At 45.7% G+C, this 72,089-nt stretch overlaps 1 protein-coding gene across 1 annotated transcript; it reads right to left on the bottom strand.

Annotated features, from left to right (window-relative positions):
- Nucleotides 1-17,573: 17,573 nt before the first annotated feature.
- TMEM260 (transmembrane protein 260) lies at nt 17,574-51,416 on the bottom strand. The gene is made up of 16 exons (XM_086748711.1): nt 51,287-51,416; nt 46,100-46,131; nt 45,213-45,364; nt 32,316-32,493; nt 29,923-30,036; nt 27,376-27,555; nt 24,906-24,946; nt 24,456-24,539; nt 23,963-24,080; nt 23,613-23,785; nt 22,533-22,704; nt 21,387-21,535; nt 20,328-20,504; nt 19,743-19,796; nt 19,226-19,316; nt 17,574-18,149 (listed from the first exon to the last, which is right to left on the bottom strand). The coding sequence occupies exons 1-16, from the start codon at nt 51,402-51,404 to the stop codon at nt 17,877-17,879; spliced, it is 2,106 nt and encodes a 701-aa protein (XP_086604837.1). The 5' UTR covers nt 51,405-51,416; the 3' UTR covers nt 17,574-17,876.
- Nucleotides 51,417-72,089: the final 20,673 nt, after the last annotated feature.

Raw genomic sequence — 72,089 nt, 5'->3', positions numbered from 1 at the left:
TCCCTTCATCCGTGTTTGCTAGACTACACCAAAAGCCTGAAAAGCGGGGTAAATTGTCATGGTCATCAAAACATGACAGCAGCTCCAGGACTTTCTGGGAAGCACCTCCAGCACCAAACAGGAAACTGAAACATCCTAAAACCCGTTGAGGACAAGAAGGGTCCTCTTTAATCACCAAGACCTTCCCGTCACATTTCCCGGCAACCAAGTCGTACAATCCCATTTCACAGGCTGAACAAGCATCAGCTTCAAATGAGCTGGAGCGTTTGCCCCAAGGCCATTCCCAAATCTCTGTTGTCTGAGAGTCTCAAACTCTCTTCTGATATCCAGCCTGAATATATTCTTCATCAGTTCTTGTCTCTCTGTATTTGCAGCAGCACGGTCCATTAAGGCTAGGCAGCCTCACCCCTCTCACAACCAGTCCACGCACAACCAGCTGACACATCCCCTCTAGCACACATGAAGCCAGGACAAATCATCCTAGCTATGCCCATCTCATCTCTTCATTCTTGCCCTAAGTTCAACAGTCCCCTGCTTTTTTTCCCATCTGATGTCCCCAGTCTCAAACCCAGACAGGGCACCAAAGGAGCTCACGCAAAGGTCTATTTCAGAAAGCAGAGAGCGATGCAAAAGAAGATTGTGTCTTTCATTGCAGAGATGAAGTTGGGGTGGACGGATGTCCGCAAAGCCTCCAGATGCTGGGACAGTGATACCAGCTGAATGCAACCTCGAAGATGTTCATTCTTTGCAAAACGTTTCTGCTTCACATGGTGTTGGTAATTTTTGGAAACTCTTTTAAGCTGGGCCAGGTGATTGCTGCTCTCATTGCAAATGTTTTGGAAATGAGTTTCACAAGCAGTCTGGATCTGGGTCGCTCACCTGATAATTGGGGCACACATGGTTTTTTTCTGCTTGGTACAAAGCCCAAGTAAGCCAGCTGTGCAGGTCAGCAGGAATTCTTGTTTCTTCTTTTTTTTTTTTTCCCCCTTCTCCTCTTTTGTTGTAGTATTGGAGGCACTGGTTAAAAATAACTACATAAACCCACTGCGGGAAGTGAATGTCCCTCCTCAGCACTTCCAGGCAAGCCTCTAACATGCTTTACCCAAAAATGTTCACCAAGGCTGCGTGCACTTTGGGGTCAGTCTGCTGGCCTGGGCCACCCCATGGCACCGCTCAGGTCGGGTTGTAGGGAGGGCAGCACACAGGCAGGCAGAGCCGTGCTCTGTACCCCTCGGTAGCTTAGGAGCGAGGTACCCCTGGGACTAGGGGACTCGAGGTGGGAACTTGCCATCAGGACTCATGTCTCTCCCACCCAACGATCCCATTCCTCGCTGACCTTTGACTAACAGTGGTCATAGGATAATTAGTGTCCTCACATGGATGCTAACTCTGATGAACACCTTGAGCCCCCCCCAGATGACTTCCCAAGATCAGAGAGGAATTTGGGATAGAGTATAGAAATCAAGATGGGCTTTCCAAGACCTTGATGCCCATCCTAAGCACCTTCCTTCTCCATGACTGATGTGCCCATGGTCAATTAACCAAACTACTCAACAGGAGGGAGCTGATCCTCAAAGCTTCCCCTGGGACAACGCACACAGCAGAAAACCAGGACTCGTATAAATGCAGGGCTTCAAATTAAGAAGGTGACCAAGAATCACCAAATTCCTCCCTAGCTTTATTTCCCTGCTGTTTAAGTATGTTTTAGTGGAATTTCAAACCCATTTCAGCATTCGTGTTGGTTTGATCTGGTTGTAATCAGTATTTATTTGAATTTGAACAAGCACTGTTATGAGTGGTGGTAAGGAAAGATTACATCTACAGGTTGTCATCTTGCTCACAGAAAAACAGATTTAAAAAAAAACTCCAATCAGCATCAAGTGGATTGCTTGGGAAATCATTTTTGTTCCAACATGTAATCATCTATATTGGATATGACGTTTATTTGTTAAAAAGAAAATAAAAAATGGAGTTTGGGAGCTCTCGTGTCTATAAAAAGACTACTTTTCCTGGCATTTATAAATATTAATATGGAACGCCAGTGAAGAACAATACATAACAATAATGAGAATCACCAAATCCCATCATTTTTGACATTGTCATATCAACAGCTTAAGGATTAGCAGGTGAACTTTAAACATATTGCTTCCAAATAATAATAATAACAGTAATGATAATAACATCAGAATGAAAAAAACCCCTTACTGCATTATATATTCTTGATGGCTTTCTTCTTCTGATAGCGTTTACAGGATCATTGCTTTGAAAATTTGGATGACGTGCTTAAAAAATTAACCTAAGGAAGGGGGAGGTCTTCTTATCTTTTTCCGTTCTTGCAAAGCTTTGCTTAGCCTTGTCTTTGTTTCCCACTAACCCCTGACATTGACAGAGTCAAAGGCCTATCAACTAATACCCTAATTTCAGGAGGATTTTATATATGCGTATATCTATGCGCGTCTGCAGATGTTTTGCGCCTAAGTGTACGTATATGCATAAAACGAAGCAGTGTTTTAAAAGATAAAGTTGCACCAGGTGTCAATTTTCACACCTCTTACTAAATATGCGTGGTAAAAAAAAAAACAACGCCACAAATTCATTGAAAATCCAAGCTATTGAGATCTAATCGCTGCTTAAGCTGTGGCTTTATTCAAATCTGGATCACCAATAGGGCTCGGGATGTAAATGAAGTGCAAGGAGAAATAAAGCAAAGGGAAAAAAAAATATCTATGATAGCCCTTTCCTTCAGCCATTTGATTCCCAAGTCCTTATCAGGCAATTAATGCATACTAAAACTTTAGTGGCAGCCTCCGTTTAACCGACCTAATAGCTGCAGCAAGTCCCAAGCATTAGCCAAACAAAACACACTTTCAGCAGCCTTAATATGAGACTGAAAAAAGGTCAAAATAGACAGGCTTTACAGAATAAATCCTAAAGATCCATTCTAATTTCCACTCAAGGATCTTTTAAGCAGTTCTTGGATGCTCTTTATGGTACTTTGATCCAGGCATAGTTTCATTAAAACTTTGTGGCTCGGTATTTTTAAACCTGATAGCTTCACTAAACTAGTTCTCAAAATGTTAGCTAAGCCGCTATGCATAAAACTACTTTACTGTCATGGTGTCTTCTAATATCACCTAAGTACAGGCTGTTGCAATTTTGAAAACGAACCTTTTCTACATTCACCAGATCTCAGCTTGGGAATTTTTGCTTCCGCGCTTGAAGGCTGTGTCACAGTATAAAGGGAAGGTGCTGCCTTACCCCCTTCCTTTCCCCCTCCTTGAAACCTAAAACTAAAATTAGCTGCTGTACCTTATTTGTTCTGGAAGCCAGTTACACAGGACTTTTATCCACTGTGGTTTCCAATTGCAGGATTAACACTGGATGCTAAAAAAAAACACCCTAGAAAAATAACAAAACATTAAATGGTGGTTTAAAATCCAGTTTAATGATGGCAGGATAAATTCCCTAAAGACTCAGGAAAACAAATGTTACTTCCCACCTTCATAACGTGGCATGTTAATAAATCTGATTTAACTGCCACAGATATAAAAAAAAAAACCCCTCTGTCTCCAGAGATTGTCCTTTGCTCCCCTGAAAATGAGGATGGCTGAAAGGTTAGGCGACAATTTTCTTCCTTTCGCCTGGCGTTCACAAAAGCCTCGATTTCTTGAGGAGATTTTGTGGTGAGTTTGCATTACAGTAGTTAAGAGAATTACGGAAAGATGGCTTCAGAAAAGGCTGGGCTGAGTTTTTGAAAGAAAAATGTAAACAAAGGATTATTTTTAAAAATAACAAAGCCGAGGAGGTGGGATTCGCACAGGCACCCTGTCCAGCTCTGTTCCAATCTGAGCCAAGGGGCAGAGTCCCACTGACTTTCACGGGAGCCATTTGGCCAGTGCTGGGGGAAAAAAACAGCAAAACTTGCAAGGGAGCCCAAAAAACTCCCCTGGGCTGTTGGGTGGGAGACTGCTTCCGCACGTGGTGGACTTTTAAAGCCAAGGTGGATGGTTAAGTAGTTCGTTTGTATAATCGTACCTGGAAGTGCAACTTTGGTTAACTGCATTGTCCTCTCCCACCTGGGTACAAAACATCACGCTGAAATGAGCCTGGTGCTGGTTTTAACCACAACCCGGTGGCTCTCTAGAGCTGCCCCATCTAGGGTCTGAGCCCCGGATCCCACCCTCCAACCTCACCTCTGGCCCCAACACCACCAACAAAGGAGGCAGAAGTGAGCATGAAACCCTTTGGCATCCAAAAACTCATGAGATATTTATGGGTTTGGGAAAAAAAACTGTCCCATTGACCACTTCTTGGGCAAGGGTTGCTTTTTATGGAAAAGGCCACCAAATCTTTGCTCTTTAATTCTCTCAGACGCTCTCTCAAAAAAAAAAAACCTTGTGAACTACCAATTTTGTGAGTGGCCACTGCCCGGTGAGTTGGGATGAGACTGTCCCGCTTCTCCCTGGGTCCCCATCACCTGGCAGAAACGGTTTGGTTGTTTTCACGGCTTCACACACCTCCGACAGGTCAGCAGAAAATCCTGTCAGCCGCACGTCTGACAAAAGCGTCCTGATGTCAGGTATAAAGAATGCCACCTACAGCTTAACGTCTGCAAAAAACCCCTCCGACTTCGGGCAAACAATGAACGTTTTTGTCTTCTTAATGCCCAGTATGCAATCGAGTGGAAATGCTACTTCCATCCTTAATCTACAAATGAAATTAAAGTTGTTGAAAGACACATGATAAACCAGGATCCTTTGTTTCTTACAGAAGAGGGGAAAAAATTGAAACCACTAAATATTTTAGCAGATTTACTAAATTTCCAATTAAATCTGGAATTATGGCAGAGCCTGTATCTCCCTCTCACTCCGCCACACACATTTTCTATTTGAATAAAGTAGGTTAGACGCAGCACTCCCTCCACCCACCCACCCGAGCAGGAATATTAATGAAGCAGATCCGTCGCTGGCGCACAGGGCCAGCGGGGATGCTCGGGGATCCCTGGGCCCCGAGCTTATGGGAAGGGCTGATTTATAGGGGAACAGCCTCTGCTATCCGGAGGGAGCGGGATATGCTAGGCAAGAGCACCCTCTGCCCGCTGGCAAGAGGGTCTGGCTCTATTAACATGCCCCCCTCCCATCCCTCCCCCTTCTTCCCTTTGCCGAGGAAAGGTCACGGGAAGCAGCTTACACAAGCCAGATGAGGTGGAGACCAAATCAGGACCAAGATTATATGTCAGGGACTTAAAGCAGGAGGGGAAGAACAGCGTGCAGTGCTGGTGCATGCTGTCTGCCTGTTTCCAGCTCTTCCCCTCATCCCGCAGAGCTGTGGTTATGTCAAAGTAAGGATAACGAGCGTCCCTGCACTCCAGGGTTTCCAGTACATGTGGCCAAGTTGGCTTGGACTTGGCGAAAAAGCTTTGAGAGACATGGATGTGCTTATGGCTTTTCCAATCTGGTCCAGTCCCCTTTGAAGTTGAAGGGAAAAGGGATGTGGTGGTTGGCTCTCGTGGGAGATGCAACCTCCCTGTCCCCTCGTCTGCTCGGCGGAAAGCTGAGGATTTCTCCACTGCCACAGGTCAAAAAAGAAGGGACAGGCAGACCCACAGGGAATTGCTGACCCTGAAGCCTAGACCAAAAAAAAGGTAACACTGGCTGTAAGAACAGAGTCAGGTCCGTACTCCGTGAGTTCTTGGGTCCAGCTAGTGTGTTGTCCCACCTCCAACACCAGCCACACTTTGGAAATGAGGTGAGGGAAGAAGTACGGAGCAATCTTCCCCAGCCACATCCCTCAGCTCCCAGCAATTAGTGCTTTAGAGACATCCTGAGCCAGGCTCTTGCATTTAAGACTGTCCCCTCTATGTTTTGGCTCCACATCACCTCTGACATCTGCGGGGATGTCAACTTAAAGACGTACAAACACTGAAGAGGCTATGGAGACTCTCACCGTGAGCACTGCCTGCAGCAAGTGAGACCAGCCGTGGGACCATGCGGGCTGACGAATTTCCTCCAGTTTAATGCTATATCAACTCGCCTCAACAGAAAGAAACATGGGATTTGGGAAAATGTTTCCTGTCTAGGAGCATTTACACACCCACTCCTGAGTTTCTCTTCTGTTTCTCGGCCACCAGGATGAATCAGGACACATCACTCCCTTCTCCCAGGTGTTCTGAGCTGGATCGTGCGGCTGCCTGCTCAGCGCACGCCTTCACCATAATCCCGAGCAGCTCTCTGCACACCGAGCCTTCCTCAGAGGGACCTGGAGGCAGTCTTATGGGACAGGAGGGACTCACAGAACTTGCCTTTGCCTCATTGCTGACCACAGATTTCTTACGTTGACCACAGATTTCCCTCCCTGGACTCTGTGCATCGCTCCCTCCCGCTCGGTCTCTGCTCTGGTCTCTTGTCGCGGTGCTCAGGGTCCGCACCCTCCTCTTTCCTCTACTCTTGGCCATCACCTTGCACAGGAGAAGGTAGTTTCTTGGTGCCACTAAAACAAAATAACAGAGAGGAGGATTTTTATTTTGCCTTGCATAGCAGCTAAGATCACTCAAAGTTAGTACAAGTCTTTGCCACGGCACAGAGCATTTGAGAATAAGGCCAAAGAAATCAACAATTGCACTTATTTTCTCCTCTTAGGAACAGCTCAATTGGTCCGTTGCAACTTATTCCTGCTGTCTCTATTCATATCTTTTCTTCTAGGCAGCTGCCAATTGATGCTGCACGTTTGCTTTGAGTGGAATGTACCAGCAGGCCTGAGCTCTAAAACGTTGTTTCAGTCAGATTTCAATATTTAGCTTATGCACGTGTCTGTGTAAGGCCTGGTTTGTCACAACCTTGTAGGCCAAGAGACCTAAACAGTGTTATTTGCTTGTGGTCAGAACATGCAAATCGCAGCTGCAGAAGGGTTTGCCACCTTGTGTGGGATTTCCTACACTGCAGATGCCCACACCTGAGCTGGCAAGCTGGGCTCCTTCCAGCTGTGACTGAGAGATGGGGACCCCCGGCAGCGCGATCCCCCCGATCTCCCTGGGATCACTGCCTTGGGATGGGATGAATTGCCCTGCCCTGTGCCGGCTTGGATGCAGCCTGGTCTCCTTCCAAGAGAGGCTTCCCTGGGCTGCTGGGGAGAAAGAAGGCTGAGCTGCAAAGGGGATCCTGTGAGGGGGGGATTTGGAGAGGTGCCGTCGTGCCCTGCTGCTCCCATCTTGGAGACCCAGTCAGGAGGCAGGTCAGGATATGTCCCATTTTCCATGAGACATCAGGAAAGCTGAGGAAACAGAGGCGACCGTAGGAAATTCAAGGGAAACCTGCAGAGATGTGAAGTTACTATTGTAGGGATGTGCTGACCTTCCAGAGTCACCTTCCAACCCAAGCTGGACGTGACTGGAAACCATGGAAGAGTTTCCATCCTGTACCTCAAGGTTAGGACAGGAGTGGGGAAGTGGCGACACGGTGGGTTTCCCAGCAGACAGGAGTGGTGAGGCAGTTTCGGGGGGTGCGAGCCAGCAATGAGAGCTCGGAGACAAGCCGTGGTAGCAAAATCCTCATCCTCTCCACCATCTCCCAGCAGGATGCTCGTGTCCCTGGAGAAGACCATGAGGCAAGTAAACTCATTTTTATTCATCCTATATTTTTGTACTTCTCTGCTCTAGTAATAAAGGACTGGGAAATATATCTGCCTGCCCACACAAAGACCTCAAATCTTGTTTGCGGTGGTTGGTAAAGGTACGTAAGACATTTTGCATAGCCACTAGCTAAATCAAGAATAGTCCTGAGACACCAAAACCATTGCTGTATTCCAGTTGATTACAGGACATTTCATTTTATATTTTCAGGATTTAGGTCTGAAAATTCAGGGGTGGGTTTTTTTTTTTTTAAACAAAATGTATGACTCTTCATTTTGAACACGGACGGTTCCCTTTTCAGACGGACCTATAAGGAAGAAGACTGTGAAACCGAAAGGCTCAAATCATCCTCCAAACGAGGCAAACCATCTCACTGCTGGCTGAATGGAGCATCACAAGGAAATGTTGCAACAACAGAAAAAAATGACTTCATGTAATCTAAACTGACTGCCCTCCCAACCCCATAATTTCCAGAATTCCCAGTGGGAATTCCTCCTTGCCATTGCCATGCGAGTGGTAGAAATATTGACTACCATCAACCTAAGCTGGACACCTCGGTAGGAGATGGACAGCCCCAGACACCGGGACATTCGCCTTGGCTAATGCTGGAGGAAGAGCTGCAGAGGGAAGGCCTCTGATGGAGGATGCGGACAGGATAATGAGAGCGCTTTGTCAGAGCGAGGGCATCAGTGCCATGAGCTTGTGGAGGGCAAATAGACTTTTCTCACCAAGAGAAGTGGACACAAAACCTCGTTGTAATAGGTTCGGTCTGTCTCCATGGCTTTTACTCCGAGGGGAAAAGGAACTACCTGCCAGCAGGCGTACAGGGAAGGCAGTGCTGCAAATTTCCAACATACTGGATGAAACCTCACCAAAGCGAAAGGCAAGAGCAACCTTCTCTCCTCCTTGGACCCCGCACCTCCGATTTTGGAGGTCTTGGGTCAGTCACAACAGAATAGCAGCACCCATCACTTTCCTGCCTGGTTAGAGCTGAGGGTTTCCACTTCTCGCCACTCTCAAGCCTGGTAGAAGATGTGGAAGGCACTTGGGGCCTAAGGGACAACCTCACCAACCCAATAATGATTGCACAATGGCTTGGGATTGCAAGAGCTCTTGGCTGCTTTCTCCTTGTAGAGATCTACAAGTAGGTCTCGGACACTACCAGACTGGATCAGGGGACTCAGTGATCTCTGTCCCTAAAAACAGAGTAAAGAGAGGTCGGGACAACTTGCTCTGAAGGTCTTGAAGGCACTACTACGGGTGATGTGATTAAACAGCAGCACGCAGTTTGCAAAGCTGTCAATCCCATACCTTTCATCAGCACTTAGTTCACAAAAAAAAAAAAAAAAAAAAAGAAAAAAAAAGCCACACCAGCCCTTAAAAGCTTTGGAGCTGAATTTCTCCTGGCTGCAATAATACTTACTTACAATATGGACTCTAGCTGCTTTTTATGTAACTGCTGCTCTTAATCAGCTCAGTATTAGAAGCTGTAACCTGCTCTTGCTTGATTTATTTTATTTTATTTCTAAAACAAAGATAGATTTCCAATCTCGCCGATTTCCCAGCTTTTCTGCCACTCCGCTGAGGCGCTTTAAACATCTCATTTATCTCCCATACGTTGGGAAATTACAACCCCCTCCTCTCCAAAACAAACAAGCAAGCAAGCAAAAAAACCCACCTCCAGCTAAAATCTACACAGTTGGAAAGTGTTGATTTAAACCACAACCCTGAAACAAGACAGGGAGAGGTGAGAACATGAAAATACAACATGAAAATAGAGGGTTTTTTCTTTCCTTTTTCCTTGCACAGATTGAGTTCTGAGGTTGTTTGCATCAAATGTTGACTCGTTCGAAGGCAGCATCTCTTTCGATGCTGTGAAACTGGAAGGAAGCAGCGTGAAATGTATTTTGCAGTCATTTGAGAAAGACCGCGCCGTTGCGTTTGTGCTAGCACACGTTCCCCTCTCCTTCCCTTCCTGCCCGTTCACCTCCACTTGTGCAAAGAAGGCGGAAGCAGCAGGAATAATTTGAAGTATCGAGCTTTCCGAACGAGGTTTGGATAGGAAGCACATGTTAACGTTTGTTTTTTTTTTTTTTTTCTGATCTGATTTATGAAAATAATTCTTCCCTAATCAGACAGCTGATTTAAGGGCTATGCTTGTTCCTGGGTGACGTGTTTGCTGAATACAAAGGATTGTACTTACGACCAGCACCTACCCATTTTGCACTAGCGAAAGCGATGCTGCGCACCAGTGTCACACTCCTTTTTTTAAGTGCTGTTAGTTTTCTTCTTGTTTTTATCACATTATGTACATTTTTTATTTCTTAACTAGCCAAGCAGTTAGAAAAAAATGTCATTCTTAGACTCTATATAACGTGCTTATAAAGATTTTCTCTTGAGTGGATCAACGCGTTACGAAGAATTTTTGTAGGCTCATTGATGGCAATGCGTGACATCAGATGAATCCATTTTGTTCTTCATTTTCCCCATGCCATCTACTCATTCTTTCTGAAAATCTTCCATAAACTGGACTGCTTTCACTTTTATATGAGCGAGATTCAATTTTTTTTTCTTTTCTTCTAACTATTTTTGTGTTGGATGAGCGTATCCTTATTTTGCTAATTGCACAATACATTGAATGCAAATAATACAAGTTTTTTTAAAAAAAATTTGTTGGCTTAGACATCTCTTACATCTTTTCCCCATCTCTCTCATTTCTAATGCAATCATAGATGCTATATGTGAAACTACTGAGAAACTATCACTTCCCAATTACTATCTTATTATCTATAAAAAAGCAACTCACATTTTTCTATAAATAGGAACAATATTCTCCTTGTTAGCGTTATCTTCAACCTTTTTTTTTTTTTCTTCCACTGTATGACAACATTTTTATTTACCCACAGAAACCCACGCAAAAGTACTGCTGGGGGAACACAATACTACGAGACGCATCACCTCCCTGTGAGCAGTCAAGGTTTGAATTTTTAATTCAAGATATCATCCGAACACCGAATCAGCTCACTGTACTTTAACGAGCAAACGCAGAAATTTAACAAAACCTAAAGCGGGCAAAACATTAAAGTCTCCTATGTATTGACGGGGAGGGGGGTGATAGCTATAAATCTAAACCCTCCATTCCGGACCACATCCCTAAATGTAAATAAGCACACAAGCATGTTGCTACATATTTTTACAGAAATAATTACAAACAGCCTTATCAGCGGCGGTGAGTTCGGCAACGCACACGCATCATTTATCCGTTGTGCCCTCTGCTGGGTAGAGCGCACAAGGCAAGCAATATTATTTCCAATTAATTTTTGGCATCATCACTTGGCATCTGCTTTCGGAATGCAAAGCGTGAAATTTGTAGTAGCAGGTTTAATATTTGATCCAGCCAAAAATATTTTTGCTACAAGGACTTACCTTTGGTAGTGTTTTCCTCCCCGCTCCCCCCTCCTTCGTTCCATGTTGTTTCGTTGCCACCGAGCCTTGTTTACGGTCCAAACGAAAAAATCTGCCACCGAACGCCATACGTGGCAGGAATAATTTCATGCTGTGCAAAATTTGTTTCATTTCACATCCTGTAAGAATAATTACTTAGCATAATGCCACTTAAGCTGTATTTCTAGCTGCAAATATTAAGGAAATGGTAAAAAGCGAGATCCTGGTTGGGAGGAAAAAAAAGGGTATTTAGGGGTCACCGGGGTTTCTTAAAACTCATTGCTTTGAACACCAGGGACAACAAGAATTAAAATGTTACATGTGATGTCACTGAATTTAAAAACACAATACCCCCAACATTTTCAATGTTATTCAAGGTCACCCATGCGCTGGGGACCTTGATAGGACACTCTTTTCAGAAATAGAGAACACCTGGCCCATATTGTCCACGTTCCTCGTGTCTTCTGTAATTATGTTTATTTGAAGGTGACAGTCACCCAAACAAAACAGCAAGTGAAGGAGCTGGATCCTCCTCATGTCATGTCATCGACTCCGATTTTTACATGATGGAAAGTAGGATGCAGTAGGTTTGGAGGAGAGTCAATGCGACGGATGAGCAGGGTGTGTTGACCAAATATCAGTATAAGTTGTGCAAAAAATACCTTAGAACGTTGGAGCAGCGTGATACGCCATGCCAAAGGAGGCTCCGACCTCCCTCCTGGGCCCCACAAGACGGAAAAATCCTCTTTCACATCTAGTCAGAATTACTCATGGTTCACTCTTACCTTCTAGAAAACCAAACTGCAGTGTTCAATAAATGCAAGATTGGTGTGATCTAATTGAGTTAGTTCAATTACGTTGAAGGATCAAAATATTGATTGTGGATTTTTTAAAAAAATCCAGTTTTCTTGATGCCAAAGCACAGCTTGTGATCAAGTAGTACATTCTTACTTTTTCTTTGCCAAATGTTGTCAGGAAATAATCACTTACAATCTTCTCAAGAGAACTTCTCTTGAGAAGTACCTTATCCCCCTCATCTTTTAACCAGCAAAGACAACGCTTGTGTACATCAAGTATCCAGGCTGACCTTCATCTTCCTCAAGACCATTGTCTCCCTTCCTCACTTAGCACTGCACTTTTGCTGCAGTTTGACCAACAAGGACTTATTGATAAAATTCACTGATACCCAGTCCATTTGGGTTGGGTTTGTTCAACTCGACAAAAGGTCAAATCTCAGATTTGTCAGAAGCAGGCTGTGAAGGATCGCTGGATGGATGGAGGCTGTCAACACCACCATCTCCAACCAGCCCTCTGCTGGCACAAATTCCCCCAGCTCCACTCATCTGAATAAAGTTATTCCAATTTATACTCATTCCTTGTTTTCACCCTGTTTTGAAAAAACCTTGATTGAAATGTCAAGTTTGAATATAACAGGAGCGACAAGAGGCAGCAAGGGAGAAATCATAAATTTCAGGGAAAAAAAATGGCAATGATTTAGGCACAGGAATCCTTCTTCTGGTCTGAAACAGCCAGCAGATCCTCCCTGGGGAGGCTTTATGAGCAGTAGAGTTTTTCAGATAGCACTTTTTAAAGTGGCTTTACTGCTAAATCAAAGGAGATGACAAAAAAGGCCCCCAAACCCATCTAAAACCATGCTCCTCTTATGTGTTTTTTCCCCAAAGTTCAGCAAGCTGCTGCTGTATGTGACCAGAAGTGATGCGTTACAACTCTAAAATACCCAAAAGCACTCAAACACTCCTGTAGAAGGGACAACACGTGGAGGACGTGGTGCCACCAGCACCCTCCATCCTCACTGCGTGGCCCTTTGTGGCCACAGAGCTTGGCAGCATCTTGCAGACACCTGGCAGGGACAACGCCGTGAGCGCTCGTTCTGGCTGCGTCAGGCAGATCCAAACCAAACAGCCTTCCAGAGGGTACTGACAATGATGTCTTCATTCCCTACAGCGAGCAGTGCAGGAGCTTTAGCTGCCTGTTTGCTCATGTAGCATCATGCCAAGCTGCCGATCCTGGAAGTCCCTGGAAAGATGGTGAAGGCTCCGGCATGAGTGAGCTTCGCTGTGGTACATACACTGGCATCCCAGCGGGAGATGGCATCCTTAATGTGGGCACCTAGTTTCACGAATCCTCCAAACGTAGAGGCTGGGGGACACATCAATAGGATTTTGTGCTCTAAAATCCCCAGCTTGTTGTTGTCCAGGCTGAGGTGGCCCATGACATTGTCACTTATCATGCATAAGATGCTTTCAGGACCTGGCAAAAGTTTTATTTTTATGTAAAATATGCAATGGGGGACAGGGGGAGAGAGGGCAATAAGTATGTTCAAATTAATGCAGTATTTACCAAAATCAACATTAAAAAACAATTTACTTGAGAACACCCAAGTGCCTCCATGCTGAAACATGTCCCATCCGTAAATCCCATCACCAAACACAGGGATGGCTTGAGGGCAGCCAGAACTGTCCCTGGGCATACAGAAACCTCAGCACCGCTCTGCTCAACACTTGCATGACTGCAAACTGTCAAGAACGATGGTGCCACCTTACAGATCATCTCCCAGGCTGCTTTTGGGAAGCCTGGTCCGCAAGCAGGTTTTGGCAACGCACGCATACCCATGTAACACACGTGGATTCTCCACTGCATTTCAGGATGAATCACTCTGCGCCACATCTGGCTCCATGACTTTCTTTTAAAGAGTAAATATAAGTTGCCAACATCCTCCTGAAGGACAAGCCCAACAGTTTAGCAGTTGGCTTTCTTTTTTTTTGTCTAATTTTTTTTTTTAAACACAGCATTGCACCCCAATGGGATTTTGAGGTTTTGTTTTAATGGCGAGGCAAGAATTTGCTGATCCTCCCCGTGGCGAAGTTACTTTCAAGTCAGTGAAAGTTCTTGGCCCGCGATGAAAAGTCTTTGCCAATTAGCGCTCAACAACTTCAATTCATCCCTCCTGGTTCAAGATGAGTAGGAACCTAATAAGGCTGCGATAAAAGGGCAAAAGGCACCGAGTACCCAAAGGGGATTAATGGGCTCTTCCATTTATTTGTCTTCCTAACAGCTGAACTGTTACAAGTATTGACGGTCTTCAAACGCCCGGTGCTGGGGTCTCCAATGGCCATCTCCAGCTCCCCGGCCCAGAGGGGCAAGGGCTTCCCCCTGGGCGATGCCAAAACCAACAAAGCCCCAGGGATCAGGTAATGAAACTTCAGCTTTTTTCCCCCCTCCCCTCTTTGAGATTTATTTACTGGCAGCTGACAAGGGGCAAATTCAGCTGGAATTGTGTAGTCAAGGCCCTGTCAAGCCTTCAGAGGCACCCTTATGTCGAATCACCTTCCTGACTGGCATGTCGCTGAAAAGCCCTCGGCGCTGGTCCTTAACAGCTCCCGACAGCACAAAGGACACTCCAGACAGATGCCTACATGGCATCCTGCAGCATTTTAAAAGAGAATTAGTGGTTTTAATTATGGTCGTCGTATGAAAGGAAACCATGCAAGCTCGGCAGGAGACCTTTGATCAAACCCTTTTGCTAGCACAATGCCGCGGAACTGTGACTATTCCTAGCAAGGGGCCTTTTCTCGCTGAATGACTCACCAGTGATCTTTGAATGCAGACAAGTTCCTCGCCCTCCCTCTTCATTAGCGAGCATTTCTATACAGGCCCTATATAGCGCGCAGAGTCTCGGAGCTATACAATGGGGGGGAAAAAAGAATCCCTACAGATTCTGGCCTCTACTTAGGAAGTGCTGAAGGACTCTGAGTGACTTTATTCATTAAAACAGGTTGCTATTAATTAACTGTCATAATAAAATAAAGAACTATTATTTGCATTTCTTAGCGCGCTCCCTTTAGTAATATGTATAAAAGATGCTTGTAACAAAAATGAATTTATAAGGGAGAAAAAACCCTCAGAAGTCTTTTTTTCATCTCCCCCCCCACACCCCCCTTTTTTTTTTTTTTTAAGGTCTAGGCAGCAGGAGCCTGACTAATTATTAGGACCAGCTTCGCAAGAGAACAAATAGAGGTAAAACACAAATATGAAAGTAATTAGGAAAATGCAAAATCCTGTTTACTTGGCAACCGATTCATGCAACTGAGACTAACGAAGAGCAAATCAGCTTTGCTTGTTTGATAAACTTAAGGGTGCCACCTAAGAGGAGCTGATAAAAATTAAACTTCTGCCAGCATCCCTCAGCACTGCCTTTTAGTGAACAGGCTCAGCAACATCCATGTAACTGCTTCGTCTGCAAGCACCAGCAAATCTCATTTGAACAGATTCCAGGGGAGGAATTTTGTAACTTCCATCACTGTTAAATATTTTCCCCTCCGCGATCTGCCATCAGTGATATCTTCGAGCTGAACACCTGTATCACACGTGCACACGATTCACACGGACGCAGCACGCGTGAACGGCATGGTTGCAACCAGTTCTGCTCTGCTCCCTAAAAAAAAGCATCACGTTCCCACCGCTCTTCACACCTGGGCAGGCTTTTGCCGGTGGGAAAGTTCTCCTTGCAGTTTGCATCGTCGCTTTTTACAATATATGACGATACGTTACTCGACGCAGACTGCAGGCTGGGATACCTTTGTCCAGCCCCACTTTTCTCCCGAGTAGATAGTGGAATCCACAAAAGCTTCCAATTATTTCAAGACTATGCAGCTAAGGAGGGGCATCTCATCAAGATAAAGAAAACCCTCAGCTCAGTATATTTGCTTGAATGGATTTTCAATAATGCAGGTAACAAAAGCATTCAAAAATTGGATTCCTAATGCTTTTCTGCAAGGCTGAAGGACTGATTTTGAGAAGGGAGAAGAAAGCCAGCCCTGAGAAAGCTGCGTGGAGGAATGTATGATATTCCCCCGCTCTGTACAAACACTTCTGCGGGGACTGAGAAAAAGGAAGAGATTTAAGTGAGGCACGGTCGACCTGAAATGTAGTCAATTACAACACAAAGAGTTAAAACGACACCCCTGAACTGCTCCTCTTCCTTCTCTCCCCTCTGCTTTGTGGCTTTGCAACCCAGAAGCGGTCGTTTTCTTTCTTTTTATTGCTCATTTCTCATCTGCTGATGATTCATCAGGAATAGTTTATAGAAGGAACAGAGGGAATTGCTATGGAAATCATACTAAGAAAATAAATCAGAATGAGAGGGAGAAAAATAAAGGATGTTAGAGATTCCTAGACAGCAGCTTGATTTTTATACAGGCAGCATTCAATCAAAGTCAATCTGGGAAAATCAGCACTTGGAGAGAACAACAAAAGTAGTCTGCTTTTAAAGGATCTGTCAGGATTAGTAGCCACACGAGCCTAAATATGCACCTCAAACTCAGAGCATCCAGATGCGAGACCCCTCGCTCCTGTACACACCCTGATCCGCTCCTCCAAATCTCTGGGAACCTTCCAGAGGTGGCACTTGACAACGTGATCTTTATGGAAGTACTCCTTCTTCTCTGAAAATTTTACCAGTCCATGTGAAATCCTGGCCTGGCAGCAATTTGTCTCCTATAAAACACTGGGCTGAGATCTCACAGAACAAAGTACAAAAATTTAGATGAACACAACTTCGCAATAACAATACCAGAATTTTTGGTGTATTTTAAGAATTTGAAGTACATATTAGTAGACAACATTTTGAAAAACATGCTGGTTTAGGTCTTTTTTTTAAAAAAAAACAAAAACAAAAACAAGTAGCTGAGCTCTTGTTAACCAAGTTGCTTGGCTTTTGGGGTAGATCAAAAAGCAGGATGGATTCACACTGTATTCTTTTGCATAGAGCCCCTGACATCTCTAAAATTGCAATTTTGGCATCCCCAGTACCTGCAGGACATGGCAGAGCAGATGAGCATTACAGGCTTGCAGGAAAAGAGGCCACAGCGCAGATGTCATGAGCTGCGGGGAGAGCGGTGTCCCAGGGGAGCTGCCATCGTGTCCCTTGTGCAGGATCTCAGCACCACGGTCCCTCTACCCCAGGAGGAGACAGTGCAGGAGATGCCACGCTGCTGCCTAGAGTCATGGTGCTCTGCAAGGGAAAAGACGCAAGTTGCATGCTTGTTATTGGAAAACTAGAGCAATAACGTCTTCCAGAACATAAAATCCCAGTGTAATGAAAATAACCACCCCTGCAAAGCAAGGGAGGCAGAAAGAGCTGGGTTGGTCTCTACTCACCATCCCACACCAGGAGGATATCGTGTCTGTAGGACACCTGGGCAGAGGCACAGCCAGAGGACAGAGCACATCCAAAACAGCAAACATACAAATCAAGTTCCCGTGAAGGGCACCGTCCCACGCGCTTGTCCTGATGGAAACCCACCTCACCACGCTGCCCCATGACCATAAAAACACACAGACACAGCATGGCTGAAAAAAAAACAGCTGTTGAAAACTATTGGCTCAGTAACAGGAGAAACCTTCAAAGGCTAAATACATTTTTTTGTATGTACAAAGGATGCTGCATTCATAAGAAAAAATAAAAGATCTTCACAGTACATCAGATTCACAGGTTTATTTTATAAGAAAACTCTCAATTTTGAAACCCAGTGTTTTATTTAGCGACGAGCTTTTTTCCCCACACGCAAAACAATACAAACAGTTCGTTTGGCAACAGCAAAGATAAAACAATAGTACGTTCCTGCAGAGGCAATCATGCTTGATTCCCTCTCTGCTGATGTTTTTGTCGCCTTTTAAAACCATTCTCATGTTGTCAAGGACTAATTCAGATTTTCAGTCCTGACTTCAAAATTTCAGCACTTCAGCAGGTGGCTGGAGGACCAGGAGGGTGGAGGACCAAGCGCTACCCAGCTCCCCGCTTCAGATCTTCTCTCGTTTTCCTCAGCCCCTGCAGCTCTTTCTTCAGGTGCTTCACAGCCTGCAGAATATCCTGCCGCTGGGGATCATCCTCCGCTTTCTCAGTGTACAGAAGGAAATGTTTTACGGTTTCGGAGAGCAAGACTTCGGGATCCACATCCACCCGATGGAGATGCAACATCCTCTCGCAGGCGATGGCGTAGTTTTTGTGCCAGTTCACTGGATGATTTGGATGCGAGTTGACAATTTCTTTGTATGACTGTTAAAGGGACAGAAAAAAAAAAAAAAGGGACACAAATTAATCAAACGAACAGAACCAACAGCTCTTAACAGTGTTTCAAAACTGCCTGTAAAGCAACAGATGCTATTTAGACATCCAAGTCCAGAGATGGTGCATTTCTGTAACTCGGTCTGTGTTTGCCATGCGATGTGCAATAGCGTGAATCAGAAATCCAAGGGGGGGCTGAAACGTTTCCCTTCCTACAGCAGCTGTTTGTGTAGAAACGTTATAGATGATCGCGATAACCCCACCGCACATTATGCGCTTCCCCGAGAGAGGTGCTACACCAGGCTGGGGAAAAACAGATATTTAACTGCCGCGCCTGGAAAGACATTTACTCAATATTTCAGGAGATCAGGAGGTCTTCCACAGGACTTAAGCAGTCTGTTGACTTGTGTGTCAATATTCATAAGCTCAACAGCAGGCACACATTCGAGAACTCTGCAGAACAGCAAAAATCACAGCAAAACAGGCAAGAGTTGAAAGGAAACTATTTGTTGAGGTTTTGCTGGGGTATGAAACACTCCTCCTCTCTGCTGACACACACTGATCAATTTGTGCATCTGCTGGCATCTCAGGCAGTCCAGTATTTCCAGAGATACCTACACCAGCTTACAGGTGTTATTCTTCGGTGTGAAATGCAGCAGAATTAATCTGCAGCAAGAAGACTGTTGGATTTTACACTTGCTGGCTCAGATGCATGACTGTGTAACGACAGAGGGGACAAGTGCGTAGAGGGGACTTCAGGACAAACAATCTCTTGGCGTGGGTTTGGAGCTCAGCACAGCCAACATAATTATAGCAAAAGCAGGGTGTCGACTAGTTAGGTTTTGGCATCCTCCATGACCGAGGGGGCAAGTAGGAATGGATGAAATTCCTGAACAAATCTATCTGGATCTGTTATGCTCCCAGTTTGGATGAATGAAGGAGAATGCAGATTACAGGGTTGCCGACCTACGCAGGAACAATGTATTTCTATGGAACCGAGAAATTAAAAGGGAAGAAAAAAGGATGGAGACCGCAGGGCTCATCCATAACTAAAATACGTGACTTACGGTGTATGCAAAGGTGTAAAGCTGTGATTTAATTTCCGCAGTCACACTGGCAGTTTCTGCAAGGTCAAATATAAAGAAAGCTGTTTTCATCCTAGGAAAACAAGAAAAACTTCCATATAATAACTGCTTAACGTACCCAGCTCACATCACATGGCTATACACATCTTTAACATGTCCATACAGCTCTTTAATTGTACACCAGCTTCTCCATTTAAGTCACCAGTGATACAAATTTCTCTCCATGATGTGTTTTCTCATCCTATGTCCAAACACACCCTCTGCTCCTTCAACATACTTTGAGCAGAACCTTTGCGTGACCAAAGCTACCAATTTCCTGAAGGATTTGCTGGAGGCCATGCATCCTTCACCTCATTCTGCCCACCGTTTCCTTCCAAAGCTTGGCACATTTAGATCCAATAAGGCCATGCACCATCAAGCTGCCCGCTTTGGTGTGTATTTCCACACCAGTGAGTTGGCATCGCCCACCGACTGTTGGACGGGAGTAAAGGAGCATCACCTGGCTTGCCACATCTCCTCATTGGCCACAGCTTCCCAGGAAGAGGGCTTGAAACTAGATGGGAATGAGAATAAAATTCAGCCATCAGATCCATGTCATTGTGTTTCACCCACCACACAATCAACCCTTCTAACCCAAGCAGATATAGACCTTCCAGGCAGAAGAAAACCCGTTATGAAGCCTAAGGTTCTGACAGCAGGGAATTCAGCTGATCCTCAGTCATTCATAAAACTTTATTCCTCTCTCTCCATAGAGGGAAACTCTGGTATATCAGAGGTTTCACAGCTTCCTAGCTATCCTCAAAGTGACAGAGGCTTTATACCATCCACCACAGTTCAGTCTATGACATTTAAAGCTTTGGATGTCCCAAGTCCTCAATGTTTTTTGGCTCCTGATCAAGATTTAAGATCAGAATTGGACCCAAGACTAATAAAAATACCACTTGTGGATTTATTGTATGTTCCAGAACACAAAACATTATGATTACGGCTCATAGTTAATTTCTCTAACACTGCAATGGATGTGGTTATGCTGCTGGCAGAAGAATGATGAGTAAGAAGGTGCAGTCGTGCCTCTGCCTCATACCTGCCATAGTCTTCAGTCCAGTTATAGAGATTTCTTGTAAGATGAATCCACTCTCCTGGGTCAAAGGTAACATCGGAAGGAACCAACTTTTCACACGTACCCCATGGCCAGAGCGAATAGCTCCTTCTCCAGGTTGAGTCCCCTTCATGAAGACCTATGCAGACAAACACTTCCTTACTGCCAAAAAAAAATTAGAGAGAGCGATCATGAAGCCATGCCAGAGACCGTGGGCCCCCCCGCGTGCTTGAGGAAGCAACACACCCCACACCAAGGGACAGGTCTTAGGCTGCACTGCTTTTTCTGTGGCACAGATACCCGTCCACACCATTTCATGTCGGAAAGGACATGTCTCTGGGTCAGCCTGCAAAAGAGCTCTCCGGGTCAAAAAAAATACCCCATCTGGCATTACACACCTTGTGCAGCCAGCACAGGAGACACATCTTGTCCTCTACGTTGGACTTCACAAATGTGCCAGAAGCTGTTGGAGAAGCTTGTTTCTTCCCAACGGCACCTGGCAATGCTCTTCTGCCTGCCCACATTCACAAGGCTCACCCTGGCTAGTCTAAATGCAGATGCTATTCTTATTCATGTGAGTATCTAATCCTTTCTCCACTCTTACTAAGCTATTTTTATATGACGATTATTCCTGGACTACATTCATGCTATGCTAATCAGTTGGCCACAATGTTCATGAAGGAGAAGCAGCAGCAATTTGCTCTCCAACCACTGTCATTTTGAGTACACGGGAATGCTCCTTTTTTTTTTTGTGATGAATCAACAACAAAGATATTAATCAAAAAATACTCTCTGCCAATCACTTTCTTATTTTTCCTTCTTAAAAACAAAACCAACTTCAAAACAACAGGCAACATTATATTCAGATGGAGTTACTTTCGCATAGATATTTGCTTTAATTGCAAAAATAATCTCACCACCGGGGAGGAAGTCAGTGGAGAAAATTGGTCTTTTGGATGCAGCACCAAGCTGTTCCACAAACAATTTCAAGAAAAAAAGGTCGAAGATTTTAGGAAAGCTGTTACATATGAAAGAAATGCTTACTGTTTATTTACTTTGAGGAAACGATGGAGATTAAAAGCAAGGGTCCCATCAGGTAATACTCCTTCCACAGGATTCCACCGGTTCCCAGGAAAATAAACACCAGGTAAATGCTTTGCCAGCTTGGGTAAATACCATTCATAAGTCATCATCTATCACCGAAAATATAAGCAAAATTAAAACAAGAAGCAAAGTTTTCATCCATTTTACATCCAGAAGCTGCAGAAAATGGTTTCTGAAGGAGGAATGACTATTCACTCAGTAAGGTCACCTCCCATTTCAGCAACTGCCTGGGACCACAGCATCAGAGCAGGTCACCTGTGGTTTCTGATCCTCCCTGTTTCTGGTCCTCCCTGTTGAGGGGGCAAAGGAAACACCAAATAACTACTGCTGGTAGGAGACACAACAAGGTTTTGGTTTGGTTAAATATGAGGTTTGGGTTTCTCAACAAGTTGCAAACCCTTGCTGCAAAGCCAAGCGCAAGGACTGATGTGGCAGTGGAAGTGTTGGTGCTCCCTGCTCTAAGGGGGATTTTTCTCCTCCCATTTCTCAGGAAAAAAGGAAGGAGTGCAAACACCACCCAGGGACACACAGGACCTCCTTTTTAATGTAAAAAATAGAGGCAGAAGACTGCAAAACTACCTTTGGAGGACCAAGATAACAGAGGGGATGCAGGGAATGTGCCTCAGCATGCTAAAGACCTTTGGAGAAACCCCAAAGCCGCATCGTCCACAGGGCAACTGCTGACCTGCTGCCCTCCAGGCTGCTCCCAGAGGCCTTCTGCTGCCCCAACACCTTTACTTCAGGGCAATTGCAAAAAAAAGCAGGGACAGAGCTTCCTCAGCAAGGCAAACACCAGCCTGTGCCCCATCTGGATATCCACTGTGATGAAGAACCTGGCCTTCCACTTTTCTCAACCCGCTATTGCCTCCCTGTTGGCTTTTTAGGCTTGAATGGGGCTTGCACACTACGCTCAATCCCAGAGCCGCCCACAACCCTTAAGAAAAAAAAAAAATCAATTTTATTTCTGCATTATGAATTTTATTTGAACAAAGAGACCCCCTTGAAGAGAGAAAGGAAAACCTGAACTTTTGCTTCTTGTTTTTAAATCTGTCTGTTGTCTCTTGTAACATTACTTTCTGAACCTACCTCCTGGTCCACTAAGGTGATGTCTGGCCTCATCCCCTCACAATAATGAAGGTAACGAAGAGCATTCCCGGGTAAGTCTCCTCTTAGCAAGATCACTGCATCCGTGGGCATAGAGGACAGCAGATTCCTTGCGAACTTATCAACAACATAGTTGTTGCTCTGATCACAAGCGCTTAAGAGAACAGATGAAAAACAGTATCTTAAAAAAAAAAGGTCTTTGCATGGCTTTGCATATCTTCAGAACAATTTTATACAACAGGCATCAGCAGGTGAAGTCCTTCCCCAGTGAGATCTTGCTGAAAAGCATCATCTCCATTTACAGAGAAGCCAAGATACAGAAATGAGGCATTTAGACTACAGTCCCCCAGAAACCAGCACCAGAGACATAAGACACTACAGTTTCGCCAAAATACATACCCATTGATTGCCATCACCTTCATTCTGACTTCTTGGGCTAAACCTAAAGCCTTACTTGTTGGAGCTGGAAGTGCCAGTACTACAATGGTTCTGTAAAGCATTTGAAGTCCTTCCTATCCTTTTAATGCTTTCAATCAAGTACTAAAAAGCCAAGTTTTTGTACACCAATTCCTACCCAAGGCACTGCAGAGCCTTTGGTGTGGTTATGGGATATGGAAGCCCTACACTACAGATCTAGCTCTTCAAAAAGTGGAAAAAAAAAAAAAAGAAAAGAAAAATCCAAGGCACAAGGTTTCGTGAAGCAAAGCCAGGGAAGGAGTTGACTATTCAGGTCAAATGCATTCTGCAAACCTTCTTAGGAAATAAAGCACAGATTTACAAGTTTCTTTCATTAGAAGTTTATGTATCTACACAGTTTTCTTCCTTCAACCTACATGACACCCCCAATTTACAGCCTGGAGCTGGTGCTTGGTGATTTTTAGGGAGATCAAACATGGGAGCCCCTCAAGCTTAGGTGGGAGGTGAAAAACTGCCTCTCCCACTTCAAGACAAGGACAGAAACCCCAGGAGCAGAGATGGGGGGTTTACAGCAGCACCTCGACCGCATGGCACCCCGCAGCCCTGCGAGGCTGCAGCAAGACACATGCCCAGGAGATTTCTTACCTGTAATTTGCCCAAACTTGAGAAGCAACAAGAACGAGAGCAGAAAGCCACTCCAGCCAAGGCAGCGCCCGGCTGCCCTCCAGCACGGCGCTTCCGACCGAGGTGAGCACAGCCAGCCCCAGCCCTGCCAACACAGCCACCACGGCACTGCTCTGCAGCCAGAATCGCTCCACCTAGGAAACAAAATCTCAAAGACCTATTTCTGTTTCCCTAGCTATAAGAAAACATAATAAGTAGCTGTATTTTTGCAATTTACACAGCTTCAAGACAATCACTTGCTCCTGATAAGGTGGTTTTAAGGTTTCTTCCAAAAATTAACACACCAGAGTAATTTTTGGAGTGCAACTTACCACGCCCAGAAACAGAGGTTTTGTAATATCCAAATTTGCTCTCCAAGAGAAGAAAAGGGAATAAAGACAGAGCATTCCAGCAAAGAGCCAGATCACAGGGGATTTCTGCTGCTTTGTCCTATTAAAAAAAAAAAAAAAATAAAAGGAGACTCTAGGGGCATGATGAAAAAGGAGACAGAAATTATACCTGCTTGAAAACCACACTCTCTCTGCATATCTAAATGCATTTAATACAAGGAGCTGATGAGCTTTTTTTTACCTTTGCAATTTAGGAAACTTCTGTTTTCAAAGCACAAAACATTCAGGATTTCAAGATTTTTAAGTTTGCCATCTACAAAGTCACAGGGTTAACCAAAGCAGGGATATTTTGCTGTTAATTAATAGGGGACCACAGCCAATTGCTGAAACTTTTGCAGCAGCAAGTAGAAGACAAAGAAAGCTGCCCATGCAGTAAGAAAGTGAATATGGGAGCAAATATTCCCCTTCAACTTACGGCAGTGCTGTGCTCACGCACGCCACGAGTGCCAGGGCGAGGACAGGAAGGGAGAGCTCCGACTTCATCTGCGCCTGCTGAAAACTGCAGAGAAATTAGTGCACGGATGCATCATCCCCAAATCGCCCCTTGCACTCAATTAAGAGAAGCAGGGAATAAGCACAACACAACATATTCCCATTCTGCTGTGATCAAGTCTACCAGGTATGGGAACAAGATCGGTTTACGCGTGAGGATTTTGAGTGAAAAATCACCGGGGACGGGGATCCAGCATTTTTCTTTTAATGGGGAAGACAAACAGACATGCATGCCGTTCCTGCGCTGGACACACACATGGCCCCAGCTCTGGACAAAGCCAAGGAAAAGCAGGACAGGAGCCACTTTGGCCAAAATGACAGCAGCAGCAACAGGTTTCTCTCCACTAAAAGGCACAATCAAGATTTTACTCACACCAGCATCTCTGTCATACTGGATCCCATCTCAGACTTGGCCTAGATTAAAAAGAAAGAAAATCCATGAGAAACCCACATCCTGATGGCCATATCACTGGGGCAAGGTAAAGTCTTTTCATTTTCTGTTTGCAGAGCCCTGAGCACACAGGGCTCCTCAAAACCCCTTCAGGTGGTACCCCAGGGTGGTCACAGGGAGCAGGAGTTGCTTAAAGAATAAAAGGACAGAAAACTCTACTCAAACCTTCATTGCAAGACTTTCTCTCATGTTCTTGTTTTACGTTATGTCTCTCTGCACGGTACACCACCTGGATAAGCATTTTTTCAAGGTGCTACCAACCCATTATGCTGTGACTCGAGCACATCATATCGTTTAGCTATGATCTCTGCTGTATCATAGATTCACAGAATCATTTAGGTTGGAAAAGACCTTTAAGCTCACCAAGTCCAACCACAAACCTAGCACTGCCAGCTCCACCACTAAACCATGTCCCTAAGCGTCACATCTACACGTCTTTTAAACACCTCCAGCGACAGTGACTCAACCACTTCCCTGGGCAGCCTGTTCCAGTGCTTGACAACCCCTTCAGTGAAGAATTTTTTCCTAATATCCAATCCAAACCTCTCCTGGCACAACTTGAGGCGGTTTCCTCTTGTCCTGTATCTGCACAGTGCAATTATTTTCTGGGACATCTCCCCAGAGCCTGAGACAAGCACATGGGCCTCAATTCCTGCTTGCTGACCAGACTTGCCCCTGTCCCCCTCTGCCCTGATGGAGGCAGAGCTGTGTAAGATTTATGAGATATATGAGAATTTTTATTGCAGAGACTTGCAATCCATGGCACAAGTCTGGAAAAGAAGACATGCTCAGTGGAGGTGAGCAATTACCTCCAGAGGTGCTTGTTGGAAAAGTGGTGGCTACCAGATAAAAGATTAGGTAGGTCTGGAAGAAATATTTAATCTCAATTAAAATGGAATAGTTAATTGCATTCAAGATTTCTTTGAAAAATAAAAGTGTTAGAGGATGGAGAGCCAGCCCACAGCTCCTGAAGCACCACTGCTACCTCTCTGTTTCTTGCAAAGCCCCACCTTGCTGGCAGCTGACAGCTTCTGGCCCCAGACACATGCCTCGCAGGAGATGACATTTCTGATCCCCGGCTTATAGGTGGAACTCTCTCTCGAGTCTTTTCTCTGTTTTTTGACTCTGCCTGCCCGTAAAACAGAGTCGCGGGACACAAGGACTGCCTGTCCATCTGGCATTAGCTCAACTGGCGTCGGAACCAAACGCTTGGATTTTGCTGCATTTATTACTCCTGCTTCAGACAAGTTCATCGTAAATGTGATTTGCGGTGTAGGATTACACGCAGTCCATCCCTAAGCCTCCTGAACATCAACTTGAATTCATCACATTTGATGGAGAAAGGAGTTAAGGGATTTGCATGCCTTGGTCTTGCTCTGCCCAACGGAGTCTCATTCTCAGGAGACAGCTGGGAATAGGACGACAGGGGAAATCGCCGAAGTCCTTCAGAGGGTGGGTCTTATCTCTGTCGGAGTTTTGGAAAGATTAAGTGGCAGCAGCAGGAATTATCAAGTCTTTTGCCTCACATCCTACAGCCACCCGGCTCTCCGAGAAGGCTGTAACGGGACATCAATGGTGCTTGCTGCGTCACGTCGGCTGGATGCGGTGGCTTAATTTCTGGAGTTGTGGGGCTTCAGGTCCCCAAAAAATGACACAATATGCAAACCATACATTTTTCTCTTTTTTCCCCTCAGCGGTGCAATTTCCCAGCCCTCTGCACGGAAATCTCTGAAGCAAGAAGGGCAGAAGGGGTGCTGGGTGCTTGCTCTCCTTGGGTGGCCAGAGCCTGACACCTAAGTCAGGGCTGGAGGAGGCAGATGCAAACCCTACGCTCTGCAAGCAACCATGCAACACCTCCCTCCCTTGGCAAGAGCACAGACCTGGGGTTTCTAAGATCCCTCAAACCTACCATTAATTTAAAATTCAATATTATTAAGAAGTAAGTTAAGAGGAATCATTTTTAAAGGTACAACAATGAAAACTGCCTGTGACCTCTTTAAATAGCTGAGTTTAAAATAAAAAACCAAGACAATTATTTGTCTTAAAACAAAAAAGTGGGGTTTTTTTTTGTGAAAAACACAAAATTTATCACCATCTCCTTCTAGCACAACTTGCTCTTTGGACTCTTACAAATATGAGACACCTGTACAGCTCCCAGTAAATAATACGGTTCACCCCATTAAAGGCAAAGAGAATTATTTCTTTGCTTTCGCAGCCACATGATCCACTCCCAGAAAATCTGACAGATCAGAAGGTCAAAATCAGAAATAATTTTTTTAAAAAGAAATAATTTTACATTTCTTCCCCTGGAAGCCATTAATCGTCACAAATAGAAAGGTTCTGTTATTGCATAAGTTAAAAGAAAGTCATTTAGAAAATGACCCTTATTTACCAGACTGAATGTCCCATATTCTTCCCTGAGAAAGTGGGTCAAAAATCCTTGAAAAGTCGTCTGGTCTCCCCATGTCCAACGGGCTCGATTGAGGTAGGACGAAGCCGGCAGATAGAGATAAGGCAGCAAACCAGCCAAGAAGCATAAACCCAACTTCAGCAAATGGCCTAAGGACAATTCCTGCAGCAAAATATGTCATATTGCATAACAATGTTTATTTTAGTTTAATCACGCTGGAACTTCAAGAACAGATAAAGAAAAAACATCAAATATATTTACACAGAGCTGATCTCTCAATTTATAGTAAGTCCCTACAAAATGCTATGTTAAACCTTACGATTTTGTGGATTACTAGGAAACTGCATCAAACTGATCTCCTTTGCATGGCAGGGTGAAATTTAAGTGAAGCAAATAATATTAGCTAGGACTCATGAGTATCATACTCATTGCATCTTTCACATTTAAATCATGGCATGACATGCATAGATGGCTGAAGCACTGCAAGGCTGAGATAACCCACTTTGCAGCGATTAAGAGTTGGCTGGTATTCCATCTGGCAAAAAAAAAAAAAAAATGCCGCTCTAGTACAACTACACACATCATCACCATCATCAGGAGTCAGTTTTGCCATTTACTTTATCACGATTATACTGGCTAAATTGGATAGGCCAACTTTTGGGGTGGGATTTTCAAGATTGCCTAAGGGGTCAGGAAGACGAGACTTTCAAAGGGACTTCTGTGCCTAACTCCTTTAAGTGCTTCGGAAAATCCCACCCTACAATATTGCACGCTTGCTTTATCGTTAGCCACTGCCCTGTCAATCACGTCTTCAGCAGTTGGGGTTATGGGGAAGAGGCACCATTCAGCGATGATCTACAGAGCAGAAAAAGGAGCTTGGTAACAGTGGTGGCCAGAGTTACTTCAGAAGAAAGCTGGCTCTTTTTACTTAAAAAAGGGTCCATTTTCCATCAAATATCCTTCTTATTAGGTAGTTTTCTGCAGCAGGCACCACTGGGCTGGCTAAAGTATTTCCCAGGAATATCATATTGGCATAGGATTGTCCTTGCTGGAAATGAGAGGTCTCTCTGGTTAAAAAAAAAAAAAAAAAAAAAGCTGTTTAAAGAACACAAATATATTGCAGAAGTGAGTCTTTACTGTATTCAAGAAATAGTCAGAATGGGTTTTGCTGGAGATGCTGAGGAGATTTTGAATCAAGCTTGTCCAAGTTGCATCTTGTCTCTTGCAGCTCGCATGCTTTGCTCCAGGCTTAGCACCATTACCAACAACACCTTGTGCCGTAGCTCAGACCCACGCCTGACTTATCAGGCCAAGGGTGGAAAAATACAGGCAGGACTGTCCCAGCAGAAACCTGCCCAACTGTCACCTTCAGGGGGGCAAAAAAGAGAGGTGGGGGGAGTAGATGGAGGTTTCTCAGGGCCACCTGCAAAGTGATCAGTGTCTACATCACGGAGACGTGCAGTCATTTTCAAGGCAAAGCAGAGTTTCTACAACACATCTACACCCAGCCTGATGAAATGACTCACAGAAGACCACCTAGAGAAGACAAGAGCATTGCAGGACCCCTGAATGTCACCCAGGAGCCTCATCCAGATGCATGTGTATTGCTTTCACAAGCCAGGCACGCAAAAAGGTGTTTTCACCTTCTTACACAATGAGCAAGTTTAATCAAGAGGTGTAAGAGGAGGGACATCTTGAGAATGAGATCTCTGGTAGGAGATGAAAAGGAGATATTTGACTGGACCAGGGGCTTGCTGTTTCACCAAAGGTCAGCCTTCCTTTGGTCTTTTCCAGCTGGCACGAGCCAGGCACTCTTCACCTGAGAGCTGATCTCTTGTAGGACAGTCAAGTCTTGGCTGCATCAGAGCTGGAGGCCACCGAGCCTAGCACATCCCAAGGAGATGCTGAAGAGGACCTTCCCCTAGATACAAGCCTCTGCACCTTTCTTGTCACGGTGCTTATTCCAGCTGCACCTTCAACTATCAACAGCAGCCGCAAGACACTCTGCAAGGAGTGGACATGGCTGTTGTTTGTTACCACCAGTGAATCAACACACAGAAAGTCATCTCCAGATGAGCTGACGGCATGAGAAGTCAGAGCCATCAGCCAGGAGAAGCAGCGCACATAAAGTGCGCGTGCCTGCGACTTCTCACCAACAGATATTTATCTCCTTTTCTGTCTGGTAGGTCACTGAAAGTGCTCTTATTTCCTACACGCTGAGCAGTTTTTAGCTCCAAGTACTGGTCTCACGGTTGCTCCCAAGGTATTTGCAAGCAGCAGGGGTAGAGCACTCCTGCGCCAGGAGACACAAGCGGGTCGCAGATTGCTGGCATGAGCAAAACCCCTAAATTATGATCAGTGGCTCTGGTGGCAGACTGATGGACTGTAACTTCAGTGGGTTATGACCAGTTTAGACAGAGCATTGACTGTCCCGATTTGTACATCAACACAGAAGTAGCACAAGGGATTGGAGAGAAGAATTACTCACTGACTTACAAAAACAGAGATATGGGTCAGCAAAATACGTACCGTCTTTCTGAAAAGCCGAGAGAGAACCCAAGGCACAATGCAAGCGATGTAAAGCACTATTGTGTGCTGATTGCACAAACTGAGCCCGCAGCAAAAGGCACCAAATTTAGAGATCTGAAAGGGAAAAAAACCACATTCACAATTACTCTTTATAGTTTACAAAAACATCCAGAGACCAAAACAGCTGCAGTGCAGCCCACAGCACGCTTACAGGAGAAAGGCAAATACATCGGTGAGCACCGGTCAATTTTAACGCAGGCAACACAGACTATTTTGCATTCGGTACAGGGAAATTTCATTTGTTTAACAGAAAACATTATTTATGTCTCCACGTATATGGAGATCCGATGTATTAACATCACGTTATAATGAAGCGACAGGGTCCAATTCCTGAACCCCTGTTGCAATTTTTTCAGAAGCCATACCCTAAAATAATGCCATTTTGTACAGAGATCTCATTTTATATAACAGAAACATTTTTTTTTTTCTTTTTCTTCAGGCACAGAGGGCTGAAGTCAGGGCTACACAAACTTCGTAAGCAAAGGGAATTAAATGTGATATCCCTCATTAGTCTAAAATTCATTTTCAAACATCCTTGAAAGAGTTTTCTGACAACACAGGTAACATATCCAGACTATGCAGCACAGTGCAGGGTGTTTCTGGTACTCACTGAGGATTATTCACAGGTTTGTTACAGGTACCATGGCCTGGCTGATGCTAAGGAAAGCCTCTCTCTGCAGCATGCTGTCCCAGCACCGCCAGACCAGTGCTGAGCCCTCTCCGTTCAGTGGGGGAGGACGAGGCTACAAGAGCAATTCCATATAGAAACCCTGGGTCAGTGCCACGTCCATCACTGGCCACTGCTCCGCTTCTGAATTTGCCTCCTCCTCTACCATCACTAGCCACTTGGTCCATGTTATAACCTGAAGCCAAGCCCCAGGGCAGCTCCTCAGTGGGCAAAAAGCACCAGAGCCCCACAGATGTTGGAGAGGAGCTGACAACCTATCCTCACCTCCCCAGCCATCCCTAAGGCGGGCGGCACTTCCATGTATCACCAGAGATCGCCCCTGCTATTTTCAGTCACCGGTGAGGATGGGGTGTGAGATGCAAACACTTGCCCTGGCGTGGTGATAGGATCAACTGGTAATTTTTAATTGGCTGCCCAGCACTCAACATTGAACGCTGCCTTGCCATGGAAACACCTGCCATAACTTCTGAAAAACATTTGTTGGCTTCAGAGCTGCCCTGTGGGACTCAGAACAACCTCAGGAATTTTTCAAGTATATTGATGAACTCCAAGCACACCCCTGAAAATGTCTGCATGACCACCTGATTTATGAAATGCGCTGTGAGCTTGCTGTTGGCAGCCTGGCTTCTTCAAGGCATGGGATGCCAGACACCCAAAACCATTGAAAGAAGTTCCTTAACTGCTTCTGAAAATCTCATCTGAAAATCCCATTGGAAATTGGGCACGTGAAACCTGGAAGCAGGTTGGAAAATGACCAACTCTGTCTTCGTGCAGTTCAAGTTGTAGGGATCCTGGGACAGTACTCATCAGAAAAGGAAAAAAAATTCCAATGGTGAAACAAGGTCTCTATAACCACTGATAAAACATGTTATTTAAGAACTCATGAAGCTGAGTAAACTACCACTGCGGACTCCTGAAATTCTAGCCTAGCCCAACAAAAATCCTTTTATTACACAATTTACAGGAGTCACAGCAGGCAAATCTGTGAGAGGAGAGGAGATCAGATGTTCAGGCAAACACAAGGAGAAAGAACAAGACTGCTGAGTAAAAATATCATTTGGCTGCCTAGTCAGTTTATAAAGTAGAAAATACAGCATGAAATTTAAAGTCTCTGTATTTAACAATGCCATTATTTTAGGGGCACATTTAATTTCAAAAGAAGAACTGATTGAAAATTTGGTCGTTCTTGTTTTTCAGTAGAAACCTGGGTTTCTGACTAGATGAAGTCTTCTGTAAAATAGATCTATTTACCCCAAGGAAAAACAGCCGTTCTGAAAACAAAAACATGAACACCCACAGCCCAGTTTGAGTCTTTGATGCAGGAAACCGAACTTCGCACTAAAACATCTAGATGAAAATGATTTCGCTTTTCCTGTTTCCACCCTGTGTGCATTAAACAAACCAAGTCCAAACCCATCCAACAGGTCCCAACTCAACCCTTACGCCAAGCGGACAGGTTTTTTTCAATGTTTGGCACTTTTGAACATCCAGGCAGGTCATCCAGCACAGGTGCTGCACCAAGTCCCCAAATGTGGCCTTCTTTATTGAAACAAAACAAAATCATCAGAAAATTAATAAGAAACTGAACAGACGTATGATAACTAATTGAAAAAAAAAAGTATTCACTTTGCTTGAGATGTTTTACCTTTGATCTCTCTTTCGCAGTGGATGCCTCCTCAAAATGCGCGGTGAGAGCCATCAGCAGCCCCACAAACAAATTGTTTAAGCTAAAAACCTCCGCCGCGATGGACCACTGCCATGTTAGACGAGAAAATGAAAACACCCCCGCAGCAAGGATTCCTCCAGCATATGAGCCAGAAAGCCTGCAAACACAGATAACGTGAAATCTTCTTTTCCAACAAAAAAAAAAGCCTACTTTATTGTCCCTTTTAAATTTTTTTTTAAAACATACTGTAGCAGCAGCAATGATGACTGCCACCCAGCACCCTGCCAAAACATTATATGGTTAATATCTTCCTAATAATTTCTTTGCACTGATTTGCAATTAGGAAGCGCAGGCACCTGCCAGCCCGTCTGTTTGCAAGCCACCCAACACCAAAGCGTCCACTGCTTCTTGTGAGCGCCATGAAAACTTCCAGTACTGAATTTGGTTCAGAAACCTGGATGAGCGATGGCCCATCGGGTCATGGTACGCCGAGCCAGGGAGTCACACCTCTAATGGGATACTCTCCGCCGGAGGAGACGCCAGCAAGGGTGCAGCCTTAAAATTCATCGAGGCATTGAATAAAGAGTGGATTAGAGCTATTCATGACGGCCAGCATTAAGAGAGCTTTCCTGAGGGGGTGTTTAGTGTCTTGGGGGTGGGTGAGGATCGCACTGCCCATGGTTCCAGCAGGGAGAAGTGCCCACCGGGGTCAGGAGCGGGGAAAATGGGTGTCAGCTCCAGTCAGAGGGAGGGAGCGGAGTGAAGCACCCACCCTTGGGATGGCTGCAAGCCCAACAGCCAGGCACCTCTGCAACTCCCAGATGGGATTACGGCACACGCTCCCCACAGAACCACTTGCCCAACTCGGCTGGATGCTGCAGTCGGCACAGGGAGCCCATGAGGTGGGACTTAGCCCAGGAAACCTATTATGTCCATTCTGCATTAGCAGCTCTTCCCACACAATCGCATCGGAGACAGCTCCAGCTCTGTCTGGAAGGTCTCCCCTTCGGGAAGTCACCCTGAAAAGATGCCACGTAGGGCACCTCAGTTAAGCCTTATCCAAATACAGAAATCACTGCAGCTATGGTCAAAGCCCCTCTCCAGAAATTCACCATCCTGCTGCAAGAATAAGTCAGGTTCTACCACAAATTGGGTATTTTTCTAGTCCCGCCCCACATACGCACACTTACACTTAGTCCTAACATTTCCAGCAGGTTTAAATCAAAAATTATAAGCTAGTCAATTTCTTCATCAAGCTACATGAGTAATTTGCTCCTAAATCCTGGCCATATTCTCCAGCACAGCCAACGTCCTCAGGTGGCTAGTTCCGCTTGGTGGACCTGTTCCTCTTGAGTAGACATCCACATAGGACTTGGTTATGGGGTTCCTCACATAACTCTGAGACAAATGGAGACCAAGGAATCAAAACCTACAGCCTCTACGAACAGAGATGAGGGAGCTGCCAGCACAGCACTCTCTAGCATGGGCTCCTCTCCTTGGTTATGCTCTTTACATCTTCCCAAAACAGCGTCAGTACAGTCAATCTGTTTCTGCAGATGTAAAAGGAGGACTTGTGCAGTCAAAACAGGAATTTTTAATCCATTAAAAAGGGGAATGGGAAGGAGAGGACTGGAATGAGGGTTCAGGAATACCAGGTCTCTATTCCTCCTCCTGCCACCAACATCAGACATCCCGGGTGGTCTGGGACAAGCCACTCCACTGCTGTTGCCCCAGGTACCTGCAAAATAGGACTAATGATTTTTATCTCCTTTGTAAAGCATTTTGAGACCTGCAGCTGCAGAAGGTAGCTGGAGGGCGAGAAGTAAAGCAGCACAGTTAATGCTGGGGAAAAAGAAACCAACTCTCAGGTGTCCGAGGCCAGAGTGAGATGAGCTCAGGGTGGCCCAGAGCTTCAGCATCAAGATTGTAGGAAGGGGTCTTGAAAAATCAATGGAAGGGGAAAAAAAAAGTCTGAAAATTGCCAACTGGCAGCAGGTGGGACTGTTTCAGACAAAATCTGTGTCTGCAAAGTATCCTATAAGCTTTTGAAGAAAGGTGACACGGAACATCTTCTGTAGGAAATCAAGCAAACTACTAGTATCTATGGTTGTGCTCACTAACGCATGCCACCACAGTGAGTTTTCCAAGGTCTAAATTTCACTGCAGTTCAACACAGGTCCGGGTATTTGGCATCAAATTCTCCAAGGCAAGAGTTATCACTCACTGCATTAATACAAAGTTTCAAAATCACACAATTGCATATAGAAAAGGTGTTCATGGGCATGAACGCTACTCCGTCAGTTTTGCTACCATCCAGCCCAGCAGCTCTGAGTCACAGAATCACAGAATGGTTTGGGTTGGAAGGGACCTTTAAAGGCCATCCAGTCCAACCTCCCTGCAAGAAGCAGGGACATCTCCAACCGGATCAGGTTGCTCAGAGCCCCAGCCAACCTGGCCTGGAATGTTTCCAGGGATGGGGAATCCACCACCTCTCTGGGCAACCTGTTCCAGTGTTCTACCACCCTCAGCGTAAAAATTTTTTTCCTTATATCTAAAGGGAGAAGTGGATCACAGGCTGAGAACCTTGCCCGGCAGGTTCTCAGCCTCAAGGGCTCTGGTTGTGGTCTCCTCCTCCCTGTTCCTAGAAAGACATGGCACTCAAGCAGAAACAGGAAAGATGCAATGGAGTTTGCAAGAATTGAGTCAGGAGTGGTTTCTGCTCCTAAAGAAAAACACCAGGGAAGGGCAGCAGGGCCATGTGTATTTAAAAATAGAGAGATCCCTTGATACACAAACCCCACTACACAACATCCCCAAGTTTTGACTAAACCCTTTTAACAGCAAAAACTCTTAGCAATAAAGAAACAACTTTGTAAATCCCTTTGAAATTCTTGCAGGGAAATAAGGTATAAAAAAAAAAAAAAAAAAAAAGTAAAACAACCTTCCCAAAAACCTTCAGATGAAAAGCAGCATTTTAGGCAAACGTCTCAATCATTTACCAGTTCTCCTTGTCTTTCCCAGAAAAGACTTGAGCGTATCATTAGAGTTCAAATGAGATGAAAGAAAACCCATCCTCTTGATAAAAAGTCTCAAACCTGAGATTCAAGTTTTATGAAATAAGGCTTAAGCAAAAGCTACTCAACTCAAAGCTTAAAGACTCATCCCAGCTATGTGGGGCAGAGGACACCTCTGCTCACCAAGCAGTGCAGGGTCAGGATCCAGCGCTAAGCACAGTCCACAGATCTGTTCGTCAACAGAGCCTTTAGTTTCCTGTGAAACTCGTGGGAAAGCCAGGCTGCTACACTTACTTTGTGAAAGCATGTTGCATGCGTGGAAGACTAAGCTCCTACAGTATACTAGACGCTAAAAAAAACCAAATGGAAATGTGCTGCATTCTTGAAAAACATCAAGATAGTAGCTTTGAGAAATGCAACCTGGAGACCAAGAGTTTTTTCCAAATGGAAATGTTACTAGCAATGGAAATGACGGATTTATGAATTTGCTAATTCAGAAGGAAACACTCTTGGAAGTGATCAGAGCAGGTATCTCCAGATGAGGATGGACACCACCTGTCAGGAAAAAAAAAAAACAAACCCACATCCAGCAGGTCCACCCAATGCAGCAGTTCACAGTGCAAAGTAGCACCAGCCAGGACAAGCAGAAATGAATCTCATGCAACCATGTCAGCACGATGCTAGGGCCAAATTAAATCAACCCTGCCTTGCAGCTGGGCTAGCACGGTTATACTGCTCATTTTGGACTTCTCTGGCATGGAATGACACTGTGCTGTGTCTCTCTTGCCTTAGTGCCAAGAGGGCCCCCAAACCAACCCAGCTGTTTTTTTTTCTGAAAACACCTTTTAGTTGCTTAACATCATTTCTCCTTCCAACAGCACATCGGGGCTCTAGAGCAGAGAGTGGCAGAGATTTATCCTCACTTGACTTCTACTCACACTTCTGTCTTTGAACAGAATGTTTTTCAAATACAGTTGAGGTGCTACAAAAAACATGACAAAGACCCACGATGGCTGGATCCTCGACTGGCCTCATGTAAAAGCAACATCTAGGAAGGCTTTGTCCCATTGCTTCTGGGGAGCTGGGAGGGTAGCTTCCTCCTCACCCAAAGCCAGCATGTTTTCCCCAGTCTTTGGAACCAGTATGAGAAAGAACAGATGACTGGAACAAGAGGATCACTGTTTGCCAGTAATGAAGCCATGGCAATCGTAATAACCACCCAGTGTTCATCTGTCAACACAGCGTAGGGGTAAAGCTACCTTGCAGTGACTCCCTCAAGAAGATGGGCTTTACCAAGAGCGAAAGGTGGGCAAAACTCCACTATAAGGCTCTGTCCAGTGAGAGGGGGACCCTGGGCTTAGGCTAGGTAGGGACTATCTCTTGGAGAAGAAGGCTAGGTCACCTAGAAGAAAGTATTCAGAGCAGTAATATTGCACTGTTGGAACAGCCTCAACTCACAGAAATCAGTTCATGAAAGAAGACAAGATTTGCAGCCAATACAACAGTGGGAAAGTCTTCATAACCTCTCCCAGGGGTATCACAGCTACCACCGCCAGGCCCACTTCGAGAAGGACTGAAGCACCGAGCTTGAATAAAAGCTGCCTTCGAGGCTTATTTATTTTACATGAAGGAAAAGCCAAGGGAACAGATTGTATTTTTGATTTTGCAAAATAACTCATGTGGGGCAAGACCTGCTCAAAGCACACGGAGCATTTTTTTAAAACAAAACAGGGGGGGAGAAGGTCCCTTCCGATCGGTCCAGGAACTACAATCCTCTGATCATTCCCATCATCTGAAAACGCACTCAGAAGGGACAGAAGTAGTAAGCAAAGGAGAGGTCATGCAGTCCTTTGTGAGAAATATTTTCCCATGGCATCCTTAAACATAAGAGGAAAAGACTAACAAAAAAAAATTATTTTGTTTTCCTTTTCAGGCACCCATGTGAAAAACGTGCGGCTGGGCCTCAGCTCCAAGGACACGGGCATCAGAAATTTGCTTTAATCAGGAATATTTTAGCTGCAGGTTTTTCTTAAGAGTTTGCAGGAACAATCAGGAAAATCTAAATTAGGTATTTTAATCTGGTTTTGCAATTATAGTTTTTAGCTTTTAATTTGGTGGCAATCGCTCAAACATGTAGTTTGCAATTTAAACTTTAGCCTCTCCTCTAAGCTGGTAAAACTTTTTGTTAGCCAAGAGCACAGGTTACGTCTACTTGCATGTAACAAAGAACTCGATCAGCGTTTCTACTTTTTATTTCTAAAATAACGACAGATATTTTATAGTCAATAATTTGCAAAGTCTTATTAAATGACGGGTATAAAGCTACACATGGATGGGAACTGGAATTTAATTAGAATGTTTTCACTAAATGCAATCTTCAGTGGACTGGATTCATTAAGAAGAAACGTAAGATAATCAGAACGTTTTATATGTGAAGTTGATGTACTAAACCCTGGAAACACCTCTCTGTACCTAGTGAAATAAGCTGATTATTTCTGCCTTCTGTTCCCTCCAAAACTTCACAGGTACAACATCTCAGCCTTGCTTTTTTCTTTCTTTTTTTTTTTTTTTACTCAAAGTAGAATGAGAAAAAACACTCTCCCACTTTTAAAAATCTCCACTAATAAACTAATTAATAGATTTTTAAAAAAAATTTCAGTCTCTCCCTGCACCTGTAGATGATGACCCTGATGTTGCCTGTACACCTGCACAGGCTCCAGGTACCCCACCGGCAACTTCAGCCTCTGCACTGCTGTGACTTTGCTTTGCAGTAGCAAAGACATCTCTCTTCAATGCATTTTTATTTCATGGTATAACAGGCTAGTGCATTAAAGATTTAACATTTTGAGTTTAACTTAAGAGGTTTCACTTGTTTCATTTATAATTTTTTTTTTTTATGTAGGCTAAAAAAGAAGGAGACTTAGAAGACTGAACAAGCAAGCTTTCTACAGACACATTTTAAGTGTGCAGGTGCATTGGTGCTGAAATAGAATTATTTAAAAACAAAATACAAATAAAAATCCAAACAAATAAAAATCCAAACACAAGTTTAGGACCTAAGTAATAATAATTATCCCCAAAACCTTCAATCCCTCTGGGTTTGCCTGCCTCTTAGTCACAACCACTCAACGGAAAAAAGGCACTGAAGAGCCAGCGCAGGTACTACAGGGAATAGCAAACCAGATTTTGTTCTTCCTCAAGGACCTGGAGCTGAATAGCCACTTAAGCCTCCACTCCCGGTGCTGGAAGAGGAGGTAGGAGAGCATGGCTTGGCTCACTGGTTGAGTCTTCATGGCCATAAGGAGAGAACAGAAATCAAGCAAACGGGCAGGATCACCATTAAAAAAAAAAACCCAAAATGGGCATTTTGGTTATAACTGACAGCCATCATTCACGTCAAATGGGACTTAAGCATCACACGACTTCAACATTGCCGTGGACCCGCAACGTCTTGAAGTAGAGGCCAGCAGGCAGCACCTTCACCACCCACCACATGCATTCAGTGCCGCTTCTGCTCAATACATCCTCACATCCAGCTAGGGACTGCTTATCCCTTTTAAAAATTCTTTTATTGAAACACCACAAGTCCAAGAAGAGATGGTCCAGCCTGGATATGGAATATTGAGCTAGCGAGGATTTTGGCTAAGGGGAACTGGTCCCTGAACCTTCTTCCATATGTCTTCCTGGACTGGATGTGTCCAGTAAGGACACGACCATGGACATGTTGAGTAAGGACACCACCTCTACAGGATAATATTGAGTCTATACCCTTGTTAAATGCGGGCCCGTGAAGGTCACCAGCACTTTCAAGAGGTGTCCTGCGTGCCACCCCTTGGGTCCCGGGTCTGTGCCACCTCAGCTGCTCTCACCGGGAGGACCAAGCTGCCCCTGCAGCGAGGTGCCCCAGGATGGCAGCAGGGACCTCAGTGGGTCTGGACGCTGGGGATGGGAAGAGTCCCTGCAAGGGTTCGGCAGGGGATGGAGGAACGGGACTTCCCGGCCTCAAACCTCGCACGCTCCCGGACACCCAGCACCACGCCAGAGTATAGCCTGCCTGCAGCAGCCCTTCCCAGGAAAGTTCAGTCATTAAACCCAACACCTCCACGCCAAGCTATTCCAGAGCAGTTCAACGAGCGGAACAACTCATGACAGATCGATAAAACGCATATACAGCTGTGCTGCTTCAATAAATATCACCCCGTACTCACGTCTGAGTTGTAAAAACGGTACTTCCAGCCATTAAAAATTAGAACTTCTCTCCTGGTGTCTTTGCAAGCAAGCAGGGTGTATTAGTTAGACCCATTATTTGATTCACAATCCTTAGAAAATAGGCACACCTTTATCCCGCGCGCCCGTAATAACCGGTGCCTACTTCCAAAAACCCCAACCCTCGGTAGGAACCGACTTTAGCTATTTAAATGTTTTATAAGTTTTTTTTTTTTTTGTAATTGCAGAAACTTTTTCTAATCTGACATTCGTTAAAACCCCTTATTAGAAATTATGCAGCCGCTGAGAAAAAAAAAAAAAAGAAGAAAAAAAATAGAATAAAATATAAAATAAAAATGAGCTGGCTTCACAATTACCAAGTCAGCCCATGCAGCCCTTCGCTATTGTACGGAGTGGCATAAACCCCTCGGCGGCCTATCAGCTCCCTGGCAGGCAGGGGGCTGCGCTATTCAAAGCGAGAGATACAAGCTGCAGGGCAAAAACCTGGCAGCTCCCATCTGACCCCCCAATCCCCGGCTGGTGACAGCTCCAAGCTCCATGGCAAATTAGCCCTTCTCACATTACAATTGCAGGAGACAGATTCCATTAGCGGTATCTGAAATTGAGTGGAGAGCTGCTCCGTTATCAGACTTGACTCATAAGCGCCGCTATTAATCAGAGCTATGATAGCATTTATATATTTCAAGCTATCTGCCGCCGCTGTGATATTCCGCTACAAAGGGTTGATGGGACTTAGGGAAGGGAACAATGGAGCTTTCTGGGAAACGCAGAGTAAATCAAGAAAGTCTGTGACTTCCGCACATTCTGAAGGGATTGCGGTTTACATAAATTTTCTCCCAATTGGAGATTGAGCTCTTCCTCATCTTACACATGGGATTTAGTTGTCACTCAATGGTAACAGCTGTGAAAAGGTGAAGCGGCCCACCGCTCAGAATATTGCCTCCGCTTTTAAAGCAATTAACCCATGAACAGGAGGATACCTGGTGATATCAAAGGGATTAAGCCAGGCAGTGCATTATTAACATTTCCTTGAACTAATTCTAACTCTGACTAGCTGTCAGAAAAGACTCTTCAGTCTTTAAAAAAAAAAAAAAAAAAAAGAGAGTTTTTTGCCCTGCTTCCCTCTACCTTCCCCCCCTTCAAAACGAAGCAGAGTTATTGCAGCCTAATGTGCTTACTTTAGAGCAAAATGCAAATGAACAGATTTGGTAATGTCTTCCAACAGACTGAACTCAGTGGCGGTTTATTAAAGGAACAAGAAGAAAAAAAAAAAAAAGAAATATATATATATATGATCAATTAGCCAGAGGTCATAGCAGATATTCTTCTAAAAGCAAATCAATACTTGAGTAGCTTCCTATTTCTCTCACTCCTAAAACTTCGGAACTACTTTTTAGTAAGCGTAGCTGCTTTTGAAACAGCCAAGATCTCTGTGCTGTGCTACAACAGTGATAATCTACGATAATCTGTAATCTGGAAAAATCCAAATGTGCCCTGTAAGGAGATTTTGCTTTCTCCAAAGCCCAACATTTTTATTTCCCGTGATGGTCAAGGCGGCACCGGCACACCAGGCAGGAGTGCTCCTCTCTCATCCCTCCATCTCCCCCAAACCATGCCCCCCCCAAAAAAGGCGTCAAGCTATCTGGGGTCAACTCCTGCTCCAGCAAAGCCACGCATCCCAGGGACGCACCCCAGGGACAGGGAATATTTCCCCACCCATCGCAGGCAGCAGACAACTTTTCCCAGCACCAGTTAGTTTTAGGAGAGCATCAGCCATGAGGTCCCTCTGGGGAGAACCACAAAGGTGACCCAGCCTCCTGGTGCTCCAGCACACCTGGTCCTTCTCAGGGACCTTCCCACAAGAGCTCCACGACACACAGCACTGGAACAAGAAACCTTGGAGCTGTCAGGATGGTCAAGTGCCATTTCTAAAACAGCTTGATGATTTCAAAATGATCAAATAATTTTGATGATTTCATTAGACATCCTGCCTACCGCTCCTTTTTGTTGGTGGTGGGAGAACAGCTGGCTCCAGTTTTCATATACATCCACATTGCTTTGCTTGGAAGGTTAGGGGGCAGGGAATATATATACATTAAGAAAATACATATATTAGTCCAAAATTTAACACGATATCTAGAAAAGCAAACTGAAGAGATATGAACTGCAATTTAATGCAACATTTTCCCGCTTTTCAAAAAAAAACCCTGTGCAATTCAGCCGGAATAAAGCCAGCAAAAACTTACCAGAAGTACTCTGGCAAAGACACCTTCTACCCTGCTATCAACCCTGCAACAAATTAGCTTTGTGTATTTAGATACAGCAAAACAGCCAAGCTATGAAAGGTACACACCAAAAAAAAACGCACTTAAAGCAGGGGAAAGCATCCTGCTTCTGTTTGCAACACAGAATGCAAAGAACGCATCATCTGTGCAGAAAATGACACTTTGGCAATCATATCATAGGAAGATAATTGGTTTACTTTGTAAACTTGCTATGCTTTGCCTCCCACAGTAAAACAAATAAAGAGTTGTTTAAAGAAACAATCCTATAGCCGCACTTGCTGCGTCCTAAAAACATAAATCAGCTCCCCCCTCTCTCAAAGCAAAGATGAATTATTTGCCTCCGTTACAAGCAGTCCCGAGAAAACTCTTTGTAAATGCCATTTTACGATAATTACAAGCGATTTATTAAGGCTGTGTGGAGGGGGAAAAAAAGCCACATTTGAGAACTAATTCAAAGACATAAACCGCTCATTCGGCGATAGTCTGGATTACTGACAAAAGAGCTTTTTGCACCAACGCGGTTCGACACAACTTTGTTTTAAGAAGCACAATCCAGGCTTAAAAAAAAAAAGAAATTAATAATATAATATAACAGAATATAATATAATATAATGAATAAACAAACAAGATGTTGGGGTTGTTTCCTATCGGCCCTGGCAGCGTCTGTGCAGAGCATCCTGCCAGCCATCACCTGGCAGAGGAGAATTCTCTTCAAGGAATAAATTTGATCCTAATCCCGCACACGCCGTAACATCCCAAACACCACCTAGCCACGGAGGGAACCGCAACACTTTCCTTAAGCAGTAGAAGAAATTATCCGGACCTGCCAAGGAATAAACTCGGGAAATGCCTCCTAAATAAAAAGAGTCAATGGGGAGAAAAAGGGAGAGATTTACTGTACGGGGATGCTGGGAGGCATGGAAAACCCCGCAAGGGTAAACAGCAACCCTGCCCGGCTGGTGGGGAGAAAATAAAGGTTTTAGAGGTTAAGTTCAGGTCAGACGACAAATGAAATTGTAACAACCCAACTGACATTGTATAATGTCTTCTTCCACGCGATCAATAGGGCAGCGTCAGCCCCATTACCATAGAGATGGCTTCCTCCCCGCTGAAGGGTGGCTATTGTTTGAGGAGAGAGATTTGCCACTTGAACCGTGTTGCTCCCGAAGGATGTGTACTTCATCAATTATTTGTATTCCTAACATCTACATATTTTCATATTAACGTCCACATCTCAGGCGGCGAGAGGAGCAGGTGCCTATTTTTTCTCCAGTACCGCGCAGGGGTCACCCCATCAGCCAAATTTTAATTAAAACAAAAACGTGGGGGGATTTGATAGACCGGTTCAGATCCTTTGTGAGTACGGACAAGCTCGGTTAAAACCAAAACGCGTCACCTTCGGACAGCTACAGCTTCCACGCAGATGGTGCCAGTAAACACTTTCTGAAAGATGATTTTTTTTTTTAAAAGTAGATGGCAGTAGAAAGAAAAAACTTTTTTTTTTGCTAAATGAATGTCTTAAAAAATAAATTGATTTTAAGGTGCTTAAAAGGAAAAACAAAACATTGTAATTTGGAAATAAAATTGACTCACAATACCTTACAATTCATTTCCAAAAAATCAATCGCTGCTAGGCTGAATAATTGATCCTGTGAGCGCCTCACATCTGTGAAATAATTTTCTATAAATCCTAATATTTTCTATCATCTCTCAGTTCCAGGTTTTCCATTCTTTCATGCAAGTTTTAAATTTGACAGAAGCAACATCTTCCAAATCCAATTAAACAACAACAAAAAAAAATTAAACCTCTAGGAGTAAAAATAATTCCCAAATTTAGCCTGTCATTTCTCTCTTGTGTTCTCGTTTCTCTAAAGCGACAATCGCATCACTTCACGCGCCCAAAACGGGCACGTAAGGAACCGTCACACTGGAGTTAAAACTAAAAAGAGGGGCAGATCTTCAGAGTAACTGTAGTAACAGGAATAGCGATAATTTATAAAAAAAAAATCAGAACCCAATATTCAAAACCTTTAGCAACTCCTTGTCGGAGTTTTTAATACAATTAAAACGAGTTGTGCTTTGATGCTGTGCCTGGCACTGTGCACGGGAGGGCAGTGCCACTTCCAGCTCCCTAAATACACTGTAAAATACAGGATATTAAATTAAATAATGCTGACTTAATTACATGTATCACCCAACAGTAAAAGCAATCACTTTCAAAGCCTATAGAAATAGTTAGGAATTACTTAAGCCATTCCAGTAGGTGTGCTTTGGAGCCGAGGCACAGCTACGTGAAAGGCGATGTGCAAAAAGCAACTCCGCTTCAGCAGAGGAAGATGCACCCGGACGGACGGACCTCACGGACCAAAGTTTAAGTGAGCTCAGGGCTCTCGGGCTGGGCAGGATCTGCCCCCTCCTTTTATTCCTGGTTTTATTTCTAGGTTGCACTCACTCTCTGGGAAGGTTTCCCCGAGGGGCGATGCAGCTCTGGAAACGGGTGGGAGAACAGGGCTTTTTGTCAAAATAATCTTGCCCCGTCTCATCCCGAAGCGCCTCGGTATCATTTCGGATTTCGCTTTTTGCAGCCCAGAAATGTGCCCTATTTTCCCCGCAAAAGAACATCAGAAATTGTTTGTATGGGTTGTGATAATCCTTTCAAATATGGGTCAGGCTGAGGTTAAGACCAGCCAGAACTTGCACATCAAAGACGAGCGGGGTTAACAAAACCCCCAACCACATGCACAATCCCGATTGTTCCCTTTCCTCCCGAGGTTAGCGGTCAGGAGAAAACGGACGAGCTCCGGCCGACGGCAGCACCTACGCCGGGAGGAGGCGGCCGGCACCGATGTTCGCCCTGGTCCTTGGGTACCGCCGGCAGGCAACTGCCCATCCGCCTCCGCCGGGAGCTGCAATTAAACCAAGTTCACGGTTTCCCGATAGGTGAAGCTCATCCTGTTAATTTAAACAGACCATCTGCATCTTTCGAGAACGACAAACTTCATTAGTTCTGGTTAGTTAAACTGAGCGGTGATTTGTGATAATGAGCCCGAACAACCTGTCACGTCTGTGTAAGGGAAAGGGCGCGCGTTTTATTATTACTATTATTATTATTTAACAGAAAGAAAAAGGGAAAAAAAAAAAAAGAGGAACCTTTTGTGCAGGAAAGAAGGTCAAATTCAGATTAAACCGCTGTTAGGTTAATCAGAGGAACTAATTACAGCTGGAAAGGGAGGGAAACACTTGTCCGAAGGCCAGAGTGGAACAGAGGGAACCTTCGGAAATGTCCCGAGCCAGCGGGGAAAAGCCCTGCCAGCATCACACCAAGGAGAAAAGACCCCCGATGACTTTACCTGAAAACTGTGTAAAAAAGCAAAGAGGCGGCAGCTGCTCCCAACAAGCCGCAGAGGAGATTGACTCGGTAGGCGGGGGAGCCGACGGGCAGCAGCCCCATCGCCAGTTTGGCCAGCAGCGTGAACAAGGGGTAGCCGGGAGGGTGGGCGACCTACGGACAGATCGATACGGGGCTGAAAAGGGGTGAAATTCTATGCAATCAAAAGGAGAGCAGCACGCCGGGAGTCCAGCGGCAGGAGCTGGGGGATCTCCGAGCGGCGCCTCTCCCCGTCCCATCCTTTCGTACCAATTTTAACTCAGCAAATATTTTTCCTGAGTGGATTTGGCTCCACGCCTCGCCCATAATAATGAGGTGGCGAGAAAAGGAGGTGCCACGTTTCATTAGCGTGCCTTAAAGGGCTCCTTGTTTGGGTTCACAGTATATTAGGGTCATTCAAAAGGCTGTTTTTTTTTTTTTAAATAAAAAAAAAAAACAGCTTCTCAACTATTTTATTGGTTAGCAAGTTGAAAGACCACACTGCTATCGGATTACCACCGCGCTGACAGTCCTAAGGTCTTGCCTAAAGGGATCATGCACCATAATAAAGTTTATTAAATAATAAAACTTATTAAAATTGTTAACCCGATTTATTTTATTCTCCCCAGCTTATACAAAATTTGGGTTGATAATAAGCCAGCTACTGTATATACAGTAAAGCCTTTGCTTTATAATTTAGTTTAATTGGATTTAAAACTTGAAGTAAATTGTCGCGTGCTGTACTTATAAGTTAGTAAAAACTGTGGTTTGAAAATAAATTAATCTACTTTACTCCATGCTTAATTAAACTTCCTTAATTCCTAAAACTGTTAATGAGAGCATTGATTAAACAATAAAACTAATACTTACTCCAAGCTCATATGCGGCTGTGATCAGCTCCCCTGTGAAAAAATAATGTAAAACCAATAATTACTATTAGGAAATGACACTCCTCCAAAGTTTTCAAAATCCAAATGCTTGCATTGGGGTTTTGCATTAATTTGACTGGATAAAACTGTAAATCTGTAGAGATTTAACAGCATGAAATTTTCTAAGAATATTTTCTCCCTCTGATGTCATTGCACAAAATATCTTTTGTATGTTTTCACGAGACTTTTATGAAGAGATAAGTGAAAGTGTAGGTAGGCTCGGGTAAAGAACGGCCCGAGACATTCCAAATGCAGACATTTGCGCGCGTGTATATTTAATTTTAAACCCATCGACTCAATAACTTTCAAGCATTACAGTTTGCAACGCTTAAGCTGCATTGTCTCTTAAACAACCCGGTTGTTCCTCATTAAAAAAACCCACAGCTTTATAGGTTTAAAAAGGGAAAACACAACCATCGATCGTGTAAATCTGCATCCACGTTATCTGGGAACGCTGTTCTCCTGTGATGCTACAGCGATTCTTGCAGCATCGCCTTCACAAGTAACTCTTTTACCTGTCAGCGGATGCAGCCGCTCCCGTTACAAACACCATTTAGCTTTTGCATTTCATTTTTATTTGACACCAGGACAAATAACTGCCACAAGAAGATCCATGTTAGCACAACAGTTAATAACACTCAGCATTTTTAGAGCTCTTGACACCGAATCATTTCGCGACGCTCCTAAACAGCGTATATTAAACACACTCAATAAGCATAAACGCATTCAGGGATGAAGGGCACAACCACGGGGTGACAAAATTAAAAATTATGGCTGCTTTTCTCGCTTTCCCTCAAATTTCATGATGCAGTTTTGCAGAGCCTGGTCTTACTGGTCCTGCTAATTTTGCAAGTGCCAAGGTCGTGGTAGCTTTGCCCCATCGTTAGATGGTAAAGACACAAAACGAAGGGCGCTGTTGGCTTTAAACGCTAAATGAACAGTATTTTAATTTCTGCACGTTATTACTTCCTTAGCATCCAGCGCAAAGGACGAGGATTGTATAAATGGCACCTTTAAAATATAGTCTACTGTAATGTCAAGATTTAAAAGGAAGATGCAAGTCAACCTGCTACCGATGTTCGTCACTGCCGTAAAATTACAGCTACCGCCCCGGGCGATGCCCAGGGGACAGCCCTGCGGCTTCCTGCACAAAAGCCTCTCAGACGTGGATTTTACCACGCTTGCAAACACCGGCTATTTTTATTGCTACTCTATTTTAGGAAAGTTTCAACCTATTGCAAGAGAGCCCGGAAAAATCAAATGCAATGGGAAAATTGTCCATCCCAAGCTCACGCCTTTAATTTCCAGTAATTCTGATGTTTCCAGTGCCGGGAAGCAATCGATCCCCTTGCACACAGCAAAAGGTGATGATGATAAAGGAAACCCTAAATTCGGCGTCCGGGGAGGTTCCCCAGCGTGCTGGCACGTGCTGCTCTCCACAGCAGCTAACGGTGGATGCCCACCACATGGCGAGGATGCTGCTCTCAAGCCAGGCATGGCTTCACCTTCATTAAAGTCGTTCTGGGATACAGCAATACGTGCATCTAAAATGGCTAAAGATTAAGATTAAGTTCATGCATCTTGTTAGGATATTGGTTGATATCACAGGCAAGAATAACCCCAAAGCAATTCGGGCACAAAACAAGCAGAAAGCTGGGGAAAAAAAACCCAACAAAACCACAAAACCCCACCCAAAATCTGGTGGATGCCATTGCCAAGCTTTGAAAGCCACCAGCACAACCTTGCTTCATAAGAATTAAGGGGGGGGGGGGGGGGAAGAAAACCTGCAAAAATAAGCTCCCAGGCTGCAGGCCTGTTGAATTCCACTGGAAAAAACTGTAAACTATGTAAGTGCAGAGCATTTAGTAAAAGGCAAATCACACAGAAGAAGACTACAGCATCCACAAACTTACAAACTTCATTTCAATATATTTCTCGTGAGAGAAAAGGACCTGTGGTGTCTTCAGACACTGGCTCAAACTGAAAAGTTCGTTCCTGCATGAATACATTTCCTGACCTTCCAGCTGATTCCCCAATAAGGATGCGGAGGCAACGAGCCCAACGCTGCCTGAAAATTGATTTATCCCCAGCAAGGTTGGGAGCTGGTATCTGAAACATCAGAGAGAAGGTTTGGGTTTTGTTAGGGTTGGTTTTTTTTTATCTTGAGTTTATTTGATCCCTTTTAAAGCTGTTTTAACATCTGTGGATGCTTCCAAATTAGCTCTAAAATTCATTCTCTCCTTTCTTTCTTATAACGCCAAGTAACACGAGAAAGCTGCCAATGAGAATAGCTACTGCCTTTTACGTTTCAGGATTACCGCAAACTTCAGGAACAATTAAAAATACACACAGATAGCTTAAGAAAAAGATATCATAATAGGCTCTCTGCCTGCAGGCAGATACAGCAAATCCTTAAGCACCTCTTCACTCACACAAGTAGCTCCAGTGCTTTTGATAGCGTAAGTTTGAGCCCCGTGCTCAGGCGTGGGCAAGTTCATCTCAGGCCGAGAGAAACCAGGGGAATTACCCAAAAAAAGTCTTAACACAACATGATGGGGTGGCTGCTGGCTGGGACAGGCACAAGGGGACAGCGGGGACGAGCCTATCTCTGTTCAGCTCCAGTAAACACATGCAACTCAGGCATGAAGAAAATAAAATAAAATAAAAATAATAAGGGGAGATAGGGAGCGAGGTCCTGGGGCTAGCCAGAGGACACTGGGCCAAGAGGTTTCCTCTAATATGGGTTTCTGGAAGCCTGTTAAAGCATCCAGTCCGCCAGCCCAGCCACTCCTGGGGCATCTCTCTGCTGTGTCCCCGTTTGCAGAGCATACCTAGTACCCTAGTACCTCCAACAAAAGCTATCAGCAAAGGAGAGATGCACATCACATGTATATACGTGCATGTCTACACACGCAGACGCTGTGCAAGGAAAAACCAGGATGCCTTCAGAAATTAGAGAAAGAGCAATCCCCCTCCTACCTCCAAAACGGGCTAAAATAACCACGACAATCCAGGGAAAGTGGGGTGAACCCACGCCTGCGCTGCTTGGCCGCTTGCTGTATCTACAGGGAGAATTCATATCAAGCAAGGAACAAATCCCAGCATCGATTTCATCACCTCATCAGGAGAACTCGTGTCCCGCTTCGGAAAGGGCGCTAATGGTTCTTTGCATCCTGGAGGCAAAACCCAAGCTCAAGTCCAATTAAAAACCAGGTTGCCAAGGCTTCACACAGCACGAGCAGCTCGGAGTGCAGGCACCCTTCCACGGTCATAGACATGCGTTTCCCATCAGGGAATACGTTAAAAGACAAAATGGTAATAACTGTAAATATATTGATCATCATGTATTAACTGATATGACCAGAAGGAGCAAAGCTAGCCCCAGAAGTAAAAGCCATCAAGGTGCCAGCCTAGCCAGCGCACGCTTGCACACCTCATCCAGAACGCGGGATGCAAGCTCTGCAGAGAAGGGATTTCAAAAGAAATTATTTTAATACAACCCTGACAACAGGGTCCCTCTGATCCAAACACGGGAACAGGGAAAATGGACACCACAAGGTTGTATCGGTGTCCATCTACACGTCAAAATCCCTGCTCTGGGTGCCAGCTAACCAGGATCAGCTTGGCGTAACGAAAACACAGCTCCATCCTGTTACCTTTAAATCAAATAACCCTCACTTGAATTACTGCTCAGCTTCACATTTGTGTGTGAAGAGCTGCTCTCAATACATGCTCCCTTAAACCCGGCTGGACAAAACCCATCCTGCTTTTACCAAGTAGCACTGTCTTTTACGTAACTCTAAACAAAGTCTAATAGCAAATTTTAAAGAATTGTAGTTAAAACATATATCTCTCTCTCTCCACACATACTGAAGCTGTAAAATACATACGTTCATTAAAAGCCTGTTTATTTCCAACACTGTCCCAGGTTGCCCAGAGAGGTGGCGGATGCCCCATCCCTGGAAACATTCCAGGCCAGGTTGGCCGGGGCTCTGAGCAACCTGATCTGGTTGGAGATGTCCCTGCTCCTTGCAGGGAGTTGGACTGGATGGGCTTTGAAGGTCCCTTCCCACCCAAACCATTCTATGATTCTACAATTTATAAGGAATTCTATGGACCGCTTGGATCCGAAACCAGCGATGGCAACAGGAACAGAGTTAAACAAACCCACGCAACGCTCTTCTGGGATACAAAAGAAGGAAAGTATGCTGGGTATCTACTCCATCAAAAAAAAAAAAAAAATCAAAGCATCCTCTAGAAAATCCAGGCCCTCCTATCCCCAAACCACAGCTGCACACATGCTGCAAAAGCAAGGTATAATTTAAGCAAGACCAGACTAAACCAGCAAAACCACAGGAAAATTTTGTCCGGCCTGACAGAATCGGCCGCATGAAACACAAAATATCAGCTAGTTTGTCACTGTCAGCAAGTTGCACTTCCAGACAGGCAGATCCAGAGATTTCACTGCCGCGTGAGCTGCGGCTGCGGGGGCCAAAGAAAGTGATGGCCCCAGCAGTGACGCCACATCTGGTAGGACACCACAGCCGCCTTCTGATGCCACCAGCCATCCCTGGGGTCTCTAACTGAATCCTTTGCTGAAAGGCTCAGAGAAAGGCAAACTACTCGCTGCAAAGCAAACAGGCGGGGGGGGGGGGGGAAGGATCAACATGGGGCGGTCGGAGGGCTCCAGCCCCGAGGGGCGACTGTGCTGCACAGACCCCATGGGGATGAGCCCCCCCCCCCCACCAAAGCGTGACTGCGATGCACCAGGCTCGGTGGGGGTGAGCACCCCAAGGAGGGGATGGCAATGCCCCAGCTCCGGGGGTGCCCGCTGTGATATTGGGCATCTCATGCGGGGCAGGTGTCCCTATGGGGAGGTTCAAATGCGCCAACCCCTGTGGGGGTCAGCACCCTACGGGGCAGCTGCAATGCGCCAGCCCCTACGGGGTGAGCAGCTCTGCGGGGTGACAGGGATTCACCACCCCCCAAAGGCTCAGCCCCCCTCCCCGGTGGGGAACCCCGATGCACCAGCCCCTACGGGCTGAGGCCTACGGCGGCACGGCCCCACGGGGCGCCCCCCACCCCTCACCCCAACTCGCGGGCGGGCTGGCGGCGCTGGGTACGTTACCCGCATCCCCGCCGGGCAGAGCGGGAGGCAGCGTGGCCGCGTAGAGAGCGGCCACAGCCGCACCCACCGCCCCGGCGGCGCCGCCCGCCCCGACCCCGCTCTCAGCCCCCGCGCCCATGTGCGCCGCCGCGCCCGCCACTTCCGGGTTCGGCCGAGCGGGGCGGGCGGGCCGTGCCACTCCGCCGTCCCGTGGAGGGGGGGCAGTCCCGTCTCGGCCTCCTCCTTGCTCCCCTCGGGCAGCCTCCTGGCAGCTGTCGTTATTAACAGCGCTCGGATAGGGAACAGCCAGCCGACAAGGGCCCGGAGGGGCGATTCAGCGCGGCCTCCCGTCCTTTTCTACCCCCCCCCCCGGCGAGAGGAGTTGGTACAGCCTGAGAGGGCGAGGCGAAGGAGCGCGTCCCTGAGTGAGGGCGGCCGTGGGGCTGGGGGCGGAACCAACCGCGCGGGGGGGGCGGGGCGAAACCACCGCGGGGCGGTGCGAGGGGGGCGGGGGCGGGATTTGCCGCGCGGGGCCGTGGCCGTGGTTTGCCGCCCGTGGGCGATGGGTTGCGGCTGAGCCGCGCCGGAGGCCTCCTGAAACACCAACTTTTAAATTTATTTTAAATAAACCGCTCCCAGCCCGACTCAACGGCTTCAGCCCGCTCTCGGCCACCACAGGCCCAGGCGAGTGGCTCCTCTTCTGCTGCCGGAGCTGGGGTGCTGGGTGCGAGGCCCAGCCCCAGCGCGCAGGCCCCAGCCAGCCTCGCCATGCTTAAACTGCCTCAGGGCTCCATGTGCAAGCGTGGCAGAACATAGGTAATCATAGAACGGTTTGGGTTGGAAGGGACCTTTAAAGGCCATCCAGTCCAACCCCCTGCAAGGAGCAGGGACATCTCCAACCAGATCAGGTTGCTCAGAGCCCCGGCCAACCTGGCCTGGAATGTTTCCAGGGTTGGGGCATCCACCACCTCTCTGGGCAACCTGGGCCAGGGTTCCATCACCCTCAGCATAAAAAATTTCTTATATCCAGTCTGAATCTACCTCCTTCTAGTTTAAAACCATTACCCCTTGCCCTGTCACACCAGGCCCTGCTGAAGAGTCTCTCCCCGTCTTTCCTGCAGCCCCCTTCAGGCACTGGGAGGCCGCTCTAAGGTCTCCCTGGAGCCTCCTCGTCTCCAGACTGAACAGCCCCAGCTCTCTCAGCCTGGCCTCACAGCAGAGCTGTTCCAGCCCTCTGATCATCTTTGTGGCCTCCTCTGGACTCTCTCCAACAGCTCCACATCCTTCTGATGTTGGGGGCTCCAGAGCTGGACGCAGCGCTGCAGGTGGGGTCTCACCAGGGCAGAGCAGAGGGGCAGAATCCCCTCCCTCGCCCTGCTGCCCACGCTGCTGGGGATGCAGCCCAGGATGCTATTTATGCCCTGAACGGGGTTACATGAGATGCTAGTGAAAAAAAAAGCGTTGAAGGTGTCAGCGTACAGAGTATTAAAAGCAGCGATTCCCGCTCCGGGAGTAGTTAAGGAAGGCAAATAGCATCCTGAGACCTATTGATAGAAGACTAAAACACATCCATGGAAATCATTATGGGATTGTAGAAAAGAGCGGCAAGGCCATACCTGGAGAATTGAAACAGATTAAAGAGAGGCTTTTGAATACAAATGAAAAAGGTATAGAAGAGGGTAACTAGGATAATAAACAGCCTTATGGATTAGATCTAAGTGGAGATGTTAGAAAATTAGGTTTGCTTTTATTAAAAAAAAAGAGCAGGTCGATAAGACTGGAAAACCATGCGTCGTGTTCTGGGGACGGGAGAAGCTGGTGCTGAAGGACCCTTCTGAAACAGCTGGCACAAAAACCCCGAAAGGCCACAAACTGAAAACGAGAAAGGTATTAAGGGAATTCAGGGAAGGTCTTTCTACTCACTCCAGCCAGTACGTTCAGCAAAAGAAGCTGAAGTTGCGACCTGCTCAGAAGTTAATCGGGTTGCTTGAAGGACCTGGTATTTGAGGGTATAAACACCGGCTGAATAACAGCTGGGCCCACGTGGCTGCCTTCCATCCAGAAAGCAACTGCTTGGCTCTGTGGTGACCAAGTGAGCTTCAATATACTCAACTTGTTGGCAGGTTTCTGCCGTTATTGGCTGAGGTTCATCGGGGAGAAGAAAAAGATATGTTGCAATCCTCCGCCAGCCATTGTCACTATGGTAATGAGAGGAGGTCATTGTTCCCGCACCCGTTGGGGCTGCTAAAATGTAATTTTAGCAGCAAAGTGCGCAGTCTGTGTGTGAAAGCAGGCTGGTGGCGAGGCTCTTTATCCGAAGCGTGGCTTTTTTCTTTGCGGTATTTTTCTTTCTTTGTATTTAACTCGGAAAAGGCATCCAAAGACAAATGTTAACCGTGACTGATTACAATTATATTGATGGGGGAGGTAGCAATTTAAATGCGAATATCAGAGTATGGAAGAATGGCTGGTAATAATATAGTAAGGACAAACGATTCTTTAATTGTCCTGCAGGTTGTTTTACATCTTTGTTGTGCAGAAACTGGAACTTTTAGGGTGCCAGTGATAAAGTACTTTGCTGTAATATAGTAGGGCAGGCTCACAACAGCCTTTATCTTATTGAATAACTACCAGCGTTTCAAAGGCCAGGATTACAGACACACTTTATGTCGGCACAAACGCTTTGGAGAGTGCATTTACATTTTTCTTCTGTAAGCAGAAAGCTGTTAATTCAGGAGATTTGACTCCCCCTTCTTCACCAGGCATAACCCAGAGGGCCAAGCAAGAAAAGAGGGACATGCAGACCCTCTTTTTTTTTGGTTTTGTTGCTGCTAGGCAGATATTTTTTAACTGTTTTCCTCTGTGCTCTGGAAGTTGAAAGTTGTCCAAACCCAAGTTAGATGCACCTCGCTGCAGAGCAACACACAGCGACCCTCCAGGCTTTCTCAAAGCCTTGAGGACGGGCTCAACAGCAATAAAAAAAAAGAAGTATTGCTTAGGAAAAAAGCCACACTAGGGCAAGTGGAAAGCTTTTGAAAGATGGCCTTGTGCTACACGTATTGATTTATTAAAAAAAAAATATATATATCCCTGGAACTTGTAGCACGAGAGCATACTCTAGTGGCAACTGAGCAAAGAAAGTGCTCATGGTTTGCGCGGCGTCTTGATCTGAGACGCTTCCCACCCTTCCACTGGAGGCTTGTTCTCCCCTCCTGCTCCCTGCTCCTCGCAGGAAATACCCAAGGCAGGCAGAGAAAATAAACGGGAACTTCTAAAGTAATTGAAAAACAGAGCTTGAGAACATATCTCCCCAAAATGGCTGTGTACTTACAGAGTTGTCTTTTCACCAGGCTCTGTTGCAGATTTTCTCCCGTGAGACAGTTTAGAGGAGGCAGGAGATAGGAAAAGGGGGAATAATACTTAAAGCAAATTCTCTTCACCCATGGCAGTGTCATTACAAACTTGAATGAGCACAGTTATTGCAAATAAATAAAAACAATAGACCAGAACCAGTTTTACATAAGAAAATACTGAAATACTGTTCAATTAGTCCTAAGCTTTAGTTAAACCTTTTCTTTTGCCCATCAGGTGATAAGGTTAATACAGAAAGCACTCAACTGCTGTACTTGTGTAACAACAGTCAGCATCCATTTAATGAACTTGCGTGTATACACATTTAGCAAAGCTTCAGTATTTTCAGCGCCGGGCTGGCGCAGAATTTTAATGGCAAAGTAGCCAACTCAGTCTTCATCGTAAACAATATCCCCGTGTAAGGAAAGCAGGTCCTCCTGGGGACCATTAACAATACAAATAAGTGCCGCTTTTGTATTTAAAGAAGAAGTTTGGCACTATTTCCATGGACGATATATGCCTGCAAAGCATGAAAAGGAAGATTACACTACTTTAGTTGTTCTTAAGCTGCTTGAATAAGCTGCATTTTATGACTTCTTGGGTGGTTTTTTTTTTGTGGAGGGAGCGGGAAGACCGGGTTCATATCCCACGTTTATAGCAACATGACTGCAGTAGCTAGACGTGGTGCAGACGGGACTTCCAAGTGGAATAAAGTGGAATAAAAGCGCACTTGGGCCGACGAGCATCACTCTGGTCCTGCTCGTGTAGCTCTCACTGCCCCGTCCTGCAAGTGCACGTATTCAGTTCAGCCTCCAGCTTCACCCAGCTGGGCTGTGGGCTTGGCCCAGGGTGAGCCACCAAGGACAGGTTTGGATGTGGTTGGTCACCAAAAGCACGTGGGGGACCTGTGTGCCTGGGTACGCTGCAGAGGTGGCTCCATGTATTCGCCCTGGCTGTCTCAGGGACTGAGCTTCATGCGATTGCACTGTACGTCCGCTGTGGAACCCCTAGTGCCTTGCAAACCCGTCAAAATTCAAAAGAAAGGTAGAAGTCTCCCAGGTGGTGTTATAGTCATGGCCATTTCTTGCAAAGCTGGGCAGAGGGGAGAAGCCCAAATCAGTGTGTGCGTTGGGAGGAAGGCAGCTGTAACCAGGGCTGCTGGCCGGGCTGTCCGCACAACCTGGCCGCTAACATCATGATGGCTGTCGTCTGGCGTGAGGAAGGGGACCCAGGGGTGGTTGTGGTCAGAGCTCTGGGAGAATTTGGGGGCTCAGATCCGTGGGAAAACAGACTTGGTTCCACCACTCACAGGACAGCTTGTTCTTTATTTTAAGAATCAGTTTTGTTCGGTTCCCCAAATAAAAAAAAAAAACAGACTGAACTTATTTCCCCATGCGGATCTTGTTTCCCGTGATTTTGCAACTTTATAAGACAGGCTTTATTGTCTTCCAGACCTCTGGTCCCTGCCTGCACCAGTATTAGCGGCCTTCCAGCTGATTTTCTGACACACTGAGCAGTCACAGATCCCATTTGTCTCAGCTGGTTTTCCCAGAACTCTGACAATCAACTCAGTGTTTTCACACCTGATTTCCTTAAACTAATATTATTTATTTATCCGCATGCCTTACTGGCAGACTCGGGTCTGGTGTCTGATCTGCACAGTGGCTCCACAGTTGGGTTAGTGACCATCTTCTCACGAGTCTGGCTGATGCACCACATGAGGGCCCTGTTCCCTTCATCCCCAGACTGCTGAATTACTCCATTTGCAAGAAGGGAACACTTTTTACCATGGCAAAACACATTTAAATACTTTTCATCCTTTTTTTTTAATTACAGGTGCAGAACATCAGTTGCCATCTTGTGCCTTGGTGGCCAGACTCACAGCCTGACCCAAGAAATACCCAAACACAGCATGTAGCTGAAGACCTGCAACAGCAGACCGTGCTTCAGGGATCTCCAGTGGTTCAAATACCCCTTTCTTCACCTGTTTTCGCAGTTCCAGCAAAACTCATCAGATGATAACTCATCTAGGTAAGAATTTTTCACGTTAACATCCAGTCCTCTCTGTTTCATTCCTACGTATTAAGCTGTGATCAGGTTGTATCAGCTGAGGGTCACACTCAGGGAGTTTGAGCAAAGGATAAGTGTCAAGCAGGACAAGAATTGCACCCTCCAAAATCACTGTCCTTACCTGGGCTTACTGGTATTTTCCTACCTGGGTCTGCCATATCTTCATTGCATTCTTGCATTGAACAAACCCCTGATGCTGCTACTGGTGGTTAAGCTACCACAGGTTGTCTTTTAATCTAGTTGGAAACTTCCGGAGCTCCAGAGTCAGTTCAAAAATCTGTGTTCTCCTATAAGGTCATTGTATTAGTCTCATTATGGTAAGGTTATGGTAGGAACCTTTTCTCCTCCAGGCTGTTCTGAGGAGATGAGGTTACTGACCAGGACTGTGATGTGTTGATATAGGGCCAAAATTAACTTGGGAAGATACTGAACAACAGCAGGTAGTGTAGAAGAGCAGGAGAGAAGGTGATCTAAGATGCACTTCAGCCAAGGACTTTCTTCTTTTCATCAGTAGACTGCCCCACAAAGAAGAGTTTCATGTCCCATCACCAGGCATGTGCCTTCGTGGGAGGAAGGCAGTGAGAAGCCTTGTACGTAGGCAGAGCTAGGACTGTGCTTATAACTGGTCTCTGGAGACATGGAGCCCTGCCTGCTCCTACGGTTGCAAGTTAGAGCTGCTGCAGCTTTGAACTCTGAGGAGACAATGCTGCTAAACCCTCCCGAGAAGGGAATTGCAAGGGACTCCCGTTTTCCCCACATACAAGCAGCCCTGCTGATGTGAGGTCTGTTAGAGGTGTGTCAGCATGCAGGACATGCCATTTCTGGGATAGTTTGTGTTACCTGGAGAGGTCTAATGTAATAAATCCAAATTTTGGAGAGAGAGGGCTGGAGGGTTAGCCCATGGGCAAGGTTTTGAGTTTATTAGGGTGAGTGGACTGGTTTGCTTTTCCTACACTGACTAGGGACAGATCTCTGGCTCAGCCCTCTTAGTCCTTTCACAAGTGGGTGGCAGTCTTAGAGTTGTTATTTTTATTGCACAAGAGTTTACTCAATAATTTTTCTCTTACCTTCTCAGTAATGGCTGAATCATTTAAGTATAAGTCTCCCATAAAATTCAGGCTGGGACAGTGAGATTCTCCATAGCTTCAAAAAACAAGCTTTTGCCCAACCTCACTCACGTTTCCTTCGGTATGCTGGTGGCCGAGAGGAGTACATCCGAGCTCAGCATATCTGTGAGTGGCAGCAGCGTCCCCACAGCTCAGACCAATCTCAGACCAACCTCTGAACATGCTCTTCCAAGCAAAGTCCTGAACGTGCTCCATGCACTTGTTTCAAGGTATGTACAGGTCCTGCAGTTGTTCTCCTTAGAGGTCAGGAAGCACAAAAACAGAATGAAGGTATTTTGGCTCCATCTCCATTTCCTGTAGAAGGCCAGGCTAAGAAACAGATTAAATGGATTACATTAAATCCAGATTAAATCCTGGCGTATACCCAGGCATGACTTGCCCGTTCACATTGCCAGTTGCTCAGTGCCCATGTGGCCAGAGCATTGCACAAGTAGTCCGCGTTCAAGCTAGCTGCTTTGTGGAAGATGTTGTAGGAAGGACCCCAGATTCGATTTATCTGCTGGACCACAGCTGTGGGGTGTCACCACAAGGAGCTGAGGCCCAATAGCAAAAGATCAGATGAGGGAAGCACACTTTGCCCAAAATGTCTACATCACAACTAAGGGCACAACAGAGCACATGTTAAAACACAGCGCGATCCCGGGTCTCTCCTGGTGTGCCCCAAAGCTCGCTTCAAGTTTGCATCTGAACATCAGCTGGTAGGTAACCTTACAGAATGGCCATTAGGTGATCTGGGGTATGGGCCCAGGATCAAATACAACCTAGATCATAGGTGCTATCTAAGCTTTTCCTGCTGAGACTGAAGCTGAGAGACACACCAATTTCTATATTTCAAATTCTCAAGACTTTAGAAAACACCAGCACGGAACTTCAGTATGCCACTCTAGGGCATGGATGTTACAACAGCCTTTACCCAAATGTCTGTGGTTGGGTTTTGTTATTTTGTTCCACACATCATGCCTCATTTGATACCTAGTGATTTGGAAATAAATCAGGGATCATTTTCATAATCAAGAAGAGCTGATGAAGATGCTGGAGGCTTTAAGGTGGCTGAGACAAGGGGCTGCAGACTGTGCAAATGAAAGGGGGACTGAAGTCAGTTACCCAGTAAATTGTTACGTGAATGAGGCTTTCCAGAGAGGGAAGTGGGACAGTTGGACTGATCCCATTAAGACAACAAACTTCCAATCTGGCACTGCCTAATCTTGGATTTGAGGCACTGATCAGTTGACAGTCACATGAAAACAGCATTTAACATAAAGCAAGATACCAAGGTCTTTGCAGAATATAACAATGTTTCCTAAAACTGTTATTTCAAGGATGAATAAAAAGAAATAATATGTACATAGGGCAGTTCTTGAGACCTTCAAAACTTTCATGTTACATTATCTGAAGGGGAACGGCTTCTACACCCTTCTTTTCCTCTGTCTTGCATCTAAGAGCCCAAGAGAGGGTGACTACAGTGTTACACGGGCAGTAGTCACTACGAAGTCTGCTTTTATGTTAATGTGCCCAATGTTGTCCCCACTTATAATTTACAAGCCTTAGACTTCTCTTCCTCTGTTTTCGGTGGCCTGCTATTTTCAGACTCCTCAAGCCAAAATGAGAAAAATGCATCTCATTTTTCAAAGGCCAGAACTGCTGGTGCAGAAAATAGCTAAGTGCTAGGGACTGAGCTCTGCTTCTGCCTTCAGTGAGATAAATCCAGCGTCCCTCACTGCCTTCAGCTGATTTACTCCCCATTCTGTGTAACCGAAAGCAGAATTTGCCTCTTGCTGTTTTTCCATGGCATTAAGGCCTTTAAAGAAAATCCTACAAAAAAGATTTAGGCACAAACAAAATCTCCTGCTTTCCACAAATCTGTCTGAACTTACACTGCAAAAGGAAACACGGAGGAACTGAAGCCTCTTGCGAGGGACGGGGGACTCTCTAGCAGGGTCAGCTGTGCATATATTTACACATGATATTAGCAGGAAAAAAAACACAAAATGGGTGCATTGTGACCCAAGGCGGTCCAAATGTTCTGTGCTATCATTACTGCTGGGGTGAAAGGCGTTGCCAGTTGGTGACTTGATAAGCATGATGAGCTAATGAGCGACAGCTTAATCAGCACAGATAATTCTTCTGCAGCATGTGAGATAATTACACCCCTTTTTCTGATTTTTAGGAACCTTGTGGATTTTTTCACTCATAAATGTGAGATAATGGTGTACGACTTGACCTGTCTAAACAAAGCTTTTGCAGAAAGCAGCGTAATATCCACCAATTGTTCATGAATATAGCGATCGGCTTATCTAGGCTAGTTTTTTGTCCACTGCAGGTGACCAACTGGAAAGAACACCAGGCAAACTGCAAGGAAAACATTTAAAATTAATTTAATTTTTGTACAATGGATAAAATCCAGCAGGTTCTGACTTTAACCACTAAACCAGGCTTTAGGTACTAAACCAGGACATGGTTTAGTAGGCATGGTGGTGTTAGGTTGACGGTTCAACTTGATGATCTTGGAGGTCTTTTCCAACCTTAAAGATTCTATGACTCTATGATTCTATTTAGGGAATTGCTCCTGTTATTTTCTGAGAGACACCAAGGGCAGAACACAGGCAACTGCAGGGTCTCATCTTTCATCTTCCCAGGAAGGACCCAGCTCCACAGCACTTTTGGGGAAAGAAGCTGTCCGCTAAATGCTGTAAGCCTTGCATAACCCGTCCCTTTCCCTGGCACTTCCTTCCTCTACAGTGGCCAAAAATCTCACCTCTGAGAGGCTGCCAGTAGGGCCCTCTGAAGCAGCCGTTTTGCCTAGAGGCAGACAGTCCCTCGGTGTTAAAAAAGGCCATAGCAGAGCAGGAGGAAGGCAGGACAGTCTGCGGACTCCAGGGTGGCCGCCTTGAACCGCGACATTAGTCCTGCACTCCAGACAAGATGTGTCAGAAGTCCAGATTGGAGGGTGGGGGACATCCTGTCTCCCACCTCCTTTGGCTCACTTGAATGTCTCCTGTCTTGGGCTGGCTGGAATTAAAATAAAGAGTTAGGACCATGCGCTGCCAAATTCCCTCGGTTGTGGTCAAGTAGGAATGGCTGCCCATCTCCACCCCTCGCTCATTTTTTTGTGCCTGTAATAACTGGATTTCCCAGCTGGTTTCCCAGCCCAGGACCTGCTTAACTCCAGTGAGCAAATACGAGTAGGGGAATTCGGTCCAAGCAGGCAGGTGCAGTGGCTGGATAGCTTGTGGATTTCCCTTCTGCCACGAAACAACAGTTACTGCACATATGTTGCAAAGATAAGCGTTGTTTGCCATTGGTAGAGGAAAAGCCAGAGGCTCGCCACAATTTGGGAGTCTTGCTGTTGAAGAGATGTGAGAACGAAAGGTACTTGTGAAAATAAGGGGCGGTTCTCTCTCAGCAGCTGAGGGATAAAAGACAAAGCATTTTGGCTCCAACTTATTGCAAACAAGGAGGACATCTGCCCTGGAGATAGCGGATGCAGAGTTACATCTATGTCCAGCGCTGACAGGAGCACTTCTGGAGTGTTAGGCTCAGGTTAGGCTTCCCAAGGAGACTTGTTAAAACATAGGGCAGGTCTAAAAATTGCTGTAAGCACCAGTAGGGGTGCAAAAAAACCCTTTGCAGTTCCATTTAGCAATCTACAGCTTAGCAGAGAGGAGGGTAGGCAGTAACTTGACCATGGTCTGTAAGTACCCCATGAGGAGAAGATTTCTGATACTGGAAGGCTGATTAATTGAGCGGACAAAGTTGAAGTGAGCCTGAAGTGCTAAAAGCTGCAATTAGATAAACTACACCTAGAAGTAAGGTGAGTGGTCCTGAGGAAAGGGAATTAAATATTGGAGAAATTTGCCTTGGGTGGCAGATCCTAGTTGACTCTTCTGTGTGATGATGGACACAAACACCACTTTTTCCTCTTGGTGTTCCCTGTGTCTTTCCTAGCTCCCTTTTGTCTTTTCCAGGGGATACAAGGGACACTAGGGCTTGAGATGCCTGAAACCATGCATGGAGACAGTGACAACAACAAACAGCAGCCCAACAGGAGGTCCAAGCCAACGTGGTTCAGCATTTACCTGTTAGGATACTCCACTTCCCAGACTAGCTGGGAAGTCTTGGCTTTCCACTAAAGCATTTGATGTAAAAATGGAGACTCCAGATTTCTTCCCCTGTCCCACAAAATGTTTCTGAGGGACTAAGACAGGGAGAGTGGTCCATCCCTATGTATAACAGATGATCTGTACATATGACCAGTGCCACCAGCAGCACTGGCCTTATTCAACTTGATAAAGCAGCATCCGCTCCTGAGGTCCATGGAGCTCCAGGAGGCCAAGGCTGGGAGGAGAGTAAGACCTCCTGTTTCTAACAGCCTCTAATCCCTGCCCTCCATAATCAGTTTTAAAATGCCCATCAAATCTTCCCTCTGCCTCTAATTGAAAAAGTGATGTCAGCAGTAATCTGCTGCCCCAATTTATCTCCATATATTTGGGCAGTTTGGGCTAATGCATTGTTTCATAAACATATGTTTTAGCGCAGCCACGCGCGCACACACAAAGAGAAAGATCTGAACGCGCTGCACTAGTTATGGAGACTAATGCCTTAAATATTACTTTTAATACTAATGTCAGATTATTAAAAATATAATCCATTCTCCTGATTGGACCTAATGTAAGCAGGAGGATAAGAGGGCTTCTATCCATGCATTAACACATTTCATGGAGTGTAAAGCCACTTTCTTCCTCTTAAAACATAAGGTCAGAAACTAATAGAATCTGTACTTCAAGTGGGTTTTTAAAACATATTACATGGAAAGTTTAGTGAAAGTTAATCTGTCGATAAGTGTCAGCTGAAGCTGTGTGGGTAAACAAGAAATAAATGTAATTCACATGCAGTTTTTTTTCCTGTTAAAAACCTATCTGTGCACTTTAAAACATTTATGTTTAAATAGAACAGAGACCAGCACTAAGAAGCACTCAGCTCAAAGCAGCTTTATGTAAATGTGTCGTAAGGGACTAAAATAAAGTAAGCTACCCAAATCTCCCAAAGATAAAGGGAGAAGGCCTCTGACCCCGCGTGAATTCTCCCCTCATCCTGACCACGTGCCGTTCCTGGGCTTCATTCCCTTTCCCCCTTCTCGTGCGCCTCTCTGTGGCAGTGTTCCCCATTTCCCTCCGGGCTCCCCTCCACATCTGCTTCGCGTCAGGCCAGTGCTGGGGCTTGGGGATGGTTTGGCAGTGGCGGGGCAGCGTTCTTGGCACCCTGGTCCTGACCAGCGGGTCTGTCACCTCTCCATCACACTCAGCCTCTGCCAGCCTCCTCCGTGCCAACCTTAGGACCTCCTCAACTGCACATTCCCACTGTGGCAGGCTGGGTTGTTTCCAAAACCAGCCCCCTTCTCCCATTTCCTTTGCCCAACCTTTGGAGAGCAATTTGGAAAGTCCAAACTGGGCGCTGAAGGAAAGACAATATCCACAAAGGGCTGATTTTTGCACGGAACCCGTAAATTTGGCAAAACTATCATTTTAAAGCAGTCTCAGCTCTCCAACCTTGGTGGAGGCCAGGCGGCTGACCCTGCTGCAACTCATTTAATTGCTTATCTGGAGGTTTGGGGGGGCTGGCAGGCAATTCAGAAAGCAGGCTTTGGAGCGCAGAGCCAGGGTGATGGTCCTCCCCGGGGGAAGGCATACAGCCGGCTGCGCACTTTTGCCTCCTCCTTACTCCGACAGCACATTTTCTGGGCTGCTCCACCAACCACCCTGTTTAAAATAGGAACCTTTTGGTTCCCCTAAAATGGAACTAAGAGTCGCACCAGGAGGTGCCAAGGGAGGGAGACGAGAGGGCAGCGGGAGAAGCAGGAGGTGGAAGCTTGCTCTGGCAGGCACCAGGACTTGGCCCCCGTGCTCCCAGCCACATGCCAGAGATTTAAGCTCCATGAACTGGCTCCAGCCACCAGAAAGAGATGGATGACATATGGATTTCATACATTCAGCAAATGAAAGAAAAGCTCTCTACGGCTGCATGGGATTAGCAGAATTTATGTGCTGTTCCTTATAGCAAGGGTCCTGGAGGAGGGTTGCGTCACTGAGAGGGCGGTGAGGGCATGCGTTCAAATCTTTGCACCATCACTACAAGTCATTTACGGTTATACTTATCTCGATGGTGTTGGAGAGGGCTGACACCCTCCGAGAGCCGGGCAGGAGGCGTAGGGAGGACATTGCATGGCTGGAGAAAGCCTTCGGGACGGGGACCTGGAGGGAGTTCAAGTCCAAGTGGGTCCAGACCCTGCCTGTAACAGAGACGAGCAATTCCCCTCCTTGTCTGTCTTTCTAGTGGCACACATTGCAACTGATCTTTCAGGCAGGTGCCCAAAGGTGGCTGGTACGTGGCACAGGTCCCTGACTGCAGCACAGGGATACTGGCAGCATGGCGGCTGTGTGGTGCTATGTGCCTGGCCATGTGGCCTCTTTTTTCCATTGCCAAAATGAAGGTGCTGCCTTGTGAGGAAAGGCAAAGTGTTCGCTCGTGTGGCTGCAAGCTGTGCTGGGACTCAGAGAATCTCCCTGGCTCGCTCTTTCTTAGGATCCCACTGTCGCATCCCTACACAGCATCACACAGCAGCACGGGGAGGTGACTCTCCACGCACATGGATGAGGCCAGAAGCTGTATGGTTGCAGCGAAGGGGACGAAGGTCCACCCAGGCTGGCACAACCTGCTTCACTCAGGGCTTAAATACTCTGCGTAGAGCCTGGAGAAGAAATAATGGTGCAGAGTATTGGAGGAAGGGACAGAGAGATAAGAACAGGTGTCAAAAGTTTGACTTCCATTCAGTTCCAGGGAAATGTGGAACAAAACAATTTGGCATTTCCCACCCTGTCATACAATTTAGGCAACACTTGGTAGTATGGAAATAAGTTGCTGATGCTGCTTTCAACCCAGCAGGCTTGGGCTGCTACAGGTCCTTTGGCCAACTGATCTAGTACCACCAAAATCAAACAGCAGGACTTTTTTCCACTCAAGAGCTTCAGTTACCAGACGAAAACCTTTTACCTTCAGATATCTTCTGGACATGAATGTTAACCCCGTCAAGCATCATGCACCAGTTCATGAGGAAAGTCACTAAAGAAGGAAGAAAAAAAAAAAAGGAAAGAAAAAAGCTAGGATGCTGGATAGCAAGCCCCAGCCATCACCTGGCGATGTTATTTTGGTAAAACAATAAGACAACACTTCAAAACAAATGAAAATTGGTTTGTGAGTCTGACGGGGATACAGAGCAGGAGGGAGCTGCTATCTAAACCCTTTATGTGGCTTGCGTCCTTAGCAGAAGCTGAGCACGCCTCAGGGGATCAAAAATCCCTCCAAATGGGAACTCCTTGGCCATCTATAAGGCTATGATTTTGTCATGGCAGCCACAGGAGCCATGGATTTGAATTAACTCCCTGAAATCTTCCAAATGGATGGAGAAATACCTCTAAGTCGGCACATTCTTTCTTTCGTTTCCAAAAGATGGTGTGGTGCCATGAGCTGATGGCAATTCAAATCAGGAGAGATATCACTCAGCAAGGAATTAGCTCTTGTAGCTGTGCCTGTGGCCAGGACATGCAGTCCAGTGAGGACGTGGGCGGGGGGGGAACGTAACCGAGGTCAGAACAAGATGTGGAAAATTTGAGCGAGAGCTTGCCTTGGGCAGAGCAACAGTGCGGCAACAGCAGGGCAATGACAGCGCCGGCTCTTAGCACCAATTAAAGAGAAAACCCAAATCGGAGCTCACGAAGGGGTGGTGGCTGGTGTGGCATTGCCAGATGGGCAAAATACCACTGATGGATAAGATAAAACACAAGAGCTCTAAAAGTTTTGAGGAAAACAAGGGTAAAAAAAGGCAACAGGAGGCTGCTGGATGCTTCTCCCAACACATTCCCCAGTCTTTCAGCAGTACTTGGTGTGAGTCAGACCAAGCCGCTTAACCTCACACTGGTGTCTGCTTTTCAGCATTTGAAAATTTTGGCCAAATTCAGATTCAAACCACCTTTGGCCAAATTCAGAGACTTTCACAGGCTCAATTTCCAATTAAGTACTTGAAACCCTCTTGAACCCTGCAGCCACTGGAGCGATGCCATTCCCACTGTGGCCGTTGCCCTCTGAGACGCCGGTCAGTAGCTGTCAGCAGTGCTCTGGTGACACAGTGATGGGTGTGAACTCGCAAATGGCAGGTCCAGCTCGGGGTCACACCTCCACCGGGTTCTCCGCAGAGTAAATTAGCACCTCATCACACTGTTAGTGAAAGATGTAGCTGTCTGTGCACGTGTGTGGCTCAGCCGGGTGTTCATGACAGGTATTTTACTATTTAGAAGTACCTGTAAGCCAGGTGCCTCATTTGGTATCATTCCAGGGCTTTTCCTCTCTCCTCTTATCTCCTCCATGACATAAGCTAAAATTTACTACTCTGAACCTGGAGTCGCATTGTCTGCTGGAAACTCCTTTCTTCTTTACATCTAAGTGTCTCTTAAACAGCATCACCAGTGTGGCAAGCAACTGCGGGAATTCTGGATGCCAAGACAACATCAGAACCTCCACGTCTCCCTCATCTTTCAGCAAGACAACCCCTATTCCCATACAGCCCAAACGGAGTGAAGATTTCCTTTAAGAGAGCAGGATAAGGGAAGACAACAGCTTTATGTATCAGTTTTATTTCAGCAAGAGCTTCACAGCAAAGGCGTGAAGCGGGGGCATGGTGGGACTTGTCATCCTCACAATGGAGCATCCCATCCCTAGATGGGCAGAGCGGGGCTAGGCTGGTGGTGAGATGCCCTGAAGGAACATATTGCCCCTCTGAAGGGAAAGTAAGGGGTTACACAATGATGGATAAAACCATGTCTGGCTCCTGTGCAGCCAAGGGCATAGGAGTTGTTGTGCAGAAGGGAAAACTCAGCACTTGGCCATCCTAGGAAGACCAACAACAGCTTGGCCATGTTTGAACCCTTTAATCCACACCATTTTAATTTACAGGCCATAGGGAGGAGCTGATTAAAATATGTTTTCATCGCAATGTAGGTAAGTCCATTGAAACATCACCCTCTTACTCAAGGACCATCTCTTAAATTCCTCATTTAGTTTGTGTTTAGCGTTTCTTTGCTTGCCGCCGGTTCAGTTTGGCTTCCTGGCTGTTGCATCAATTAATGTGTATAATCCTGTGAAGACTTGGCTAAAGCATTGATCAGAGTAGTCTGATGGAAACCATGACTGATAGATGAATGACCAACAGGAGGCCAAGGTGGTGGCACAGGAGAAACTGTCCCACAAATGGCCAAGAGGGATGGGGAGGAAGGGAGATCCCTCTGCCAAGGGCAGATGACCCCATGTCTTGTGCAAGGAGGTGAGTGTAAGGTAATAAATACATTTTTGTTTTCACTTCCATGTAAAAGGAGAGTCAGGAACTGTGTAAGCCTTGTACTTGTGCAAGAGCAGACATCTGTGGTAGCATGTCAGGACCAGGTCCTGTAAACAGTGAGGCTGCTACGTCATTGCATTCTTGCCAAGCCTGTGGCTGGTATTTAGGAGGCAATGCTTGCATTGGGCTCTCTGGACAGTACATTCACCAGCCTGGAGGTCTCCGAGATGGCACCACTGGGACCTTCCACAGAGGCAGCCCAGTGGCTGCTCTGTACTTCCCAGGAGTATGGCAGTTGGCCCCAACTGCTGCATTGTCCCCAGGGCCAATCCACCCTTCACTTGTGTTCCTTCAGAAGCATCCTCACCATGTCACTCACCTTCCACGACCATGGCCTTCTCCAGCCGTCTCCTAGATCCTACCAGCTTTCACGACCCAACTCTCCAACTTATCTTTCCTGCTTGGAAGGTCTTCCCCATCTGCCCCTACCACAGTAGGAGTGAAAAGAAGAGAAGCAAAGGCACTACCCGTGAGAAGAGGCAATTTTGGAAGGCTGTCAGATGCGGCAGAAGGTGGACATAGCATTAAGGAGCCGTCTGTGTGACTGTCACACCACTAAATTATAGCAACTCATTTGCACATGGCGTAGGGATGGAGGCAGCTTGTGCATCAAGCGTGGGAGCAGCACACTGGACAATACGAGGGGAAGAGGCTAAAAATCACCTGAAAACACAGGCAGCTGAAGTTTAAAACATTAACGAATTTGGCAATGACTCCTGTTTAGCAGATCAGTGAGTACTGAAACAAAATGGGGCCAGAAGCTAATTATATGGAAATATTTCTATTTGCACATTTCACTGGAAGGCAAAGCGGAGAGTATAACTAGTATATCTCCACAACTGACAGGAATATTAAGTTTTCTGTCGTCTTGCTGCCACGGCTACCTTTCTCAGCATGCATTCTGTCCTAGTTCCTATTAAGGTGAGAGAAGAATCAAACTCATTAATTGTCTGCATTTTAGATACGATAAGAATTTAGTGGTTGGTGTTAATTAAACTACAAAACAACTCCTCTTGCTGCGGTGTGCATTCCAAGTTGGAGCAATTAATTCACTCACTTAAACTGATCAAGATTTAATTACCATCACTCTGTGCAATTACTCCATAATTAAAGTAATTTGCTTCATTCCACTCGCTGACAGTGTCATTGAACAGCCATTCATAGTACCAAAAGAAGTGATAATTAACTTAAAGAACAGCTCAAGGCAGTTTTACACAGACTTTTAGTTATTCCTTAGCATACCTATATGGGAGAAAGAAGCTTCTCACATAATACAGGTGCTTCCCTAGTAAAGGATTTCAGATATTTTGTGTTCATTTTTTTTTCAGCCAGCACACTGTAGCAAACCCAATTTTTGGGTAGTTGTCACCAGACAACATGCCATTTCGCACAGGCAAGCACACTAGAAGCCGGATCCCTCCAGCAGTACAGACATTCCCTGCCTGTTCCTGGAGAATCCTCGTTAGGAAAGGAACAAAATCCTCAAGAAAAAGCTCCCTCCACCGAGATAACGCTGCCAGCTCCTAAGATCTTATCGAGTAGCTTGTGACAGAGCAAGTGCCCAGTTGCTGGGACCAAGGGAAGGTAGGGGAGTCTCTGGGCTTTTAATGATCAGAGTTCTTAGTCCTCGGGTTTGTTGACAATAGCTTGAAAGCTTGATGTAAACGTACTCCAAAAACTGAGACATGTGAAGTCAAGTTAAAAAACAAAAGCATGTGACTGAAGGTTGGATGAGGCTCAAGGCCAGGTTGGATGAGGCTCTGAGCAACCTGAGCTGGTTGGAGATGTCCCTGCTCCTTGCTGGGGGTTGGACTGGATGGGCTTTGAAGGTCCCTTCCAACCCAAACCATTCTGTGATTCTATGATTCTATAAAGCTAATCTCGTGCTTGCAGAGTGGTGGAGTCTGGCTCAAGATTTGTTTTTTAACTTGGAGAGCTGGAGACACTACAAATAAAACCTGGTGGCCTTAGAGCTCACCAAGAGCATCTCCATGAAACCTGGCCTGTTGCTGTTACTGTCCTATCAGCCCACCTGCTTCCCCCTTCAGCATCTTCACCTCCCGTGGGATGTCAATACTGAGAGCAGCTACAGGCACAGGCTGTTGGAGTGCTTCACCGGCTGCCCTTGGCCCTGTTGCAGGAACATTGGTGGTGGTCACAAGGGTTGAATTGGTTACTCAACGTATTTTCAGTGGGAACTACAGTAGATGCCTGCTTTAGCTTGTGTAAGGCACTGAACTTAAAAAAAAAATGCAAGACTGGAGCACTCAGGAATATTTTTGTATATACCAATGTCATGTTTAAAGTAACGTATCTGGTCTTGGTGTTCATGGCACATGTATTCAGAACTCAATTTTGTGCTTATTTTATTCTAGGAAACGGTTTTGCTGGTGGAATTATTCCTCAAGAATTGGAAGAGAATATTGCTGCCTGTTTTCAGAAAAGGGCGCTTATACTCAAGTACAAAGCTGGTACGAGAAAACTCTGTGCTGAGCCACCTTCTAAGAGGTCAGACTTATTAGCTCAGCCTAATCTTTCCCCAGTAACCTTGTAAAATGCCCATGCTAAGCTCTCTGCAGGATGGACAGAGAAAGAGGCAGACAGATCCATCTGTCCTCACTTTTGAAGGATGCTGGGGCTAGCGTGGCAAAGACAACCTTCAACAGATTGTCCACCCGTTTCAAAATCAAGCCTTCTCAGCCCACACAGAGAAATTCAAAACATGACCTGTCACAACCATTTGGACATGAAGTATGCAATATTTGTGCTGATTTTTTTTTTTTCCCTCACCACAAAAGTGATATTAATCTGGAGAATCATCGCTAACAAGTGGAAGAAGCACACTCGCTATTCAGGGAGCCGTTCATGAGTATCAAATCAGTTGCTGGTATCAGCCTTTGCCAGGCTCTCTGCTGTCTCCATCCAGGCAGACAGACAGGACAGATGTCACTTAATTTGAGCTATATGAGAATTAGGGGTCCGGTTTTTGTTAAAAGTACAGATTTTCTCTCCTGGAAAGAGAGAAACACCTCTGGAGAGCATCCCCTGCCATTCAGAGTGGTGTTTAAGGTAGCTGGGGTGTGTCATCTCCTTGAAGAGCCCATCTTTCCTCACCAGCATCATGGGGAAGCCAGGCCAGCTTGAACTGACCAGGATGAATCCTCCTGAGAAATCCAACATGAGATCTCCTCAGAAAGCTGAGCTGTGTCACGAATTATTCCTACACCTGCAGCATCCATACAGCAGAGCCTTTTGGTTGGGCTCCCAAATGCTTGTTAGCCTTCTGTGACTCAGCAGTGGCTAAGTTAATGTCAGCTCTACCCAGGGGAAAATCTTCAATATTTCTGTTTACTTAAAAAGAAAGAAAAAAAAATCCCAAACATTATTTTTAAGCTCCTGAAAGAGCATTACAAAAGAATGAAGAGGAAGAAAAAAGAGACTGTGTAAAGATTGCTTGCCGGAGTCCTTTGACGATAGTCAGCCACACAACAGAAATAGGTGGACATTAATTCATGCTAACCTTGCACACCTAAATACCATTAATTCATCAAAACTAATAACATTAATTCCTTCAAAAATGAGATTAAAGACAGGCACCCCTTGCAGTCATAATCTGTGGCTGATGACACTAAAATGAAACCTCTGGTGTACAAAGCTACCAGCAGAGCTTGCAGAATCTCATAAATTGCAGCTGGCAATACGTAAATCCTCAAGACAATATACATTATTTTCCAAGGAGCGGATGTTTGCCCACCAATCGCCAGGCAAAAAGGAAAGCAAAGCCATAAAACTGCTCTCCCAACACAGGAGTTGTTGTCAGAAAAGCATGATGCCGCTCGGACCAATGCTTACCTAAATCTGTCAGGCCAGAGCAGGATTTAGGGCACATGTCCTGGGAACCACATTTATTTTAAATTTGCAAACCCAGCTAGGAGAAACAAAGTGTAACTCGGAGCTGGAGATGCCCTGATCTTCTGGCAATGGGTGCATGACCTTGGGTACACCACCTATCCTCGCTGGTGGAGATTTGAAGAGCTGGAAAAGGTCTTTAGCAGGACCTGCTGGTGCCTCTGACGGGTGCTGAGATGGCGTTAGGGTGAATAAGGGCTCAACTACACAATGCTTTCTTCCCAGGGCTGCATCCCAAGGCAGCTGTACGTCAGCTAAAAGCTTTCCTTTTGATTTCAGTGGGTTGGGGCCGTTGGCCTGGCGGTGGATTGCCCAGTGGCACTCTCTAAGGGCAGGCTTGGTGGTGATGGGTGAGAAATATTCAGTAAGGTTAGCGCAACTCCTCCGTCTCAAAGCAAATTGAAATCTGAGAGTTCGGCTCCTGTACACAGGGGCAGAGTTAGCACCAGGATTTGGATCTCTCTGCTCACTTTCCATGTCTTGTCCTCTGCCTCATCCTGTCCCCAGAGGCGTGGAGGAATGAGGATGCTCCGCAGCCAGCTGCCGTGCCCTCCCTGTCCCTTTCTCCCTGCTTTGCTTACTCCTTGGGGGAGATGTCCCTTCACGTTTGTCAAGGAAAATGCTGACCAGGGCTTAATGTGGACTTCGGTGATTGCAGAGCCCCTTGTCTGCTCCTGAAACATCAATTTGCTACTTTTACTACTGGAATTTCAAGGGCATGTATCTGATCCCATCACCAGCGTCCCATTTAGCTTGGGTCACCAATGTGACATTGCTGCTGTCACACAGCTTTTCTGTTCTCCATGTTGTTCCCATCGCATTTTTCTTTTCTTCCAGACTCAGGCAGAGGGTTTCACCTGCATCCATCAGGATGGGCCACTGGACCACAGCCTTTGCCCCAGGGCTGCATTTGCCTGTGACA

Source organism: Chlamydotis macqueenii, chromosome 5 (genome assembly GCF_036417535.1).
Source record: "Chlamydotis macqueenii isolate bChlMac1 chromosome 5, bChlMac1.mat, whole genome shotgun sequence".
NCBI classification, from domain to species: Eukaryota; Metazoa; Chordata; class Aves; order Otidiformes; family Otididae; genus Chlamydotis; species Chlamydotis macqueenii.
This window is presented reverse-complemented; position numbering and strand designations above follow the sequence as displayed.

Excerpts from the sequence above, each read along its gene's own strand:
- TMEM260 (XM_086748711.1), bottom strand. The coding sequence starts at position 51,404 with ATGGGCGCGGGGGCTGAGAGCGGGGTCGGGGCGGGCGGCGCCGCCGGG. Across the intron at positions 45,365-46,099 it reads CAGCCGCATATGAGCTTGGA|GTCGCCCACCCTCCCGGCTA; the intron begins GTAAGTATTAGT and ends ATCTGTCCGTAG. Across the intron at positions 24,081-24,455 it reads TGCGTGAGCACAGCACTGCC|GACAAAGCAGCAGAAATCCC; the intron begins GTAAGTTGAAGG and ends TTTTTTTAATAG.